Genomic DNA, 72,089 nt, shown 5'->3' with positions numbered 1-72,089 from the left:
TAATTTAGGATGAAGTGAGGTACCCATTTCATCCCCCAAAATTATTTATTTAACCCATATATATAAAAAAAAAAATTGGCAAAAAATTTGTCATATTTATTTTAATATTTTGTGTATTTAAAAAGATCAAGTTAAAGCTAAAAGGGTGAAAGAAAAATCAATTTTAAACAATCTTTTAAAGTTTTAAATAAAATATAAATTTCATAATCGAGTGTAGCCGAAATGTATAGAATAGTTATAGCCGAAACTAGAGCGCCATCAGATGAGCGCTAGATTGTCATCTAACGCTCCCAGGCTGATAGTGTAGCCCGCTGCAACAGAGGGAACGCGCGCCCGCGCCACACCTAATAAACTAATGCGGATGTTAACGTCGTCGATCAAAATGCAACGGAACGCCTGCGTTTGGACGGTCCGCTAATGGAACTCCCCACGAATGCCAAAACACGCCCGAAACAACGTTGTTTCGACCGCAATCGTTGTCTTCATCGCGACGTCGAATGGATAACCATCCCTAGTCATCTTTGATTTTTCAAAGATGGAATTTCATCATTTCTAGACAGATTGAATCCATTCGAAAGGAAAAATGATCACCCTACCACAGTGATCATTTCCCTTACATATATAGGCATAATTAGTGTCTACATCACCATGTTGATCCAAGAACAGCCAAAACGCCATTAATGGCTTTTGGATGATTCAATCCACTTCGATGGATCAACTGACCTTGGACAACTATAAATAACACCCATCAATCATTTTGAAGGGAATATATAACATCTCAAGTCCTATATCAAAAGAAATCAAAAACCCACCATTTAAGCTTAAAGCTTCAATTTTTTTGAATTTCTTGTTGAAATCTCTAAAACTTGGATCCAGACATCTTAAAAGCTTCGTTAAGGTCTAAGGAGTGTTTTCCAATTATTGGTAAGCTTCCAATCATCCTTTAATTCATACTTCCAGTTTGAAATTGAAATTTTAATATTTCACTTTTCATAAGCTTGTAAGCTGACTGGTTCTTGAATTTGATGATTGGAAATCGATTTTATGATCATTTATGAGTTTTCTGTGAAAGCCATATCTAATCAATCAGTCTTAAAAAGGAAAACCCAATTTTGAATTTGATAAATAAAAAAACGAGTTTGTTGTTCTTGGGCTAATCCTTGAGGATCACATCCTAGAAAGCTTCCCAACATTATTTTAATGATGTTAGGCAACTGTTTAGATCGTGTTTGATCAAAATCAAAAATTTCAAAATAATTAAAATTTTGACTTCTTGATTTGGTTCAAACGAATATCTAATGTTCTTGTTTTTTGTACCAATCAAGTATATGAGGATAAGAAAGCTATTGACTAGTTCCTTTCACCTCAAAACATCTTTAAAACAAAAAACCTGATTTTTGGCTATAAATTATTTTAAACAAATTGATCATCACCCAAGTCGATTGAAGCATTGGAGTGATGTTCTAAATGTTCTTGGGAGCTTTGTGAAACTATTCAGGCCCTTGAATCGAAGAATCTAAGCGTCCATCAAAATTGAAAAACATGCAATTTTGATATTCTTGAGGACTAGTAAGTCCGACTAAGTACCGACGGATATGATCGAGAGGTTTGACCAATAAATCTTAACCCCGGACCGAGAGGTTCGACCAATATTCTTCAACTAGGACTAGGAGGTCCATTCGAGGATTTTTACATCCGATTGAGAAGGTCAAACCTAAGTCCGAGGAATCTCAACCTCGACCGAGAATTCTTGAACTTAGGACTGATGGTTTTTATACCCTGACCGATAATCTCAGCCCATGACCGAGAGTCCTTAGCACCTCGACTAAGACTTCTTAGCCTGGACCGATGGGTCCGACCGAGGGTCCCGGAGTCCGACCGATTAAAACAACCCAATGCTTAGGACCCCAATCCTAAGGCTTGTTTGGTTCTCGTTTTTTAAATTCAAAATTATTTTTGTAATTTTTGGAACCTCAAATCATTTTCTAAAAATCCCGAAAAAATAGAAAATACTTTCAAAATATTTTTGGGATGTTTCCACAAATAATATTTTGATAAATGCTCGTTTGGAATTTATGTTTAAACTCTAATGCCTTAAAATGATTGATGTTCTTCAAGTATTTTCCTCCCCTAAGCTATCATTAGCAACATGTACTAGTATTTAAATAATTGTTTTTACAATTATTTAAATAACATACAAACCTTATGCATGTTTAGAACCGGAAGAATAATCTGTAATATAAAATGTTATACAATCGATTTTCAAAAGCCAAATTTATAAGTAGATACAATTTTGAAAACGGATATAAAGGATGAATCGTGAATTTTTTTTCCCGAGTATCACTAAATTATGAACTAAAATAAAATATGACCAATACGTTTGTATATGTATGCCACTTTTATTGATTTTTCAAAAAAATCAATTGGTGACTCTGTTCTCAAAATAAATAATCTTTTAAATTAATTATGTTTAATTAATTTAAATAACAGATTTCTAAAAAAATAAATTGTATTTTGATTATCGCAATTCCACGGGTTATTTAAAATTGAACCCTAAATTTAATATTTTTAATTTATTTCAAAAGGTGTCAGGAATCATATAAAAATCTTTTAAAATAATGTTTTATTTTAAAAAGAAGATTCCTGACACAAATCGAGGTTGAAATTTCTCAAACCTCGAGCTTTCTACGAAAACCTACGAAAGATTTCTTCGGGTTTTTCCGGGGATTATAATTCCCTCTTTCTAACCTAGTGACAACGAGAGATGAACATTGGAAATTATATGCCTGATTTAATGATTAAGTGTGTTTGCAAATATGTGTTTAACTCGCTTTGATTAGTTGCACTCCAAATGAGAAGCGAAACATTGTTTTAAATACAATAAAATAAAAATAAATGATATTCATAAATCTCACCACAACTAATCACATTTTCATCCAATCACTAATCAATAAAATCCTTAATTTCATTAACTCAAACTATAAAATACCTTGTATCTTATTTTAAAAATAATATTGGTTTATTTGAAAAGCTCTAAACCTAGATTAGTTCTCTAATAAGCATTTTCAGATTTCTTATTCATCCTTCTCAGTTTCACACCGGCACGTTTACGCTCATGTCTTCAACATTCCGTGGCCATTAATCTCTCTCTAGAATTCCTAGTTCGATACGCATTCTCCTCCCCTCTCCAGAATCTTCCTAACAAACACCGGAATATATTCTTAAGCTCTTTTCTTCTTCCTTCTCTAGTTTTACGAATTTTCAAATTGATTGTAAGTTTAATAAAGTGATCTTTGAAATCTTTATAGATTCGTAATTGATATGCAATTTATTTTTTTAAAGATTTAACTGTATACAGATGCCAAAGAGCTCCGATGAAATCAAGTATTACTTTTTGATTTCCCTTTCCTAACCACTGCCTATATATCATAGTCAATCGTTCGAGATATCTTCCCAAATCTTCTCTTTATAGTATCATTCTGAACTGAAGATCATCCACAGGCGTTCAAACCTCGTTTCAATCTGGCTAATAAGTGGTTAGACCTAATCTCTTCTCTGTTTTTCGCGTGTGATTCATTTTTGCTTTGTTGCTTGTTGATGAACCCTAATTTATGATATGTATATATGCAATTTAATCATAGGAATGCTGATTTTATTTTCTGCAATTTGTTATTGATCAATATGGATGAATCTGAGCTTTTCTGATTTGGATTCCTCAAATCTGCTTGCAATGTCAAAGGATTTTCCATTTTGAGTTTATCATATAGAGATTGATGCGTTTAATCCTTTCTTTTAGGCACTTGTTCGAGTTGTCTCTTACTCATGTTCTGGTTTCCAATTCAATAATTGCCAAAAGTCTTCATTCACTCTGGCCGCTGCAGCAAAATTGAATTCCCGCACCTCTTGCTGCTGCGTATGGGGTGACGAGGAAGAACTGATTTCACTTTGCGTTTTAAGATTAAGATCAAGATCATCGCTCATATGGAGATTATGTCGCGTTTCAGAAGGATTGTCACTTGATTATGGCTAATATCTTTATGGAATAAGCCAAAGAATACCTTAGGAAAGATGTGACTAAAGAAAATTAGAGAAATCGAACAATTTGTTTCAATAATTTGCAGGTTTTTCGATCAAGATGGTTAGTTTCTCATGCTTTCGTTCAAGTATGCATTCCAACAAACCAAAAGTGAGTTCAGAATTACATTGTTTAAACTTTAAAGTTCAATTTCTTTAGCTTTCCTTGATAACATCTCATTTTCCAATCAGAAAACAGCCCATCTAGAGATTCATAAATCAGCGGAGAATCCTGTAAATACTCTTTCTGCTGATTGTAGCTGGAACTTCAACTATGCTGAGAAACAGTCCCAAAATTCACCTCATATTAAGAAGAGTTTATCTCTAGGAAGTGCACTCGATCGGGTTGGACAAGCTTCATCATTTAATGACTTGGAGGGTGAAACAGATATTGAATCTCGTTCTTCGCCAAATCAAAGGGAGGATGAACCGCCTGGCAAGGATTTCATGACGAAACGTATCGACGAGTGGGTCACTAATCAACTGGATTGTAGCGGTTTTGAAGATGAAGTGTGTAATGTGGTTGAACATCAGGGAGAGAAAGTCGAAGTTGCTGGAAGATTAGACTGTAAGATTGACCCGAGTATGGAAGTTGCAAAGAGATACATTTCTTCTTTGAGTTTAACAGCCTCTTCTGCTCAATTGGCCAATCATGGATTGCTTGTTATACCATTTCTCAGCGTTTTCGGTTGCTTAAAGGCGATCAACTTATCCGGGAATGCTATAGGTGTGACTTCTGTTTCAATTGCTATAAAATGCTTAAACGTTATAATTGAATATCTTCTAATTGTGTAGAATGACTTTGTATATATAGTAAGGATAACGGCCGGTTCTCTTCCTCGAGGTCTCCATAGTTTGAATATATCGAAGAACCATATATCGGTTATTGAAGGTCTCCGTGATCTTACTCGTCTTCGTGTTCTCGACTTGAGCTGCAATCGGATAATCCGAATCGGACATGGTAAGTTGTTTTATTTCATATATATTGAAAAGAACTAGAAATCATCAATAAATTTATTTGAAAAACACTTTATCTTCGGGCATCTCATATAAAGAAGTTAGGCCTTGTTCGATCATTGGATTATTGTGTTTAGTTTAAAATAACTCAATATCTCATTATCAATCCCCTTATTGAAATTTGAAGGGGATTTTTTTTGTTTGTCTTATGATCCATCTTTTGACCATATGTAAGGATTGGCTTCATGTTCTTCTTTGAAAGAGTTGTATCTAGCGGGTAACAAGATTAGCGACATAGAGGGTCTTCATCGGCTTCTAAAACTGAACGTACTCGATTTGCGTTTCAACAAAATCTCGACATCCAAATCCCTCGGTGAGCTTGCAGCTAACTACAATTCATTACACTCCATTAATCTTGATGGGAATCCAGCCCAGAAAAATGTTGGAGATGCACAACTGAAAAAGTATCTTCAAGGGCTTCTTCCCCGTTTGGATTACTATAACAAGCAAGCTATTAAAACCGGAAGTTTGAAAGATATAGTTGAACGATCAACTCGGTTAGGGACACCTGTTGATCGTGGTTATAGATCGGATCGTAAGACTCTGAGAAAGGGAACACCAATAACAATGCATTCGTCTTCTACTCATAGAGTGTCATCGTCAAATCATGGACAGAGACATCAAACCGGGACTAAAAATAGTAATTCGGGGCTGAATCACTTGATGAGGCGTAGTCAAAGTGAGGGAATTCTTTCCGAACTTTGAACCAATCTTCATTTGAAATGAATAAAGTGTATTGTTGGAAGAATTGTATTGAATTGATTTTGCTTTATTAATACTATTTTCTTGCTTTGTCTTATTGTATCTTTAAAAACTTTAATTATTTATGTGATTTGTTTACTCAGCATATTTAATTTACATTTAGTGATATAGGAACATTATTTTATAACATGCAAGGCTTTGCAAAATATAAAATAAAATTAATCAACTAGTTCAATTATATTTTTTACCAATTTAACTGGTAATAATTTAATTATATATTTATGTTTAATAATTTATATTAGTTATTTTTGTAAATATTAAATTTATATTATAATATTTAATAATTTATATATTTTAGTTATTTTTAAATTTAAAATTATAATTTACATAAAGTTGTTTTAAAAAAAATTATAAATTATATAATTATAAAAAATAAATTATAAAACAAGTGATAGTTTAATTGAAATATATAAAATTATGTTTTTATATATTACAATAATGATAAAATATGATAATTATTTTTTAAAAATTAAATTCCCATTTTTTTTTTTTGTTAAACTTGGTTAACCGGTGGTAGAACCATAATTGATAATACCGATCGATTAATCAGTTTGTAAAGGATAAAATTGGACATAATCGAAACCGATTAACCAACCGATTGAGCAACCCAAATAACATGTACTATGCTAGCATTGTTTTTTTTTATTCTAAGGCTATTTTGAAAATGATAAATATAAAATACTATATTTGGATGAAACAATGTTGAAGTTAAATAAGATTTCCAATTCTTAAATAATACGGAGTAAAGATAATGATGAAGGATCTTAAGGCTTTATCTTATATTATCTTCATCAATCAAATAATATTTTGCAAGATTATTAGAAAGTAGAAGTGTGTTATAGGGTATATTAATGCAAATTGTTTTTCCCACCCCCTCCCATATTTCCACTCCCGCTTCACTCTTTAATTAATTCAAAAATGACTTATTTATCCTTTATCATCTTTATATATTTATATTAATATATTTTAAATATTTATAATATAAAAATAATAATATTTTGTATTTTTAATTAAATAAATAAAGTTTAAAAAATATTAAAAATTAATTAATTAATTATATTTAATAAAAAAACTTAATAATTAAATAAAATAAAATAAGTAAAATAAATAAATAAAATAAGAAATGTAAATATATGATACTAAGATACCATGATCACATAATGTTGGGGTTGGTTTACTTGCACAATTGAAAAAGTCTAATTCAATCGTTTTAATCTAGGAGTTTCTTAGGTACTCTATTGAGCGTTGTACGAAATGAGCTAACCAAAGCAAGTATATCCGTAACACTTCACCTGAAGAATTAATAGGAATGGTCTTTGGGATTGCAATCATTCGATGATTTTGATTTACCCTACCAATGGAACCAGTTATGCCAAGACTCTATATTTCTACAGTCCTGATGTCCTTTCGATAATGGGTCAACTTTGAATATGTGTCTATGGAGGACATTAGAAAAATTGGGGTGGTCAGAGAAGGTGTGATTCCGTCAGACCTTTGTGTGTGTGTGGCTTTGATAGTAATCAAAATGAAGTAATGAACTGTTTCAAGACCACGGTGAAAGTGGTAGGACTACCGTTCGAAGTAAATTTTCTTGTGATAAATATGCAACCGTCCTGTGACGTAATCTTAGGGTGACTAAGGTTGCACCATGCGAGAATTGTCACCTCAACTTTGTATCAAAATGTACGATTTGTGTAAGAAGGGAGGATTCTTATGGTCAACAGTGTTTGGGTGGTATCGGTATTGCTCTCATGACCACTCAAAATGTTAATTCAAATGATTTTGTTATCGACCTCCTCTTAACGCCAAGTAATGATCCATATAATTAAGACACCGATATATTCGACTATTTCCATCCTCCAATACGTAATATGATGAGCATAATGAACTATTTTATGAGTTTTGGTTTGGGTCCTTGTGTCCCAAGTATTTCAGGCTTGGTTCAGATGATTGAAAATGTGAATTGTCAAGGTGTGAGTTACAAGCAACTAGGCTCCAAGCGAAAAGAAGAGTTAAAATTCTTGATATCCATATTTTAATTCTCCACTCTGAACAAAAAGTTCATAAAAGAAGGAGAAACTCTAATGCTAGATTATTGTTGTTTTTGGTCACTTTGTATTATTGGTGTTCTTTGCCCAGACACCAGATCGTAAAACAAACATCCACGATTAAGAATTCTAGATATGGTCTGGTTTTTGATCGAGAAAACGAGCCATGACATGATTTCTGACCGAGAAAATGAGGCACCAACCGAATATTTTAGTCATGTCCTCGTTTTTTATCGAGAAAACCAGACATGACCTAGTTTTCGACTGAGTTCCCGCGCCTACGCCCAATCCGAGCCGCAACCCCAATTTGTTTTAGCTTATGACTTGTTTACTTTGTGTATTTTGTATTCTTTATTTATTTTGTTTGTTTATTATTTGGCATGATTTAACCATTTTTAAAAATCATAAAAAAAAAAATGTATGAAAATAATACTTTCAACAAAATGATTTTTTTCTAGTAAGAACTCGTTTGGTTTTGTTTTGTATACACGCTATTTTTACACCCAAATAATTAAAATAAATGTATTTGGACTTGTACAATGTTCATACACTAATACTAGACAAGAATATTTAAAATAAATAATTAATCCGCAAAGCGACTTCTTATGGCTTATTTTGGGTTGATTTAAACGTCACTTTTCAAAAATAATCAAAATTTGTGTAAGCCGACACCTTCGACACCTTCATGAGGACTAAATCGAAAAATTACAAAGTTTGAATGTAATATTGCTATTGGACATTTTCAACGGAAAAAACCTCATAAGGGCACTTCTTTGAAATTAAAGGTAACTATTTCTGCAAAATTTGTGAAAACTAACTCATTAATGTTGTCGAGAACATCGAAAACAATAAAGATAGACTATAATATTGTTTTTTTTTATTCTTCAAGAAAACACTTCAAGATTAAATATATATATATATATATATATATATATATATATATATATATATATTGGTCAACACAAGTAGTCAACCGAATCAGGACTGGTCAATCACACGGAGTGACATCAATAGATGTCATCGCCAGGTCTTCATTGGAACGACTGTCAGAATCTTCAAAGAGCACATTCAAGATGTTCTATTTTGGTTTGAAATTCTTGGATTTTGGAAAAAAAAAGTGCACTATCTTTAAATGGTTCTAGAAACTTCAATTCTTAATGGAATTAGCTAATTTTTACATTGTTGGAAAGGTGGAGGAGTCTAACCGCGTAGGTTTTAAACCTCAACAAATAGACTTAGATGTATAGATTGTGAGCAAAAATACGTCTAAGTACAAACCGTTTCTTTTAGACACACTTGTCTAATTAGACCGATTAAGAATATTCGTCTAGAGAGTATCCTTATTTCCAAATAAATTTTCCCTCTCATTTTGTATATGGACATAAAAACATAATAGACAGTTTTTTTGGTCCAAAGACCAAAATCAATTTTAACAAATAAAAACATTTATCTACTAGAATGGCAAAGGCCATTGTTGATCTTCCATGCTGTGTACTCAAAAGAGTATTCTTCTTGCTTCCTTCCTGCACTCCACTTGCATCACCTACAAAAGAAACTATTTACACATTTTGGTACCCATACTCAATTGGGTCATCGATCAATTAGTCCCATAGGAATCCATATTTGAGTTATTCTGATGGATTTCTCATTTTGTGTTGTGATTAATGTATAGGATTTTGACTTAGCAGATGACTTCCTGCTAGTCACTGATCCCTTAACTTTTGAAGAAGATTTTCTTTTAAAACTCCTTGACTTAGAGTCAGGTTTTAAATTTCCAGACTTGTTAGCTGCTTCTAGCTTATTCATAAGCCAACTAACAGTAGGCGGAACATAAACTATTTCATTTTTGAAAGCAACTTCTTCATGAATAGGATCTGATTCAATGACAGTCATACTCCCTTTGACAAAACTTATTGACTTAAGCTTGACAGATGAGTTGGACTTTTTGCATGACAGGTTAGGGTAATTTCTATCAAACCCCAATCCGGATCTAGATCCAACAGGTTTCAACATGCTGATCTGATGTTTGACAGCGTCTCCAGACCTTGTCCATGCACATACAACATAGTTTAACCTCTTGTTTTCAGATGAAAGGGTTTGAATCTGTTCTTTGAGCATCTCATTTTTAGATGAGATCTCTTCAATCTTCTTTTCAAAAACATTTGACTCTTTAGCTTGAAACATATTTGGTTTGTTTACATCTGGTGAAGATTTAGTTTCATTTAAGGATTCTGCTAGCTTTCTGTACTCAATGACCATGTCATCTAGTGCAGCTACCAGTTGTTCCCTTGAAAACCTTTTGGAAGAGAAGTCAAATACCTCAGTCTACTGAGTTCTTTCTTCATTTTCTCTTGCCATGAAGCAAGCCATCTCTTCTTCATCACTTTCACTGGATGAAAAGTAGGAACCACGGCTGCTTCCTTTGTTCTTCCCGTCACCTGCCATAAGAGCCTTCAGCTCTTTTCCATCATCCTTGGCATCTTCACGTTTTGGTTTCCGACATTCCGATGCATAATGACCTTTAATACCACAGTTAAAACAAATAACATTAGCTTTAGATTTTTTATTGTCATTAAAATTTGAAGAGTTTGAGTTAGAGTTGCTCTTCTTCATGAAGTCGCCAAACTTCTTCACAAAGAGAGACATGGCATCGCTGCTCAGCTGATGAGCTACCATCTTCACATTCAGAGCGGTTGTTGGCTCTACAACAGTCACTAGCGCCTTGGCAATGATAACGGATGTGGGTTGATCTTCTTCCATCCTACAGTTTAGCTCGAACTCATAGGCCTTGAGATCAACAAAGAGATCAAAGAGAGAGATCTTGTTAAGATCTTTGGATTCCCTTATCGCCATTGTCTTTATGTCCCATTCCCTTGGAAGAGCACACATGACCTTGATAGCAAGCTCCCGGTTGCTATAGGTCTTGCCTAGGATAGACAGAGATGTGACGATCTTGCTGAATCTGGTGTCGAAATCGTTCATTGTTTCACCAGGACGCATCTTGAAGCTTTCGAATTGTTGAGTGACAACCATAATCCTATTTTCCTTGGTTTCCTCGTTGCCCTCACACAGTTGGGTGAGTCTGTCCCAGACCTCTTTGGCAGTATCGCATTCGATAATGTAGTTGAACATGCTGTCATCGAGAGATCTGTACAGAACATCAAGAGCCATATTGTTGAGGTTGTTCTGTCTCTTTTCATCAGCGTTCCAGTCAGCATTCTCCTTATCAATCTTGATAGGACCTTCTGTGACAACGCTCCACATGTCGTCATGAAGAGAAGAGAGATGAGCACGAACTCTTTTCTTCCAGAAAATGTAGTTTTCTCGAGAGAAAGTTGGAATGGCTGTAGCATTGGCATCTTTGGTTATGGTCAACATATTTCAAGAAAGGCTTGAGAATAGAAACAGGGCTCTGATACCAATTGATAGGATCGGCTTTATCGATAGAGACGGGGGTCTGGCTATGGATGCAGGCATATGAAAAATGGTTTGAAAGAAATTCTGTTAGGGATTTAATTCGCTTTCTATTCTACGCAAACACTTGTAAACACTTGAAACAGATTCAAGGCGGAATTGTTTACTTGGGTTTGAAGCTTAAGATGGAATATGAAAAGATGAGAGAAATGAAAGAACACAGCAGTTTGTTTATGGATGTTCGGAGAAACTCTCCTACGTCACCCCTTCTTCCAACCACCGGAAGGATTCAGTATAATATAATTCGAATCAAATACAGTTTACACACACTTAGCTCACTATTGAACAAAACACTTTCTATTCAATTACAAGATGAAGAATATCACTTTCTATCTTTATTCGTCCGTTGTCCTTGAGATTCTTTAAATAAGGAACAGGTACCAACGGTCGAATCTTCATAATGACACGTGGCGAGCTTCCATTGGAATGCCTCCATAGTACATAGCAGATTCTGAATACAAGGATCGTGGTCGTACACAACTGGTAGTGCGTCGAATATTCTTTAGAGATGTACCTGCAAAACAAGTAGTGTGTAGGATATTCGTTTACGTGACATTGGTTGATTGGTTGCAGCTGGCTGTCGTACTGATCTTCACTAAAAGTGGAGCAGAAGTAGCGTACAACTAGAGCATGTGGGTAGGCGGGTGCTAGCTTCAAGCAACTACTTAAGCATGGCATTAGACGTATTTCAATTAGACGACCTCGTCTAATGAAATCAGATGTCCTCTCTTAATAACAGGATCCATTAGACCACCTAGTATAATGGGATTAGACTTCACGTCTAATTACAATCACTTTAGACTAATCTGAAGGAGTTAGACTGCACGTCTAACTTTCACTAGTTAGACTGCACGTCTAACTTTCACATTCCATTAGACTCCACGTCTAATTACGACTCCCTTCAGACTAGTCTGAAGGAGTTAGACTGCATGTCTAACTTTCTCTTTCCATTAGACTGCACGTCTAACTTAACTAGTTAGACTACACGTCTAACTCAACTATTTAGACTACACGTCTAACTCAACTAGTTAGACTGTACGTCTAACTCAATTAGTTAGACTACACGTGTAACTTTACTATCCATTAGACTGCACGTCTAATTCCACGAGTTAGACTGCACGTTTAACACAGCTTAGTTAGATTGCACGTCTAACTTTCACAATCCATTAGACTGCACTTCTAACTCCACGAGTTAGACTACACGTCTAATTTCGCTAGTTAGACTTCACGTCTAACTTTCTCCAGTTAGACTGCACGTCTAACTTCACTAGTTAGACTACACGTCTAACTCCGTGTATCTCATGCCAAATCGGTCTAATGAACCTCATTAAGACCACGTCTAATAAAATCTAATTTCGATACACCTGCACCAAAGACAATTAGACGCATGGATATCCATTCATCATCAAAATTCCAATAGTCAAACTGCTTTGACACTTGGTCAAAATAATTTGACCCAACACTTTTATAAGAACATCAAGAATTAAGGAAATAAATTATAATATATCAATTAATATAATAATTTATAAATTTAAAGTTATTTATATCTTTTATATTATATTTGGATGAATAATGAATCATGTTATATATATATATATATATATATATATATATATGTTAATTTATATTAAGAAATATTTGACTGATTAATAAAATTAAAATTATTTGTTTTGTGTTACACGCATATAGAATTTATGTGATTTTGATACATAAAATAACATTCGTATTTTCTATACTAATAAAACTTCAAAATTTGGTACAATTTTAGGGTCACTTAAATTTTTAATTATGCGGTTGTTAATCGTCCCAAAGGAAGGTTAATAATTGGTCGGATTGCAAATTTAAATAATGTACAAATTATTAATTTATAGAACATATTTGTTTTATAAGATTAAGACAGTTGTGTTTGTAATTATGCGATTATTAATCGGGCAAAAAGAAGTTTAATAATTGGTCGAGTTACACACTTAAAGTATGTACATAAGTTATTAATTTATTAAATCAATTAATTGAAGCAACATCCTACCAAAGTAGGCTCTCTTGTGTAGATTAATATGTTTTATAAATTAAGAGGGTAGTGTGTATGTAATTCATGCGGTTATTTAATTAGTCCAAAGGAAGATAAATAATTGGTCAGAATAACATTATGCACATGTGGTAATAAATATGTAACAATTATTCAGTGTGCCATGTGAATAATTGAACTATCCAAAGATAACCAATTATTTGACAGGACTTATTATTAATATTTAATTACTACAAAAGAGTACCGTTTGCAAGTTAATATTTAATGTTCAAAGACTTAATATTAATGTTGCGTTTGGTATCTTATGATGAGACGTACCATTATTTTGAATTTATGTGATTATTAAAATTTTATGAGTATGGTTGTTCATTTGTTTTTGTTATCTAATTAAGTTAACACTTCTGCTTATACGAATTTTTTCTTGTCAACATCTTAAATTCATTTTATATGATGAAGTTTTTTTAAGAATTATATCTAAAAGGGTTAAAATTACTAAGGGTATTATTAGAATAAAGATTTCATAAGAAATACACCATAATATATGTTTTATTCTGTTTCAAAATTAATGCATTAAAGTTAGAGTTACACTAAAGTATTCTCATTCATCTAATTTGGATTTTCTTATTCACGCTTAAGTTAATTGATTTAAATTGCAGTTGTCTAAAGGGAGACTTAGTCTCTATATGAACTCACATCAATTGTGTGTAAGAAAATAAAAGATTGAAAAAAAATAACATAAATAGTGTTCACTTAATAAATACCTTAAAAGATAATAAATAAATGAAGTTGTAAGAATTGCAGATATTGCACCTAAAAGAAAATTACTAAAAAAAGTGGTGCATAAAAGAATACATATTATAAGTGTTTTTGTTCTAAGAGTAATTTAACTTCAGTACTCAAACACATTTTATGGGAACTTAGGTGTTACTATCTAAAGTGAGTATGTTAATGTATGGTTGAGTTAGTTGTTAAAATTCAATTGATGGTAAAAAAAACATCGACGTGAAAAATGATAATTCAAATTAAAGATTAAGAATTAAGGAACAATTTCAGAAAATCTTTATTTAGAAACAAACATATAGGGAATATCTCCATATAAAAAAAAAATTGGAGAGAATAATTAAAGAACTACAACTTATATACATAATAAGTTTCAACTAAAACAACTAATAAATTCTTTTGGGGTTGTCTAGTTAAAGTTAAGCCTTATAGACCTAAAGAAATTAAATTGGACTAAAGAATTGTTAAATGTTAATTGTTGGATATTTTAAAAAAGTCTAGAGACAAATTTTAGTCTCATAAGTATTTCAAGATTAGCTTTGAAAATGAATAAATATAAAAGTCTCTTTAAACAAGAGTCTAATGTATGCTCAAGATTATATGAATCAAGAAATTAAGTATATTTATGATGTTGGACAAATACTTGAAGGATCCTAGTTTGGATTATTAAGAAAGCAACCAAACAAGTAATGTGACATTTTAAGAACAAAACATTACATACTCATACAGTGAAATCGAATCGGGTAGAGATCATTTGGTATATTGATTCGAATTTTGTTGGATACCAAAACAGTCAGAAATTCGTACCACATAATTTTAGTTTAATTATTAGTTTAAAGAATTAATTCTTGTAATAGTGTTAAGAAGACACTCAAATTATTTCAAGTTGATGACATAGTTTATTAGGTGTTTTGTGGCATCCAATTAAAGAATCTGACTGTAAAATTTTGTCATGAGGTTGCAAATTATGAATGATATAGAAAGACCACTAAAGATATTACATGACAATAATTTGCAGTTCTTTTTTTACTTTAAGAGTAATATGAGTTCGACTAAGTCGAACTATTTGGAAAATAAAGAATTCAGAATGTTTACTTATCTAATGAGCATATCTGGACAAACTCTAAAATTATGAATCAGTTCTCTAAATATTTCTATCCGAGGTCTTTCATGAACATATTGTTCATATGGATATTGCATATTTAGATGATATACAGTTTTAGTGAGAATTTTGTTGTGATGCTTTTATAGATATAATTTAGAATTTATGTGCACATTAAAGAATCCATTTCTAAATAAATTAGAGATTTAGTTTTACAGAAATCAAGATTATAAAGTTATTCAGATTGATTTTTATAAAGAATAAAGGAGGACCAGTTGGTATTAGACATGTTAAAGATCACACTACATGTTAATCCACACTACACACCCATGTTTAATCTATGTCTTTTGATTGTATTGACATATGAGACTATTGATGGTTTAGTTACGAACTAATGTAACAAAAATCGTTTTAATCCTATGTTGACATAATTGATGGACGAGATTGATATAGATGTATTTGGAAATTATAACAATATTTTGAGCTCTTAAGGTTATAATATACAATTGAAGGAAATATTATATGACCCAAGTGCGAGATTGTTGAAATTATTTCCAATATTTGGGTACATATATTATTTAATAATTGTATATTAGTTGTTATCATAATAAAGATTAAAGTTTAATTAAAGTGATCTATTAAAGTATAAAAATTATGGGCTTATTTAAACATCTATATAATAAATATGGTGACATATTTGTGTAGAAACAGAAATACCATCTATTATTTCGTTGATAGGCCGAATAATAAATGGGTATATTAGGGTTAGGTCTTCAACTCATATAGATAGCCTATCTAATTTGTTTCTCACATCAAACAATAAGGTTTTTGTTCATCTCTCAAGAACATTCAAGAGGGCTATCAGTATAGGGTTGGAAGACTTAAACCCCACCCACATCAAACATTCTGATCCAGGTCTACATCCAGAACAAGAAGATCCACATTCTGATCTAGGTCCAGATCTAGAACAAGAAAATCCAAGATCAAGAGAAGATCAAGAAGAGCAATCTAATGAATCGTTCTTCATTCCATAGGGTACGTTTCCGCAATTACAGTTTATCTCAATTTATCAACATAGAGTATTAAAGATTATAAACTTAAAGATTAAAAATCTAGATTAAAGATTCTAACACATACACCTCAATATTGTTTTCCACATCCACTTCTGGGTACGTTAATAAAACACATACAAGGTTTATTATAAATAATACTATAAATAATTAATAATTTGCTACAGGGAAATATTATCTAGTTGGTTTTGGGTATTTGAATCGAATAAGGTATTTAGCCTCATATCCTCGAACAAATTATCATCATCGTCATTTCGAATGCCAACTACCTTCTACGAGAAAAGAGATATTCAATATTCAATACTCTTCGTACAGATCAATAATAGAGTGGACATTTGAAATTTGGAAAAATAAGTGGTGAATTATCTCAAATAGAAGATCATTACATGGATTTAATCTTAAAAAACAACTTTAGATAACTCAAGCAACTATGGGTCTACATAATTTTATTAAAAAAATTATATAGAAGCCACAATGAATAATAACCACAACTATATTAATGCAGTACTCCATGATATTTTTACCTCGTAATGAAATGGATAATTTTTGATATGAGATTTCTAAAAAATGTATATTGTATTAGACATGATAATTTTATTTTATTTCAAGTTTATAAAAATTAAAAAAAAAATCATATATTCAACTCTATTTTTTAATGTAATTATTTATTTATTTGAGTTATTTAAAATTTAAAGTTATACTAGATAATATATTATTTTATAATTTAATTTATATTAAGAATTTATTTTTAATTTTTTTAATTAATATAATTTTTTTAAAACAAAATAATTAATTTATATTAAAATAAAATAAAATTTAAAATATAATAAAATAAATATTAAAAAATTGTATATATGTTAATATTAATTTTTGTTATTATAAAAAAATTACATGAATATAAATATTATGAATTTTAAAAAAAATATTCAATAATAAGAAAAATAAATAAAGAAAAATGTTGGTATTTTAATAAATAAAAAGATGGATTAAATAGTTGAATTGGATATTAAATTTAGGATAAAATCTAAAAAATATCAATAACCACTCCATCAAACAAGAGCTTGAGTATTTCAAGTTTCACATATTATTATGTCTTACTACTCTATATTGTACATGTGTCATGTTGCTTGTAAATATAAAATAAGTTAACAAACTTTTAGAACAATAGTCTAAAAGTCGGCACGGGATTGGCCCGGCCTGTCGTGTCAAATAGTAATACATGTTGTCTCGTGTTAATTGTGTCACGCCTGTGCCGTGTCTAACAGTAAAATATCTCGGTCGAGCACGGTTCGTGTGTCTTTTTCTATCGTGACGTACCGTGCCAACAAGACGTGCAACATGTCCTTGTTAGGTTTCTACAAAATTTATTAATTACATTGTCAAAATTAATAATAGCATTATAATTATTATTTGCATTGTCAAAATTTATCGAAATTAATCTATTTGTTAAATTATATATTTTTAAACATTTATGTATTACACTAACTATATTAGTGCCGGTATGTAAAATGTTAAATTTTCTAAAATATATTATTTGTTATTATGAGATAAAATATATTCCATTAATTTATTTCTTCCTATTAAACATTGTCATAACTAGCATAGTCCCTTTGCAATGCAAAATTAATCAAATAAATTATTTTTCAATTTAAAATTAATAATGAAAGTCACATGTTTAAATAATATTTTATAATTATTCAGTTAAATTAACAAATATTATAGGTTAAAAATTGATAATAAAATAGAAATCCAAATCAATAATTATTACATAAATAAATATTTTATTCTATTTTAGAGGAATTTATAAAATTAATTTTTTAATATTTTAATTAATCATTTAAAACTAATGTACAAAAATAATAAGAAATAGAAAAGACAAAACATAATAGCAAAATACAAGTTAAAATGTCAAAATTTAAAATTCGTAAGTATTTTTTTTTATCTCATTTTGAATGTGTTTATCATTTTCTTATCAAAACTTTTAATTAATTTTTGTAATAATACACATTTTTCAAATTAATAGGAATAGACATATTAAAAGATTATAAAATTTATTTAAAATTTAAGAAGAATTTTACCCTACATATTTTATCCTTCAATAACATTTCTCTCCATCAACCTAATTCCGAATTCTCATATTTTATCATTCAAAGATTTTATTATCGCCATATTTCAACATATCTTAACCTTCAAAGATTTCATTATTAATGGACATCATTCTCTCAATTCCTCTAATTCGAATTCACATGTTTGATCACATCTTATCCTTTAAAGATTTCATCTTCAAATTCAAACCACCACACACCAAGTGAGACTTGAAATGTTAATCGTTAACCATTGCATAACTTGTGATTGTTAAGTTTAATTTATAATTTTATATATTTATATATATTTAATCATTTTATTGAGTTAAAAATAAAAACTGTAATAAATAAAAAAATTATTATATAAATAATATATATGTAGAGATAATATATAAAAATTAGTAATTTTAATAAATTATTTACATATTTAGATAAAATTATTTTTAAAATTTTATATATAATTATATATTATAAAATAATTAATAAAAATAGAATTATTGATATTTATATAATTTATTTAAAAAAAATAAATTATGAAAAAGAGTTAAAATAAAGGTATATCTAATAAATATAAATATGGAGATAAGTAAAATACATTTTAAATTAAATTAAAAAATATTAAAGATATTTAATAAATATAGAGAGATAAAAATATGTAAATATAGACAAGAGACAAATAATTAAATTAGGTTAATTTTTATTTAAATATATTAAGAATTAATTTTTAATTAGATTGTTATATATATATATATATATATATATATATATATATATATATATATTTAATATATAATTATTTATTATACAAAAATATAAAATATAATTAAAAAAATAAATAAAACTTTTGACATTTTATTAATAAAGTTTCACAATTAAATATTCATTTATTATATCCATACTCATCCACTTAAGGTCGAATTTAAATTTAAATGAGAATCGAATCATAACTAGAGTTTGAAATGTTAATCATATATATTTAGTCATTTTATTAAATAAAAAATATAAAAAATAATAAATAAATATATAAATAATAAATATGTATAGATAATATATAAAAATTAGTAATTTTTAATACATTATTTAGATTAAAATATTTTTCAAATTTTATATATAATTATATTTTATAAAATAATACAAATATAATAATTGATATATATATATATATAATTTATTTATTTTTAAATAAATGAAGAAAAAAAATTAAAATAATAATATCTAAAGAGATAAGTAAAAAATATTTTAATTTAATTTATAAAAATATGGAGAGATAAATATATGTTAATACAAATGTGAGATAAATAATAAAATTAGATGAATTTATTTAAAAATTACCAATAAATTTTTAATTAGATTATTAAATATATATATATATATTTTTTTTTTGAGAATGCGACTAATCCCCGCGGGTTAAGTACATAGCCCGCAAACATACTTAACCAATTAACCAGGCGCAGAACTTGCCGTCTGACGGGCTCGAACCCAGGACCTCATGGAGGCCTGGGGGATATCCACATCTTGTTGCCACTAGGCTAGAAGAGGAGATGATATATATTTAATATTATAAAAAAGAGAAACAAAACTTTTGAGATTTTATTAACGAAGTTTTATAATTAATTATTCATTTATTATATCCGTACCCATTAATTTAAAATCGGATTTAAATTTAAATGAATTAACCCGTTTCATTTTGTCTAACAAAAATATCCAAATCACTCACAATGTGCGATTCGTTAATCCTTGCAAATTTAGGATTAAGCGTTATTAGATACTTAGAGATTTGACGTATAATCGAACTAGCATAAATTGTTTTATAAGTAGGTTGCAAATAATTATTTGCACTAACAAATTAATTGATTCTAACATGCAAAATAGATATTCGTTTGTTATAATAAGTCTAGTTAGTTCATATTTATCAATTTCAACATCATATTAAAACAAAATAGTATTAATTAGTTGAGTTTGAGCAGTTTTAAGAGTTGCATAGGTTAATAAATGTATTTTTATATGTTTTATATCACTAAAACATTTACAAAAATACATTTTGTTAGATAAAATTAGACCGGTTAATAGAACTTAACACAAATAAACCTCCTATGCAGGAATAGACAAAGAACCGGACCGGTCAAACAAATGAACCGGTTAAGAAGCTCAACCGGTCAAACACCTAAACTGACCAGAAACATGACCGCACAAAGAAGGCAAGATCGGTCAAAACTAAACTCCTGACTAAACATCAGACAGCCGGTCATTTAGAAGCCAAAGGAATAACTGGAAGCCATCCAGTTAAGATAAATGACCGACCAGTCCGGAAGCCATCCGGTTAAGACAAATAACCGACCAGCATAAGAAGATACTTCGGGTATCTGTTGAGAATGATACCAAAGGAACAGACTGAACATTTCCATATTCATACAAGTCTGAGGACAGTCTGCAGGCTGCAGAAAACCGTCCTACAAGATCTTTCCACTTCAGGATAAATCAGAAAGGCAATCTTCCAAGTACAGACAACTGTCTAACCGACAGTTACCACATTGAGTAAAAGACAAACCTAGCCGGTTTGTCCTACATACTGGAAGAACAGACCGCCAGGTCTGAAAGGTTGACCACCAGGTCTGAATCACTGAACCTCTGCACAACCAATCAAATTCAAGGAAATGAAATATGACCGTTGGCACATTTCACCTATAAAAGGAGGAGCTGAAGAGGAGTAAATGTGGGACACAGTGAACAATTAATTTACAAGTGATAAGATTGTGTTCTATCTCTAGAAAATGCCTAAGTGCTAAAGTTGAAGTGTGTATTTACAATTTCGGTGTAAATTGTACGGGTGTTATCGAGCAGGAAATAAGTCTCGATCGGATTGTATTTGTATTCCTTAGTGAATATCCTCCTCGCGGTTTCGAGAGGAATGGGTGACGTAGGAGTTTTATCTCCAAACATCCATAAAAACTTGTCTTGTTATTTACTTTCCGCCTGATTTACTTTATAACCGAGTTGTACTAACCGACCTACATCATTTTGACCGACTCTACACTATCTAAACCGAATCACCAAGTTACAAAAACCGACCCATCAATTTCCAAACTTGTCCTATTCAAAACCGGTTCTGCCTATCTTGTGAGTGTGTTGCTTCAACCTGAAACAAACCACTTCCGCACTTGAACCTGGTTCAAGGGTTTGTGACAGTTTGTGTAGTATTGAAACCCCGGTGTTAATCTCTAACCGGATTAATCACCACCCTTTGAGTGAGACGCGATAACCGGCCAACCCCGGTCCCCCAGCCGCGACCTAGATCCTAACACATTTGTAAGCATGTTTTACACATAGTTGTAGTGTCTTATTCTAATATATCAAAATGATTTCATACCTCACTAGTTCGACATCTTGTAGTGTTAGTGTTAACACTGTTGTATCAATTGAAGGCCCGGTCATATCTAAAACTTGATCTTGGGTTTTATCCTCCACTGAATTTCATCCTCTTCAAATCATATGTCTTCTTCGTTGAGAACATGCTGCACCACTAGAAAAAGAACCTCCAAATTTTGTCATTGGTGACAAATGAAAGTATTGAGTATTGAGAGTAAACTCAATAAGTGAGAAATGAGAATTGAGAGAAGAATAAGTGATTTTAAAAATGAAGAGAAACATTAAATTTATAATGTTTGTAAAAATGTTACCTTATTTATGTTACCGTTAATGTTACCGATTTTTTTGGTCTATTTTTTCACGGATAGGTCGGGTCGAGCCAGGCAGACGAGCCAAAAAAATCAAACTCAAGACGCATGAAATGTTACAGAGTCGTGGCCCGTGGGAGTGCCGGGTATCGGCCGTTGCCTACCTCCATACATTACTTAACAATTATAATATGTCCCCAGGACTTTCGATTGAATGGTCTCGAATGGATATGTGTCCATTTAAGAATCGTCTTTATATCTTTTTAAATACTAATAAATAAATTAAATTTATAATAATACTAATATTTTTTTCTTCATATTATATAATAATTGTTAAGATCGGTGTTGACAATAGAGATGGGGTCTGACTATTGTGAACAACTTATGATTTCAATTGGATTTTAACTATGTTAGAAGTTAAAATCTATTTCTATTATTTGCAAATCTTCACAACCTCTTTAACAAGTTCAAGTGCAGAACAACTTGTTGGATTTGAAGCGTCAGACAGATGAATGCAATGAACAGGAAAGTAAAGACCACAAGGAGTTTTATGGATGTTCGAAGATAAAACTCTTACGTAACCCCTTTTCCTCAACAGGAAGGATAATCACTAGAAGACTTTGATTTGTATAAAACACACTACACAAACCCAGTCAGAAACCCAGGACTTAATTGACCGCCTGTTCTGAACTTTTAGCACACACACTGTTGAACAAAACACCCTATGTTCAACATACAACACACTAGTAATAACTATCAGGTAGTCCAGTAATTTATCTCTCAGTTTTACGTAGTAAATTACAAAATACATTTGAGAATAAAATAGCTAGAGAGGGAGTAAGTTGATTCAAGAATTCAAAAGTCTTTAAATTTGGTGATTCCAAGAGAGAAAGTTTCAGTTGTGTATTCGCAAGCAATTCATCTGTTGTTTTTGGGTAACTATTTATATACTTGAAATACACCAACGGACAAATCTTCTTTATGGACATGTGTCCTCTTTCCGTTGGATATACTAGGTAGTACAACAGGAATATATATATTCTTGAGATCATGGTAGTACAATGTACTACAGCACAGACAATTTGAATAACATCGTACGTGACAGTCGTTCATTTGTTGAGATATAAGCAACGATCGAATCTTCTGTTGCCAGATGTCTGCTGCTTCAGACTTCAAACTTCAGACGCCATCTGCTTCAGACTCATCTTAGACATTCATCTTCTCATCTAAGACGTCCGCTCATCTTAGACGTCTCATCTTGGACGTCCATCTACTTAGACGTCTTATCTTGGACGTCCATCTGCTAAGACGCATTTGATCATCTTAGACGTCCATCTACTTAGACGTCTCTGATCATCTTAGACGTCCATCTTCTTAGACGCCTCTGATCATCTTAAACGCCGTCTACTTGCGCGCGTTGACTTTGAGACGTCTGCTCGCGCGCGTTGACTTTGAGTTGTGCCTGAAATAATAAAACTCAGGTCACCCGCGTGATAGACGAACATACTTACCACTACATCATTTAAGATATTAATATCTAAATATATATATTTTTATAATTGATATGACTAATAATAATTGAACTTAGTTTTATTCATTTATTATCAAAACCATTTAATCAATTATCGAAATCAAGTATGATAGATAATCCTAAATCAAATAAAACCTTAATCTAACCCAAAAAAAAAATTTTAATTTATATATTCATCTTAATATAAAAATTTAATATTTATATCATTTTAATAAAAAAAAATTATATTTAAAAAACATGATATAGACAGCAGATTATCCGAAACCAAAATAAGACTGAATGGTGCCTAATTATCCTCGCTTCCCTAATAATTATTATGTTATACTTATTTTATCCAAATTTAAATTATTTAAAATAATAATAATAATACATGGTTCCAATTTCCTTTAGAAAATAATAAATGAGGAGTGGTTTTTATTTTATTTTATTAGCCACAATGAGGCATGAATTATTGAACTTATATGTATTTTTTTTTAAATAATATAATATAAACTGTACCCGACATGACAAAAATGATAATAAAAAAAATTCTCAAAATAAAACGACAATAGTAAAGTCACCTGCACCAATCTGCCTACATTATTGCCATCCTTAATATAACAATTAATATGTTATGGTTTTGTTGGTGTGATTAAATGTTTTTTATTTAATTTAGGGCTTGTTTGGATTGGGGTTTTTCAAAAAATCTAGAGGGAGAAAATAATAATGATTGGTGATGATTTTGAGAAAATGATGATTATTTTTGGTAAATGACTTAAAGGGTATTAATATATATAAATAAAATAAAAAATAATAATCTAAAATATAAGATATTTTAATATTTTGATTAATGAAATGAGTGATATAATTATTAAGAAATAATTAATTAGAAAATTGATTTTATTTAGATTTTTTAAATAACCAATTCTTTTCAAAAAAAAAATTGGCCACATATATTATTGTTAAATTCCCAATAAAAATACAAATAAGATAAAGAAGACGAAGACTTATACTTGAGTCAACTCTATTATCGCCTTTATATTCTGTTCTTTCTCCGGTCTAATAACATGATTTTTTATTCAGAGTTATGAATCTTAGTATTAGTAATAGTCTTTTATCAGATTCAGGCCTCTACTTCTTCCTCCTGGCCACATGTTTGTTTAGTCTTCCGGCGGCGGCTGCCACTGATACCCTAAAAACAGGGGACTCCATTAACCTGTTGAGTAGCCGCCGTACCAACACGCTTGTATCCGGTAATGAAAGATTTGAGCTTGGATTCTTCAACCCAGACGGTAGACGAATCTGTTGGTTCCTCGGTATACGCTATATGAATATACAACCGTTAACATTTGTTTGGGTAGCTAACCCAGTTTCTCCAATTTTAACAAGAAGCGGAGGTGCATTAATCTTTCTAAGAAACGGCTCTCTAGTGTTACAGGACGGTAATGGTGGAACTCCTTTCATGGCCGGAAACTCGATTGTCGGAGTTTCGAGGACTCTCACGCTTAAAGATTCCGGCAACTTGGTTTTAACTGATGATTCGTCGGAGACTCTGCTCTGGCAGAGCTTTGAGCACCCGTTGGACACTTTCCTTCCCGGGATGAAAATGGACGGAAATATGGAGCTGAATTCTTGGGCGCCAAAGTGTGAAGGTAATAGTAATCGAACAGGAGAGTACACGTTTAGAGTGGATGATAGTAACGAGGGAAAACGCAATATTTCGGTGGTTATAAAAAACAAATCGAGCACGAATTGGAAAAGCCCGGACTTATCCTACGGATCAGACCAATTATTCGAGCCGGTACGCGACTTGTTGCTAAATAATAGTGCCGGTTATTACGAGTCAAGTCGATTGGTGATGAATTCGACCGGGAATATTCAATTATGGGACATGAGCACGAATCCGATGACACTGATCTGGTCTGCTCCGGACCCGGGTAATCCGTGCAGTATATACCAATATTGCGGCCAATTCGCCAGCTGTAATAGCGAAAACGTGCTATATCCCTGTCGCTGTCTTCCTGGATTCAACCCGACCTCATCAACATCGGAGGATTGTTCGCCTTCCCAACCGCTGGAAGGGAGTAATGACAAGTTTGTGAAGCTTAAGGTGAAGAAAGTGATTGAGAACGATACAAATTTCGACAATGCAAAAGACGAGAGCGAATGCCAGACCGAATGTCTGTCGAATCGCCAATGCAAAGCTTATGCGTACAGAAATTCGGCAAGCTCACGCTCAACGAAAGATGATGTGAATAGCAATGGCGAATGCTTCATATGGAACATTGATCTTACTGACATGGAGGAGAGTTCTAATATTGCCGACTACGATATTAATGTCCGAGTTGCCGCCACTGCCATCAGTATGCAACTCCTCTCTTTTCATTGAAAGTTCTTTTTCATTTATTTATAAAACTATTATCTCATAGATTTAATTAATCACCCTATATCCATTTGAGCTAGAATATAATGGTTTTATACGGTCTTACCTAACCGAATCCATCCGAAAAATTGAAGTAAAAAGTAGAACAATGTTTTTGATGATAAATCTAAAATATCTGAAAATAAAAAGTAGGTTTAATCCTTATTTTTGCCCCTTAGCCTCTTTTTTCTCAAAAGACAATATTATTACTATAGTATAGAAAAAGAAGAGTAGAAGAAGAAGTAGTTGAGCTAGTTTTAACAAGCACTAGCATATTGTACATATTGTTTAATATATTTAATTAAAATTGAATTTAATGATTTTTTTTTTTTATAAATTTATATGATTTATTTGGGAAACATTTCATAAACATGTTGAATGCACATGAGTAGATAATAAGGTTGGATAAATATAAGTTTTATTTTTTTTCAAACACTCAATATTTGTATTTTTTTTTTTTGAAAATTATTTTTGGTAATGACTTTATCCAATTCTAAATCCTAAACACACTCAATATAACAACCAACACAATATGAAGAAATGTAAATTTTTCGAAAAAGCTTATCTAATTCTAAGAATGACAATAGTTACTCAATTGTCCAATACTGGTAGACACTTAATTATTTATTATAATTATTTTTCATAACACTATCTTAATTTTGTAACTTCTCTTTAATAAAATTTACAAATTCACACTTTAATCGGGTAATTATATACCCGTCGGATCCAGTACCCGATAAATCGGAATGATAATAAAAATAAAGATACCTTAAGCCTTAGGAATGAATCCAGCTTTAGGTGTAATGAAGCACAATCTCTTCACTCTAGTTACAGTCTCATTCTTCAACCGTCCTACATAGTTCACTTCAAGCCTATTGGTGTTCTGGTGTTTCGTTATTCATATCTATCCGATGATCATGTAACTTCTGCTGCTAAGGGCTTTCCCCCAGTATGATAATAAAATAAAATTTGACTTCTTGATAATAAAATAAAAATTAACTTCTAGAATTGATACATCAATATTTAACTAGTACGGTACATACCTAAGATCCTCTATTTTTAAAACATGATAATTAATAAATAAAGAATTATGAAATATTTCATTCATAATAGTATTTTACTCGCTTTAAATAATTGTATTTATGTTATTGTTTCATTTCTTAGGATTGAGGAGTCTGCAATGCGAGAATTGCGGATACAACTTAATCCCGTATCCACTCAGCACCGGCGAAAATTGCGGCGACCCTAACTACTCAAATTTCACCTGCAACAACTCAACTTCAAGTGGCGAGCTTTTGTTCACAATAGCGAATTTAACCTTACCAGTCATCAAAATTGATGAAGAAAATCGTAGGTTCTATCTCCAGCTACCCACTACGGACAACTGTAGCAACACGATGAATTACCTGCAAAAACAATACCCCTTTTCCTCCGTTAATTGTGAATCCCTCTCCAGCACTCTGAAATCTAGTTCACAGATTGCTACTGTTAATATCATTTGGGATCCGCCGCCGGTACCTACCTGCAATTCTGGCCAAGATTGCCATGATTGGCCCAATTCAAATTGTAAGAATCATAGATGCATTTGCAATCCAAACTATAAATGGAATGGAACGAGTTTGATCTGCACAAAAGGTGATGAATTAATTCCCCGGCTAATTATACTCTCTGATGTTCAAACATAATTATTAAACTCATGACAACTTTGTTTTCTTCTATTGCAAGAAGATGGTGGCGATCCGAATACCACAAAACTCAGTAAACTCAACAAGATTGAGGTAATTATAGTGGTAACGGTCGTTTCTGGTATTTTACTTTTAGGTCTTCTCTCCTGTCTTGCTTATCGAAGAACCATTAGCAGAAGAAGAAAAAGAGGTAATAGTCCTTCAACTCTTTACAAATTTTCCTACCTGCCCCTACACTATATGTTTTTATTGATGTCCTTTATGTTTTTATATTTTCTTTTAGAAAAAAACCCTTTTTGTTATTTAATTAATTAGCGGAATTTCCTCACTTAAGAATAGTTTTACTTAATAACAATAGTCGGGGGATGTTTAGATTTATACCTAAGAAATGATATAAGTTGTTTAAGTTAGATGGATTATATCTAGAGACAGATGCACATATGGGCTGAACCCAACCGAGAATTTTGTAATTATATATATATATACTTGATAAAATAATATTTGATAAAATTATAACCTAGTTAAAATAATAAATTCCTACATTCTCGATTCGTCCAAATAGCTATAGTAATAATTTCGATAAATATATTAAGTAATATACTTTTTTAGCGCATATAGGTTCCAACCGATATATAAAGTAATAATATACTATTTTTTTTTTTAATAATTCAGAGTGTCTTAGTGAAATATGAGTCCATCGTTGTCTGTTTTATATAAAAATTATATCCATTTGAATATCATCCCTTACCTTTAGCAAAGCTTTATGATGTTGTGAGGTGCTTCTATCATATTATAGGAGAAAATCACTGAGTTTCATTACTGTTCTAATTGCTTCTTTGCGAGAAACAAGCTCCAAAATACGTCTATCATCCTCATTGTCTTTATCTTGATTGTTTTCTCTAAAACCCTCTATGATTTCTTCACCAGTTAAAATCTCAGTCGTGTCGTTTTCACCCGGATAATCCAAGAGTTGATCCACATTCATTGAGTTACGATAGTGTAACCTATTTATTATTGACCTTAATTCCTTAATACCTTCTTCTTCTAAAGACTGTGAAACCACATTTTCTACCGAACGAAGTTTGCAAAGTTGAAAAAAATTTGCAATTGTGGTAGTCTTAACATCGTTCATCCAAGCTGGGATAGCAATGTTGATTGCATCCAGAACATTGATCTTCTCTGAATTTATTTCCCCAGCCTCAAAACCCTCTAAAATAGAATGACAAAATCTACGACGATAATGCATCTTAAATGTTTTTATATTCCTGCATCACATGACTAAATTGTTGAAGTTGTATTGGGTGGTAAGAAGAACAATTCAACATTTTGTAACCCTTGAATTACCTTTGGATGGGCAGTACAATTTTCAATAACCAATAACACCTTATCCATCCTTTTGTCGAACCATCGAACATATTCTTCAAACAATACTACAATCATCCACGCTCGTTTATTGGCATGATATTGACAATTTAAACTTTGTAAATCAAAATTTTTGAAGCAACATGGTTTTGCAAACTTACCGATGAACCATAATGACATTTTCTATAACCCATCTTCATTGCAACAAATGGCTATTGTCATTCTTTCTTTGTCATTTTTTCTTCCCTCAAGTTGTTTTTGTAGCCAATGAATAATCATCTTGTAATCTATAAAACAACCCAGTTTCATCCATGTTGAAAACATCTTTCGTGACAAACAACCCTAGTTTCTCTCTTATTGTTGGCAAATTGCTATCCATATCTCCCATATTGATAGACCCGCTTTCGCCAAAACGCCTAAAAGACTTGATACCATGACGTGATTTAAACCTCTCCACCCAACCAAGAGAGTAATCAAACTCTGGACTATTATCACTGTTAGGATCTAGGTCGCCGCTGGTGGACCGGGGGTTGGACCGGTTAGCGGTTCTCACTCGTAGGGTGGTGGTTAATCCGGTTAGAGATTAACACCGGGGTTTCAATACTACACAACCTGTCACAAACCCTTGAACTAGGTTCAAGCGCGGAAGAGGTTTACTTTCAGGTTGAAGCGGCACACTTGTATGATAGGCGGAATCGGTTTTGGATGATGGAGATTTGGAAATGGTGGGTCGGTTTCGGTAATCTGGATATTCGGTATGGTTAGTATAAAGTCAGTTTGGAGCGGTGTGGTTAAGTTAGTCGGTTAGATGATGAAGCCAGCAGAAAGTAAATAACAAGACAGATTTTATGGATGTTCGGAGATAAAACTCCTACGTCACCCCCTCCTCTCGAAGCCGCGAGAAGGATATTCACTAAGGAATACAAGTACAATCCGATCGAGACTTATTTCCTGCTCGATAATACTCTTACAATTCACACCGAAATTGTAACACACACTTAGAATTTAGCACTTAGGCTTTCTTAGAATAACACGGTTTTATCACTTGTAGTAAATGCTCTCAACGCTTCACTTGTCTAGCTTGATGTCCCGCTTAAGTCACTCGTTGTCCCGCATTTACTCTTCTGCAACTGCCTCCTTTTATAGGTGAAATATGCCAACGGTCATATTTCACTGCCTTGAATCTGATTGGCTGATCAGAAGTGCAGTGATTCAGTGTTTCAGAGGTTCAGACCTGCGGTCGTTTCCTCAGACCTGATGGTCAAGCTCAGACCTGGCATTATGTCTCAGACCTGCCGGTCTGTTCTTCCGGTTTGTAAGACAAACCTGCTGGGTTTGTCTTTTACTCAATGTAGGCACTGTCTGTTTGGACAGTTGTCTGTACTTTGAAGATTTCCTTTCTGGCTTATCCCGAAGTAGAAGGATCCGGTAGTACTGTTTTCTGCAGCCTACAGTCTTTCCTCAGACTTGCATGGATATGGAAGTATTCAGTCTGCTCCTTTGGTATCATTCTCAACAGATACCTAAATTGTCTTCTTGTACTGGTCGGTCATTTGACTTGGCCGAATGTCTTTTGGTAGTGATGTAACCGGACTTCTTCCGGTTATTCTTGTCTTGTGGATGATCGGCTGTTTGATGATTCCGGTTTTGAGCTTTGGCCGATCCTTTCTTTGTGCGGTCACGTTCCGAATACTCTTGATCGGTTTGGTAGCTTGACCGGTTAGGTTTCTTCAGTCGGTTCTCTTGTTCATCCGGTCCGGTTCCTTGTTCCTGCATGGAAAGTTTATTTAAGTTAGGTTTATTTGAACCGGTCTGAATTTATCTAACAATCACCATACAATATTTTCATAAAATCTTTTTCCTTCTCTTGAATTAACTCTCCCGATATATTTATCCGCTATTGATGTTGAAGAACCCATTCATATAAAGCCTTTTCTAGAGTTGAAAACTTTGCGGATTTGTGTCGTTTGGCATCAAGTTTCGTCAAGTCAGCCGAGAGATATTACGATGACCGCTTAATTGTATTCGATGTTGTCATTTGACTAATCTGGATGTTAATTTTTCAGAAATCTATTTTTGTACCTCTTTTTGAAACGAAGCTGAATTTTCGTTTTTCTACTCGCACAATGCTTTACGAATTTCACATGTCATGGTTGTATGTTTCACCCTTTGAGATGGGAAACCATTAATAAAGATTAATATAACAAGAAAGAAAAGAGTAATATAAGGCTCATTAGAGAAGAAGAGAAGAAAGAAGATAGAAGAGTAGTGGAAGATTGTGTACTGTATGTATGTACTTGAAGATGAATATTTTGAGATGAAAATCATCTTATAACATAGGATATTACACCATTTACAATACATATTAAATGACTTTGAGAATAGAAAATATTTTACAATGGATTATACTTTAACAACATATACAATAAATGAACCCTACTATATAGAATTTGAATTTTGAAATTTAACAATATTTAATAAAATTATATTTTATTATTATACATGTAAAATAATAAATTATTATTTTATTAATTAAATAATATATCGATAATATAACAGTATCACGAACGTTATTACTTTATAATTTGAGGGAGAGAGTTTGAGAGTGATTAATAATATTTGAGCATGTTTAATTATTTTATGTTATTTTATTTGAGATTTTAGATAAAAAATTATTTGATTTAATTTTTACATCAATTAATATTTAAAATTTATTAATTATTTCACCTTTTAGATATATGAAATAGAGAAATGAGAGAATATATGAAATAAATAATATTTTATTATTTCATGAATAAATTAATGAAAATGATATGATAGATGAAGTGAAATATAAGTTAAAGTTTTGAATAAAATTTTATAAAATATTTAATATCAAACAAGCTTCTAGATGTAATCATTATTATTATTTTTGTAAGAGTTTGTTTGATTATGATTATTTGGATGATAATTATTTTTATAATTTAATTGATATGATTATTCAAGTGTTTTTATAATTTGTGGATATTTTTTATTTTTAAATTGTGTTTATTTATTTTATGTACAATAATAATTTATTATAAATAAATAATTTATTAAAATAATTAACATAAATGTATAAAGTTAGAAACATATTCCAACATTTTAAAATAATAATATTATTATTTTTTTACCTACTAGTGTAATAATTTTTAAAGTCACGTTATTATACATATTTTTTTTTTTTTTCAGTTTTTACAAATTTCAACGCTAATTTAGGACCATAAAAAAGTTATGATTTTAAAAAAATAAATAAATAAGGTGTACATCAAAATTTTGAAGTTACCTAACTTAAATTATTATTTCTGAATTTTATCTCATTTATATATAAACTCATTATTCTAATTAGCATGAAAGTTTCTTATCATTATAGAGAGCGATGAACGTTTAGAACGCCTATACAATACAGAAAAAGGAGTAAAGGATTTGATGGATACTGGAGAATTTAACGAGGAAGACAAGAAAGGCATCGATGTTCCCTTTTTGGATTTGAAAATGATTTTAGAAGCTACAAATTACTTCTCCGACGAGAATAAACTCGGCGAAGGCGGTTTTGGCCCTGTTTACAAGGTTGTATATGAATATTACATAGTTTTTTTTAACTTAGTTACTACTTACAGTTAATTGTTTGTTTCCTAGGGTATATTTCCCGGAGGACAAGAAATGGCAGTGAAGAGGTTGTCGAGTAAATCTGTTCAAGGATTGGAAGAATTCAAAAACGAGGTTGTCTTGATTGCCAAGTTACAACATAGAAACCTAGTTAGGCTTTTAGGTTATTGCGTGAAGGGCGACGAGAAGCTTTTGCTATATGAATACATGAAAAATAGAAGCTTGGACGCTTTCATATTTGGTTAGCAATCTTAACTTCAATTTTAGTACTTGCAACAACTCAAAAGTATTCTAATTTATCTTTATAATGTATTTCTTGAAGATTCCACACTTTGCTTGACTATAGACTGGAATAAACGTTTTGAAATTATTATGGGAATTGCCCGAGGACTTCTTTATCTTCATGAAGATTCTCGGTTGAGGATCATTCATAGGGATCTAAAAACGAGCAACATTTTGTTGGACGACGAGATGAATCCTAAGATATCAGATTTTGGATTGGCTAGAATAGTTAGGGGTTCGGAAACAGAAGCAAACACCATGAGGATCGTTGGAACCTAGTAAGTGCATGCAATGGAACAATGTTCTAATGTGAATCAATCATGAACTATATATTTTGATATGATTTTCTTTTGTTTTTTAGTGGTTATATGTCGCCAGAATATGCATTAGAAGGATTATTTTCAATCAAGTCTGACGTGTTCAGTTTTGGAGTTATAGTGCTCGAAATTATTAGTGGAAGAAAAAATACAGGATTTTACTATTCTCAACAAGATGTGAATCTACTAGGCTATGTAAGTTTGTGATTCTTGTTTTCCTACCATTTTAATAATTTATTAAGTGTAACGACTAGAACTCTTGTGACATGTGATATAGGCGTGGAACTTATGGAAGGAGGAGAATATATTCAGCTTGTTGGAGCAATCATTGGTTGAATCGTGTAATAGAGGAGAGGTGTTGAGGTGCGTAAATGTTGGTCTTCTTTGCGTGCAAGAAGATCCAGGCGATCGTCCTACCATGTCCAACGTTGTTTTTACACTTGGAAATGAAACCGCCACTCTTCCAATCCCCAAACAACCAGCTTTTGTTGTGAAGAAATGGTTGAGAAACGATGAATCTTCGAATTCTAGTAAACCTGAAATCAATTCGACCAGCAAATTAACAAATGAATTCGAAGAAGGGCGATGAAATATGAATTTGAAGAATGAGTTGTATGTAATCTATGTTTCTTATTTGATAGAAGAAGGTATTCATATTTTATTGTATTGGACATAGGTGTTCACAAATTATGAAGACTATTTTGTTTGGACTAATAAATTTCTAGTCTTTTGAGTTAAAATGTATACTAGTTTCTGATTTTGGATTTCAACATAATATATATAATTAATAATATTTATTACTAGGTTATCGAATCTTCATATTACTATCAGTACTATGCACGATACATTTTTTCAGAATAAATGAGTCGGATTGATTGTTTGAGTGGATCCGCATCGAAACCTGCTGCAACAATTAATAAAAAAAATATAAGATTTAAAATAATAAAATATAAATATTGAACTAGGAACTTATTAATTATATGTATAATACTCTATCTAAGTTATTTGACATTTATATTTTAAAATCAAATATCTTTTTATCAATATATAACCAAGAATTTCGACATTTATTTATTTTTATAAGTTTTTATTTTTATTTTTATTTTTATTTTTATAATGTTAGAGTTTTTTGATTGTAAGTTCAATTGTTTATTTTGAATTATTAGTCATATTAATTATACATTTACACAAAAAATTATAAATACAATTAATTATTAAGTGTCATAATAATAATAATAAAAATTAAAGATACCTAATTTATAATATTAAAATAATTATTTTGATTTATTTTCAAATAACTAAAATCAAAATAGTTAACCCATGACCAAAAATCTAATTAAATAATTAATTATTGGGATAATTAAATCTAATTAATTAAGAGTAATGACCAAAAACAAAAAATAAAATTATTTGGGATAAATATTATACTAATTTTATATTCAAAAATAATTTTAAAAAAATCAAGGTAGCAAAATAAATAAATTAAGATGAAATATTTTAATGTTGTACATATTTTATACCCAAAAATTGTTTATTTAATCCTAAAATACACACACAAAAAAAAATGGCAAAATATTTTTCATATTTATTTTAATATTTGTGTATTTATAAAGATCAAAATTAAAGCCCAAAGGGTGAAAGAAAAATAATTTTCAAACAAATCCTTAAGATTTTAATAAAAAAAATCGCAATCGGGTGTTGCCGAAATTCGAAAATAAAGCTAAAATCGCGACCGAATCCATTGGATCAATGCTGGATTTTCATCCAAAGCTCTAGACGCGCCCGCGTAGCCCGATGCATCCAAAGGAGCTCACGACCGAGAAGTAGGAGATCAACTAACACTTGTTAGCCAACACACGACTATCTAGTGTGAACTACCCGAAACACAACGACGCTTGATGGACCTCTAACGGAATGCCCCTTGATCGCCAAACGCTCATGAAACGACGCCGTTTCAAGCCCCGATCATCTTTTTCGTCGCGATCGCTGGAGGGATAAGGATGCAATCTAATCTTTGATTTTTCTAAGATGGAACTCAACCGATAGTCCACCTTTTCGGCTAATTCGAAATGTGAAATGATCACCCTACTTCGGTGATCATTTCCCATACATTAGTAGGAATGAATCATCCATATTCCGGGAAGTTTGTTCAAGAAAAAACCAAAATTCCATTAATGACTTTTGGCATATTCGATCCACTTGAAGGCCACGACCGACTTCGGTGGCTATAAATAACCTACCTAAACAAATTTGAAGCCAAGAGATCCACTCTCCAGCTTCAAATCAAAGAAACTCAGAAATCTGCCATTAAAGCTTTAAGCTTTCAGATTATTTGAAATCTTTGCATAAGGTTTTAAAGCTTGGATCCGAGCATTTTAACAAATTCCCTAAGGTCCTATGAGTGTTCTCCAGTCCTTGGTAAGATTTCAATCACCATCTAATTCATATTTTCATATTGAATTTGAAATATTTTTATTTTAAATTTCATAAGCTTGTATGTTTTCTGGTTATTGAATTTTATGATTGAAAATCAATACTAGGATCATTTTCAAGCTTTCTGTTTATGTTAGAAACAACCTTAAACAGAAAAATTTAAATTTGAATTTCTAAAATTCAAAAATTAGGTTTCCTGTTCTTGGGATAATCTTTGAGGATCACAATCCATAAAGTTTCCCAACGTGATTGTAATGATGTTGGACAACTATTTGGATCATGTTTGATCCATCCCGATCATGTTTGATCAAAATCAAAAAATTTAAATTAAATAAAAATTTCAAGTTCTTGAATTGGTCCAAATGAGCATCTATTTTTCTTGATTTGGTACCAATCAAGTATTGAGGTATAAGGAAGCTATTGGATAACTCATTTTACTTTAAGACAACTTTAAAACCAAAAACTCGATTTTTTGCTACAAACTGTTTTAAATAAATTGATCATCATCCATGTCGATGGATACCTTCAGATGATGTTCTAAATGTTCCTAGGAGCTTTGTGAAGGTACATAGGCCCTTGGATCGAAGAATTTAAGCCTCAATCAAAATAGAAAAACCTACAATTTTAATGTTTTTGAGTACCGACGGGTTTAGCCTAGAACCGAGAATTTTGACTAGACCAATAGGTCCGACCGAGATTTTTTAATTTCAGGACCTACAGGTCTAACCCATGACTGAGAGGTCTAACTTAAGAACGAGGAATTTCGACCCTTACCGAGAATTCTCAAACTTAGGACCGAGAGAGTTAGCCCCCCCCCCGAGCTAACCTTGGATCGAGGGTTTTTACACCATGACCGATAATCTCAGCCGAAGATCGAGAGTCCTCAACACCCTAACTGAGGGACTTTAACACCCCGACCGAATATCCCGAGCCTCGACCGAGAGGCTGCTCGACCCGAACCGAGGGTTTTTAGACCCAGACTGATAAAATGAGCCCGAGACCGAAGGACATCGGTCCTAAGGCCTGCATGGTTTCCATTTTCAAAATGTAAAATAATTTTTTGTAGTTTTGAAACCTTACCATTTTCTAAAAATCTAAAAAAATTATAAAATGATTTTAAAATATTTTTGGGATATTTTTACAAATTATTTTTTGATAAAGGCTTGTTTAGGATTTATGTATACACCCTAACAACTTTAAAATTACTGATGTTTTTAAGGTATTTTCCTCCCTAGTCGTCATCCGCAACATATACCATCATTTAAATATTGTTGTTACAATATTTTAAATAACGCAAAAACTTAGAAGCATGACTAAGACCAAAATAATAATCGTTCAAAACTAAGACGTTATACAACCGATTTTCAAAAGTCAAATTTATAAGTGGAGACCGTTTTTAAAAGGGGTACAGAGGATGAAGCGCAAAAGTATTTTCCTGAGTATCACCAAACTTTGAGCCAAAACGAAACTCTGGTGAAAAATACGTTTGTACACGTTCACATTTTATTGATTTTTCGAAAATCATTTGACTACTACGTCTTCAAATAAAAAATCGTTAAATTAATTATTTTTAATTAATTTTAAACAACAAATTTCATAAAAATCAAATTGTTGTTTGATTATCACAAATCCTTGTATTATTTATATTTGAACAAAATTAATTATCTTTATTATTAATTTGAAATAGCAAAGGGAAAAAGCACTGAGGAACACTATGACTGGAAAGACGCTATGAAAAATGTCGAACGAGCAATCATCCCACTAAGCGTCAAACTACCAGCCCTATCCATATACATTGGAAAAAGCGATTCATCTATTTTTTTAAGATGTATATGTCTACGAATGACCCCATTGTGACTCGAAGAGCTGACAATGCTCCACTTATTTCCCCAATACCTCGATGATGCCTCCCTACGTTGGTACCACCAGAAAAATAAAGTATATCTGCAAACCACCGAGGAACTGACTACAACGTTCATAAAATGCTTCTCCATGCATTTCAACCTCAATTGAACAGAAAATAGATTGAAGAATATCAAACAATGATAAATGAGAAATTCGTTATGTTCAACGAAAGATAGAAATCTGTCGCCGAGGTAATTGATTCCCTCCCGAGCAAACAGCGACATATAGACATGATATTGGAAAGCATTAACAGACGATATTCTGTTCGATTCGCCGTCAAAACTTCCAAAACATGAAAAAAAATTACTGAGACCGACAATAATATTGATGATGCAATCGAAAAAGAAAGGAAAGAGAGAAAAGCGATCAAAGCTTCCCCACCTCCTAGTCGTTTCCCAAGAAAAAAGATAGAAATACACCAGGTAACGATTGTCTAGAAGGAACACTCTCCTCAATAAGCGAGTCTAAATAAGCCTCCACATGCTAAGATATTCATCACAACTCCTACTAAACCAACACCTCTAAAGGCATCAAGAGCCCAAAGACCTTCGACAACCTAGGGATGCCTCTAAGTGAGGTCATGAAGATTCTTCAGGAAAACAATATCATCAAACCTCCTCAAATATAATCGAAGATGGATTTCTCGAGGCAGTGGAATATCCTACCTAGATTACTAACGTAGTCCCCGTTCTAAAGAAAGACAAGAAAATATGCATTTACGTAAATGATTGGATTCTAAATAAGGCCAGCCGTAAATATTACTTCCCGCTACCACACATCGACATACTAGTCGATCATGCTTCCAGTCATTAATTGCTTTCATTCATGGACGAATTTTCAGAATACAACTAAATACTGATGGCCCCACAAAACAAGGAAAAGACTATGTTCATAACAGAAGTAATAACCTTCTACTATCGTGACATTTCTTTCGGTCTTAAGAACGTGGGAGTCACATATCAAAGAACAACCACCATGATCCTCCATGACGTGATCTACAAGGAAGTGTAAAAATATGTCGACGACATGACCATCAAATCAAAGGATAGGCAAGGACACGCCAAAAACCTCAAGAAATTCCTATAACGAATAAGGAAATATCAGCTAAGATTCAATCAAAGAATTGTACCTTCAGAGTCACAGTTGATAAAATGCTCAGTTTCTAAATCACATAGAGGGGAATCAAAACTGACTCCTCTAAGATTGAAGCAATCACGACTATACCGTTCCCTCGAAATGAAAGATAGGTCCGAGGGTTTTTGGGAAAAATCTAATAAATTAGTCGATTTGTCAGTAAGATTACTATGACATGCGATCCGCTGTTTAAGCTGCTGAAGAAAGACCAAAAGTTTGTATGGGATGAGAAGTGTCAACAAACTTTAGACAGATTAAAGAATTATTTAAAATCCCCTACCATACTCATGTCGCCCAAAGCCGACATACCTCTCATCTACTATAACATACACATCCATGGGAAGTCTGTTGGCTCAAGAAAATGAGGACAAACTCAAAACAGTTGTGTACTATATATGTAAAAGGATGATTGGATGTGGTCTAAATTACACTCTAGCCGAGAAAATCTGTTGGGCACTTGCATGGGTCATCAAATAAATGAGACACTATATGAAAGCCCACCCCCATTAAGTTGGTATCAAGACTGGATCCAATCCACTTATTTTCTAACAATCTCTTTTGTCACCTAGGCTAATCTAATGGATGATGATGTTCTCCGAATACGATATAGCCTATACATTAGAGAAGTCTATCAAAGGAAGCGTTAGTCAAAATAATTTGACCCAACAAATACTTAATCCTTAATTGTTTATGACCAATAACTAATAAGATTATTTTTAAAATTATTTTTAAAGTTTCATAACTCTTATATCAAAATTTTGCACCAATAAAAATTCAACAAGAATGGTTAGACTCACTAAAACACAATAGCAATAGTGATCCATTATAGTGCTGCAAATGAGTAAAGTCGCCCGTGAACCGTTCGGTTAATGTTTGACTTGAGCTTGATTTTTACCGGGTTCGAGTCGAGCTCGATTTGACTCGTTTAATATTCGAGACGAACTCGAACTCATATAATGTTTGCTAGATGGTTTGTCGAACTTTTTCGAGTCTCCTAATATATAATTTTATTTTATTTTATATTAAATTTAAAATTTAAAACAAATTTTTTTCTCTTTCTCCAAATCCATATGAAGGCTCACAATCTCTAAAGTAAACTTTAATTCCTAATTTATAGTCATATTCTATATTTTACGACTCATCAATTTCTTCTTTTTTTTCTTTTGTCTTCACCATCTCTTTCACTTTTCATCTCTTTTTCTTTAGTTTTCATCTTTTTTTCTTCAGTCATCACAATTTCTTTCACTCTTCATTTTTTTTTCTTCTTCGATCTTCACCTCTCATTTCTTCTTCACTATTTGGTTGGTAAGTCTTGTTCATACTTTATTCATGTATTAGGAGAAATTTATGCTTTTATAGATAGGGTTATATGAATATATACAAAAAAAAATTATTAATTTTTAATTTATGTCAAAATATGATTGATTGATGATAAAAAAAACTGTGAACAATATTTTATATTTTGATATAATAACTAGTATAATATATATAATATTAAAAGAAATAAAAAAATGTTAATATAATATATATATATATATAATATATATAATAAATTTATATTATATATAATATTGAAAGAGATAAAAAAAATATATTAGGAAAATATTATGGATATAATAATTAGTATATTATATATAATATTTAAAGAGATAAAAATAGTTAATATTACCTAGGGCTGCAAATGAGTCAAGCCGCTCGTGAGCTGCTCGCGAGCCGCTCGATCAAAGTTCGGCTTGAGCTTGACTTTGATCGAGTTCGAGCCGAGCTCGAGCCGGCTCGTTTAATATTCGAGCCGAACTCGAGCCCATATAATGCTTGCTCGACGGCTTGTCGAGCTTTTTCGAGCCTAATAATATATAATATATTTATTTATTTATTTAATATAAAAAACTTAAAATTTAAAACAATTTTTTTTCTCTCTATTTTCAAAACCCATATAGAAGGCCCATAATCCACATTATTATATTATATTGTCATAAAACAAAACCCTAATTTCTAATGTAACAATCATAAGTGACTCTTCATCTCTTTTTCTTCTTCTTTCTTTCGTATTCATCGTTTCTTCTTCTTTCTCATCTTCACCATTTCTTCTTTATTCTTGTTCTTCCTCTATCTTCACCATTTCTTCTTCTTCTTTCTCCACTATTTCTTCTTCTTTAATCTTCATCATTATTTTCACTGATTCATAATAGGTTAATACATTTTTTTATGTTATCTCTCATCTACACTATTTCTCTCATTCATTCACAAGAAACATACAGGTAAATTAAAATATATTTTCATTTCTACTATAGTTATTGCCCATCCTTTTAAATAACTCTGATTTTTTTTTTGTATTATGAAAAATTTGTGCTTATATAGATCGTTCTCTATATGGAAAAACACTATTATATATATTATTTGTTCATAGATCTATATGGAAAAATTTTATTATATATATTAATAGTGTTCATAGATCTATATAGAAAAATATTTTTAATATATATTGATCATAGATCTATATAGAAAAACACTATTATGGTAAACAATATTATATTATATTATATTATATATTGAAATATTAATATATTATATATAATAAAAGATAAAAAAAAAATGTTAGTATATATTTTGTATATATTATGAAGAGATAAAAAAGGTTAGTATATATTATATATAATATGTTGTGAGAAAAAATGAATTTATAATATTAATAATATATTGTAATATATAAATAAATTAATAGATTCTTTTTATAAATAAGTCAATAAATTCTTGTTATATTTGTATCCCAAATAATTTAATTATATATAATAATATTTAATAAAAAATAGGCTGAATTTGTTTTTGTTCGTATCTACCCTTAAACCTTAAAGTAAGTTAAATTTTAGTTATTTCTTTTAACATGTATTTTTTATATTAATTATTTTTTAGTTTAAATGCAGGTAGGTGTACTTGTGCTATGCTTGAAGAACGTGACTTAAAAAATATTAATATATTGAAAGTTCAAATAATTAATATAGTATTGTACTTTAATTTTAGAATTTTATATTTTAGGGAACTAGTAATTGTGGTTGAATGCTTTTTGGATTATTATGAATTGGAATTTTAAATAGTTATAATTTTTTCATATTTTCAATTTTAAATATTATGTTTTAAATGTTGCATATGTATGAAAGTTTGATATTTCATTTTAAAAATAAATTTTAGTTTGAGTTCGAGCTTGAATTCGAGCTTGAGCTTGAGTTTGAGCTCGAACTCGATCTTGAATTCGAGCTTGAGTTCGAGCCGAGCTTATAGGTAAATAGTCGAGTCAAGCTCAAGCTCAAATTTATAAACTCGTTCGAGCTCGAGTTCGAGTCGAGCTAATAAATACTAAATCGAGTCGAGTTCGAGTTCAAGCAAATTCGAGCTCGACTCGGCTCATTTGCAGCCCTAATATTACCTATAATAAAAGTAAATAGTATGTATATAATAATTAGTATGGTAGCGTTTGGTAAGTGGTACAAATTATATAGGGTATAAATTATATAGGGTATAAATTGTAACGATGTATAAATAATATAGGGTGATATAAGTTGTATAGGTTATTGATGTTTAGTGTGAAACTATGAATTATAAGAAATGGTATAAGTTGTATATGGTTTATAATTTTGTGTTTGATATATATATATATATATTATAAGAATGTAATATAACTTGTATAAATATTAATTTAAAATTATTTTTATTATTAATATTATTATTTTTATTTATTTATATTATAAATAATATTGTTTATTATTATTATAAATTATTGTATCGCTATTATTTAATAATTAACATAATTTTAATTAAAATATAAAAAATTAATTATAATATAAATGATAATTTATATTTATTTAATTTAAATATAATTAATAATTGTAATAAAATAAATTAAAATTAAAATATTATTTATAATATAAGTAAATATATAAAATAATAATTAATAAAATTATTGTTATAAAAATAAAAAATATTTTTTAATTAAAATATTGAAATATTTTTAAAATATTTATATTAAAAATGATTATTTATAATAAAATATTAAAATTAAATAAAATATATTTATATATTATATAATAATTATTATATATTATTAATAAAGAGTATAATGAGAAATTAAAAATTAAATGATATATATAAAATTAATGTTATACTTAGGAAGGATCAGTTATTATTTTATACTAAATATGAAGTATAAATTATATAGGGTATAAATTAATACCAATAGTAAAAATATAAAAAAACACCCTATTAAAACACTAAAACATTATTGATATAATTTATACTATACCAATATATAATATTAAGATAAAGAAAAAAAAAAGTAATTTTAGTATTAGAATTTTCTTTATTTGTTATTTACTAAATTAAATTTTAGTTATTTATTTTAATATATATATTTTATATTAATTATTTTTAAGTTTAAACATTTCATATTAGTGAACGCATGTACTTAAAAGGATTAATATATTAAATGTTCAAATAATTTATATAGTTTTATTTTTAATTTTAGAATTTTAATTAGTAATTGTGATTTGATGTTAGAAGTATAATGTTTTAGAATTTTGAATAGTTATTATTGTTTTATATTTTCATTTTGAAATATAATATTTAAAATGTTATAAATATTGAATAATTTTGAAAGTTTGATATTTAATTTTAAAAATAAATTTGGTTTGAGTTCGAGATCTTGTTCAAACTCTAGCTCGAAATTTTAATTTAGTTCAAACATTTTGAGTCAAGTTTGTAGGTAAATAATCGAGTCGAGCTCGAATTTTAATTTATAAACTCGATCGAGCTATAGTTCGAGCTAATAAATATTTAATCGATTCGAGCTTGAGCTAACTTAAATCCGCTCGGCTCATTTTCAGTCCTCATATGTACTACATAATTGGATTAACGTGCTTTTTATCGAATGTTTACTTTTTATTTAATATTCATAATATTTTATTTTTAAATTATTTAAATCTTTTTAGAAAAAAAAATAAAGACTAATCAAAGTGTAAATTTTCAATTAATGAGTAGAATGCTCCAATTTCATTCTCATTTCAACTACACATGGTATTTGTTCATCAACTAAGAAATTCATCTAACTGAAAAGGTCGAGAAATCTCATGAATTACAAACTCATCACACAAATAAACATCACCTCTAATGATCTCCACTTCGTTTAAAGCCAAAACTGTCGCCGTCTCGACGTTTTCAGTCACGGTCATGTTATGCGATCGAAGCAGGGTAAAGAGAGATGATTTCTCCGGCAACAAACCCATTTCCTTCTCAGTCAATCTCACTGGTAAAATATGAAATCTTACAATTCTATCCAACAACGAAGGAGAAGCCGCCACAAAAGAGAAACTTGTAGGAACAAGAACCGTTACTGAACTCAAACCAGAGTAGTCTCGAACAATCCCAGGAAGAACAGAATGCAACCCAATTGCAAATGAAACGAATCCATTCGAACCCAGTAATCGAACTATCCGTTCCCAGTTGATCTTCGGTTTAGAATCTGAAACATTACTTTCACAAGTGGGTGATCGTCGAAAGCTCCGATCTTCATTTTCCGGCAAATAAAAAGCTCCAAGAATTCCATGAATCGAGATGGAATCTCCAAGAAACAAATCCGGATGCGAAATCGAGACATTGTTAATCTCGATTGAACCCTTTCCTGTATCAATTTTAGTAACCGCAACGTTCTTCGATTCGAGAAGCGTCGGCAAGCAAGAATTCTTCTTCATCTTGAGTAGATCCTTCATGGGGAGATTAGAAGGAGAAGCGTGGTATCGCAAAAGCTGTTTGAGGACAGTAGGATATAGAGAGAAACTAGAGATGATAGCGTCATCGACGGCGAAAATGGTGGTTTCCGGCGATATGAGTAAGAGCTCCGGGTAAACATTAAGGAGAGTAGCTATATTAGAGAATCCTTTACGGCGAAGAGAGAGAGATGCATTGAGAGATAGTGTATTATTGAGAATGAATCTGTTGGGAGCAATTGCTTTGTTTGTATTTGGACGAAACGATGAGGAGATGGAAATCACAGCGAGGGTTAGTGAAATCACGAAATAGATTGGACAGTGCCACCAATGTGAACAAGAAGGTTCAGTCGCCATTAAAGCCAGAACAGAAGAACAGCCAAGAAGATGAGAGAGAAATATAAGAGAAAATTCGCAGAATCTTGCTATAAATATATATATATCAAAAATATTTACAATAACGTAAAAATAAAAAGTAATTTGAGGGAAAATCTTTTAACTATTGTCTTCGTTTGATTGGCGTCTGGTAACCCGTAAATAAGAATAAACGGCAAAGAATAAGGCGGTGAATAGGCCACCAAGGATAACGCCGCCTCCAGCCACCGACTTGTCTGAGGAGTGATGTTTATTCATTCGTCTATTGGTCGTTTCTGGTCCAGCCGCAGCCGCAGACGCCACCGGACCCTCTCCCTCTGCTATTGTTTGAATATCATTTAACTGATCCTCCGGCGAGTCATTGGCGGTTCTGATGGCGGTTGATTGAATTAGAAAGATTTGAACTAGTAATAATAAGCAAAGAAGCAGAAATTGGATGTTAGCCATTTGATTTGAAACAATGTATTGAACGGATTTCTATATTCGATGTGATCTGAGCTTAATGGGTATATTATATATAGAGATAGATGGTGAGGAAGAGAGAGAACCGGAGATTTTAGTAAAGGTCGGTGGGCCTCTTAGACAGTGTGTGCACAGAAGAAAGAGAGAGAGAGTTATTTTCCTGTGAGAGTGGAGAAGAGAAAGGGCAAGACCTTTTTCTAAGATGTCATTAATTCTTAAATTAAATTCAATAAAATATAAATTATAAAAAGTGAATGATGAAATAAAAAATATTAATATATAAATAATGAAGGCAACAAACAAAGAAAAAGATATATATATATATATATAATTAATATTATGTAATAAAAAAAGTTAATTCAATTATAATTCAATATTATTTTATTTTATTTAACAAATTAATTATATAATTAATTTATTACTAAAATATTAAAATAATTATTTTATTATTATAAATTAAGAGAAATGATTAAGAGATGGAATTTAAGGGAGGGAAGATGTGGCCCAATTTGATTATCCAAAAAAATAACGAAATTTCTCTTTTTTCTCTTATCTTCTCTCCTCACCTTTTATGCTTTTTTCAATCAGTGATGTAATGACACATCATTCTCTTACTCAAATTCTCTATCTCTATCACTCTTCATAAATTAATATATTCTACATATATTTATTAAATAATTACTTTTCAAAATCAACTTAATCAATCTTTTTTAAAAATTCAAAATTTATTTAAATATATACCCCCAACAAACAAGATCTAAGGATATATTTATTTATTTAAACTTAATTTTAAAATAATTAATTAGAATATAAAAATTACTTAATTATTATGATATTTTAAAATATTAAATAATAATTTTATCTAAATAAATAATTTTATATAAAATAAAAAATGAGGAGCATGCTTGATTTAGAGTTAATTATTTAGAAATAATCTGATTTTTCTATTTTTGGAAAAAAATAATTTTTTTGATTTAGAACAATATAAGTATAATTCTGATTCTTTTTATTCTGATTTTTGAATTTTTATTTTTTTAATATGTATTTAATCAAATAAGTTCTTTTTTTATAAGAAATTGTTTATATGAATATAATCTTAAATGACTATTTCAAAATAAGCAGTGCAGGAAGGCGCGTTTTTTAAATAGAGAGAAACAGACACAATAGTAAGTATACTAGTTGGCAGTCAGCTGGATGTGGGATACAATTTTTGTTCTTTTTATATTTATATAATAATAACTTATTTAATACAGAAATAGATTGTTTAAGATTTTTAACAAATAATATAAATATTATACAAATTATAATGGAGTATTTTGACATATGAACTATGTTGCAATGTTTAATCCAAATATTATAATATCAAACAACAAAATTTAATACGTTTTTTTTTTTTGTAATGGCTTGATTTGAAAATAATTTTATAAATTAATTTATTTTTATTAGTGAGGGTTAATGTTAAAATAAGTGATTTGTTATATCACTTTTGTTTTAAAGTTAAATATTAGGTAGAGATCTTGAATATTGTAAATAAATGTTTTGAAAGACTAGATGAGAAAACTAAAAGAAAACAATTAAATCCATATAATTAAACCAAATAAATCCAATAATTTTTTATCAGCTAAAATCAATATCCACCATTATACATAATGAGTTTCAAATTTTTATAAACCAAATTAAATAAGCTGGTCCATTATAACTTTTTATCCCACTCATAAGATTAAATGTTTTTAACTGTATATATTATGGGTATACAAATAAATCAGCTCAATTGAACTTAAAAAAATAAAACCACAATGTTTTAATACATTTTTCTTGTATTAATCTAAAATTGTTTCAAAAAACCTTCCATCCATGTTCTTAATGTAAATTAAACTTACACGAATCCACCGACTTACTAATATTTTATATATACATGTAAGGACTTTATTTCTATCTAATAATATGAAAAAAAATAATCCATTAATCGAAATATATTTTTATTTTTATAAATGAAAATGAAAGTAATGCCTTTGACTTTGAAGGTAGCAGAGCCGTTTCAAAATCAGTCAATAACACAAGAGCTTTTCCCAAATTAAAACACTAACAATTAATATAAAATTAGTTTGTTAAGTCTTGGCATAATAATAATAATAATAATAATAATAATAATAATAATAATAATAATAATAATAAAAAAAAAAAAAAATAAAGTGGCTGGGAAAATGACTAATCTTTTGACAATTTTTTTAAGGTTATTTAGATTTTCTGAAGATGGACAATGGGTTATGGGTGCCCATAAACCACCACCACAAATAGTCAAATACTAGTTAGTCCAACATGGGTTATTTGTTGTTATTTGATAAATGTCTTTTTTAATGTAAACATAACATAGTAAATGTTTGAGATGTCTCATTTAAAATTTAAATTATGTCTCCATAATATTAGTTTACAAATAAAAATATGATCAAAACTTAATTCATTATCTCATCATTTACAAAGGTTTTAAGAGCATCTTCGACGCATGATCTGTGCCCGGACAACGTGGAAAAGGGTAGGTCATTGTTTTTTTTCATTTTTTGCACTGTAGGTAAAAGCAAAAAGAGGGCAGTGCCCTCTATGCCGGTCATGCCCTACTCTGACATTTTCATTATTATATAATATAATATACTCTATAATATAGAAATATTAGTTATATATTTAATTATACTATTTTTTCTAGGCATGGCAAAATTCCGGTTCTTGGGGGACCCGAACCGGACCCGAACCGAACCGGACCCGAAGCTGCCCCGAAAAATCAGGTCCATTATTGACCCGAACTTAATGGTTCCGACCCGACGGGTACCCGACCCGACCCGGACCCGAATTTTATATTTGAAGTTCAATTTTTTTTTTTTTTTATCTATCTTATTTTTTTTATCCAATCCATAATTTAATTTTTATTTTTCAAACCATTCATTTCCTTTTAAAATAAGATAAATAAAAATTAATTACTAATCCTATAAAGCTAATACATGATACATCCATTTATTTTAACCAATTACAATTTACAACTAGGAAAAACTCATAATCTCAATATATTGAGAGTACAATTATTATATTTTAAATAAAATATATATTTTATTTTTAACTAATAATTTAATATTTATTTTTACTTTTTAAACTATTTTTTTTACCCTTTTAAAATAAGATAGATAAAAATTAATTTTAAGTAAAAGTAATCATATACACAAATTTAAATAAAGCTAATACATGTTCAATCTATTTGTTCTAATCAATTACTATTTACAACTAAGAAAAACTCATAATCTCAATATATTGGGAGTACAATTATCATATTTTAAGTAACCCATGCTCTTAATATATTAAAATTCAAAAAACAAAATCTAACCCAAACAAAATAATAGATCTCCAAAATGTATTAAATTCAAAAAACTAAATCTAACCCAAACAAAATAATAGATCTCCAAAATATATCAAATTCAAAATACTAGATCTACCCAAACAAAATAATATATCTCCAAACTATATCAAATTCAAAATACATTTTCTCCAAATTATATCAAATTTTGAAATCTTCATTCTTCAATCCTCTCCTCAACGTCATCTACATCTGTAAAAATTCAAAAATAATTAGCTAAAAATATTTACAAATTATGATCGCAAATGATAAAATTATACCAAAATCTTTATCGCAATCTAGGTCCAAATCTATATCAGCGTCCATGAATGATGTTTCATTTGGAGGTTCACCTACATATTATTAATAAAAAAAATTGAATAATAATAAGAAAAGAGAATAAGAACTTTATTGTTTTTCAATATATTATTAACAATACCTGATAACCAACTTTTTGCACACATAAGAGCCTCCACCATCTCTACATTAAGTCTACTCCGATGAGGACCAACAATTCTACCACTTGTACTAAACGCAGACTCTGAAGCAACTGTTGACACTGGAATCGCCAACAAATCTCTTGCAATTGCTCGTAACGTGGGATATTTAAAGTTACCATTCCAATATGCGAGAACATCAATATTCATGGTTGTTGGGAGCAATTTTTCCTCCAAATACATATCTAGTTCAGATTTCATTTGTGTGCTCATATATTCGTCGCTCTCACAAAAGCTAGTGAAGTCTGCAGGATAGATAGTACTCATTGACCGGAGAATATTTCTGTCACTCGTGGTCAGTGGGGCATTGGAAATATCATTTGTGTATTCCTTCAACAAATGATAAAACTTTTGACGCACTTCATCTAACTTTGTTTTCCATTCACTTGGGTAGAAACGTGTAAAATAATATTGAACCAACTTCAATTTACTCCTCGGATCCAGAATACAAGCAACCGCCATCAAAATATGTGTATCAAACCAATATTTGTCAAACTTTGACATCATTAAAATTGTCATATCTTGAATCTTTTCAACAGGAGACTCTATCCAAGTAGCGAAAGTCAGTTTAATCTCACATATTTTAGCAAAACATATATTGGACGTAGGATATTTTGTTGAAGAAAACAGCTCAGTCGCATTGAAAAATAGTTCAAGTCTTTCACATACTTCTTGGGCAAGATCCCATTCATTATCGTTTGGCTCGTGTTTGTATTGTCTATCCCGAAGAGAGCATCGACAAAAAACCAACTTATATTGCAGAGCAGATCTTAGCATGAAAAAAGTTGAATTCCATCGAGTTGGACAATCAAGAGATAATTTATTACTCATGTGAATTCCAAGTGTCCTTGCATTATCTTCAAATTCCTCAATCCTTCTAGGCGAAGCCAACTAATACACAACACTATCACGTACTTTCTCAATTGACGTCTTAATCACATCTAACCCATCTTTCACAATCAAATTTAAAATATGTGCACAACAACGCATATGAACATATTCACCGTTAGATAGTAAATGACTTTTGTGCAACCTACGCACCACATCTTGAACCATTACGTCATTTGTAGAGCAATTGTCAACGGTGATGGTTGACAATTTTAAGTCTAAATTCCATTCCAGTAATGTGTTCGTTAACACATTGGCCAAAGTTTCGCTCTTATGTGGACATGGTACGTAGATAAATCTCAATAAAAAACTTTGCAACAGCCATTTATCGTCGATAAAATGTGCTGTCACAACCATATACCCTTTCCGTTGGTATGTGCAAGTCCACATGTCAGTGGTGATAGCGATTCTTGATTCATTTCTTTCTAGCAAAAGTTTTACTCTAGCTTTCTCAGCCTCATAAATCTTTAACACGTCTTTTTTTGTAGTGTTTCTCGAAGGAAATCGCATAGGTTTTTGACGAACATATTCAAGTAAATTTCTAAACTTGATGTGTTCTACCATAGATAATGGATAGTCATGGAAAAGGATCATCATTGCAACATGCCTTCGAAATTCTTCATCAGTAAATGAATCAGCCTCAACAACTTGGTTTTCCTTCAACAAATCTACTTTTTGCACTTTCTTGCATCTTTCATGATGTTTAATCAGATGTGAAGTTCCATTGATCGAAGAACCACCCAAATATTTCCCACAATAATTACATTTGGCTTTGGGAATCCCTTCAATACTCTCCTTAGTAAAATGCTCCCAAATCTTACTTCTATATTTTTTTTTGGAGTAGCATTTTCACTAATCTCTTCTCTTTCATTTTCAACACGATTCAAGTGTTCCCTAACGGATTCTGTTGTGTTTTCAAAACAATCTAGGAACTCTTCCGTAGTGGCTGCCCTTACAGTTTCTTCAGTTTGACTCATTTGACTAAAACAAATTAAATAGCAAAAACGTCAAGTGGACAATCTTGATCATAACTTTAATTATTAAAAAAATAATACTAATTTAAACTGACAAGCCTACAAGTACAGCAAACAAAAACAAGTTTGGATGCATATTAGAATGAATTGTCATGAACTTTGGCTATAAATACATTTCCTAATGTATAACCACTTAAACTACTTCATTTCCTAATGTAGGGAACTTTCTAATGATGCAAGCAATTATTAGATAAGAATAAATGACAATCTTCTTCCAATTGGAAAATTTAAATACTTGTATTCTAATTGGCTGTTATCTCTAATACTACTACTTGAGTAAATAAGTTGTAATTAACAATTCATTCAAGAAAATACATATGAAGAGGTAAGTAATTTTATTCTACACAAATTTGGTACATAGACAGCCATAATAATTTTATTCTAATAAAGCATGCATACCTTATATGGAGGCACAAGCAAATACGAATATCTCTGGCCCTTTTCTGGTTTCAGTTTATCCTTTAGAGACTGAAGGTGATCTGCATACTCTAACTGCTAGAGTACCTGGATGTGTAGTATACAATTCAGTTTAGTATACAATTCAGTAACTTAAATTTGGCTAAGGGGCTTCAAATGCAAATGACAATAAACTACAAATGACCATCCAAAAGAAACAATCCATTTACTATTCTCCCATTTATAAATTAAATGACTAAGATGCCAACTTTCCCCTTTTGGGTTTCATCATTAAGTGTCTCATCACTTACAATAACTTAAAAGGACATGGATAACTAAGAGTTTAGTATACAATTCAGTAACTTAAATTTGGCTAAGGGGCTTCAAATGCAAATGACAATAAACTACAAATGACCATCCAAAAGAAACAATCCATTTACTATTCTCCCATTTATAAATTAAATGACTAAGATGCCAACTTTCCCCTTTTGGGTTTCATCATTAAGTGTCTCATCACTTACAATAATATACCATCTAAAGAAAACTGATTATTCAATACCCAATTCTCAACATGGACATTCTGCAAGTCCCAAAGTAGAACTCCATCCACAGTGATAGAACTTAGGACATTTCTAGACTTTTTTTCAGTTAGAAACACCTACTTTTATATGATAGTTGTGTTTAACTATGTAATTGTTTGGAGTTACAAGACACCCTCCCCCTGATGTGTAATGGGAAGAAGACAGTTTTCTTTTGGTTCTTTTGGAGTTACAAGACACCCACATACAATTTAGATAAAAATTTAGTATCTTTAACAAATCTATATAGCATATACTTCATACACATACATACAAAACAAGACTTTTCTGTTTTCACCTAACATCCGGCATCGATCACACAATGAGATCTTTTCACATAATTCATAACTGTATCACCATCCAATAAACTAAACTACCAATAAACTACAAATGACCATCCAAAAGTAGAAATGGGTTTCTGTATCTAAAAATGCAAATGACAATTATAGAACTAATTCAATCTTCTTCATAAATATAACTGATGTGAGTTCAGTTCACCATATGGTCATGAAACCCTACATCTTTGAGAAACCTCAGACACAAATAAAACAGTTATGCAAAAGAGTGCTCATGGAATTTCCAATAATAAAAAAAACAATCTAGAATGGCGACAAGTTTAATAACGATCTTCACAAGGTTAAAGGTTGAACATACCATCGACATACTAAAAACTCTTTCTTTTTCTGGATCACTGCTGCTTCAGCCGCAGTATAAAGAAGAAAATGTTGCACATACAAAAATAACTAGAAGATTACAATGCAGCACAAGAATAAATATTCCAACAATACATCAAATCCAAACTGTCAAACTAACATGATTTTTCAGCAGAAAGTAAAAACGAATTTCAGAACGAATTTCAGCAAGCTATAGTCGTCGTCGGAGGCCCGAAACCCAAATAGCTATAGTCTCCCTCGAAGGTCTGAAATGGGTTTCAGAATTAGAGTTTTCAATGTATAAGAAAATAGAGAAAGAACAGTAAATGCAGTTAATGGCACCTGGTATAATTTACTGGGAGATTAGCAGGTTCTTCTTCTTCAATGGAGTTCAGATTGGCAGCTTCATTGGGTACCCAAACCAGATGTGAAGCAGACGGAGGGAACTAGATGTGAAGCAGACGAAGAGAACCAGAACCAGATGTGAACCAGATGTCACTGATAGCAGATGGAACTAGCTGATATCATTGATTCACGAAGACGAATAGCAGATGGAACTAGCTGATATTACTGATTCACGAAGACGTCTTCTTTCCTTTGGGCGGCGGCGGAGGGAACCAGATGTGCTTCACGAAGAGAGAGAAGCAGAATAGCAGATTTGTTAGATTTGTTTCCGGTTCGGTTTTGGACTCGGTTTATTCACTGGGTACCCGAACCGATAGGTTCCGCCCCGATTTCGCCCCGGAACCGAAAATCAAAGAAATTACCCGAACCGATCGGTTCGGTTCCTTCGGGTACCCGAACCGTCGGTTCCACTTTGCCATGCCTAATTTTTTCTTATTATTTTACTATTTTTTATTTTTAAGTAACATTATAATAATATTAAATAAATATATATTTTAAAATTTTACTATAATATAGGAATATTAATTATATATTTAATTATAAAAATATTATAATATATTTTAAATTATAAAAATATTATAATATATTTTAAATTATAAAAATATTTTAAATTATAATAATATTAACATGTTTTAATGGTGAAATTCTCAAATTTTCCTATAATATATATAATATAGGAATATTACTTATATATTTAATTAATAAATATATATTTTAAATAAATTAATATATTTTTTTATTAATTATATTAACACGTAGTTATAATAGTATAAGAATATTCCAATAATATAAGAATATTAGTTATAATAGTATAAATTAGTTATTTATTTAAAATAACCCGCATTAGAGTGTTTTGCTCAAGTACAATATGTGTCCGCTTTCTGCTGAGGTGGAATATTGATTTAACAAAATAAGAGAGCAAAGGTCCAGTCTGATGCTCTAATGCACTCATACATCCTGATGATCTCATACTTCAATCAATATCATTTCAGTTAAAATTGAACATTAAATATTAATCATCCTACTATTTGACCTAATAGTAACAAAAAAATATGTCTGACAAAATATCAAATAAAAAAAAATAAGGTCTTGTTAATTAGATATGGATAGATATTGTCTATTGGTCATGAATTTAGAACTCAAATCATCTATTTTTTCATATAAATATTTAAAATAAAAAAAAAAACTGTTCATTTCATGGATAAAAAAAATCAAACCCTTTGTACATACATCTCAATAGTAATATGAGTGAAACAAGAAAATAAAAATAAAAGTATACTTCTATATAATTTGACAAATTTAAAAACCTTTTGAGTTAAATTTGAAGTAGAAAGGGGTAAATGTTGTCCAGCTAAGACACGAAAGAAAGAGTCAAAGAAATTCCGTCACCGGCCTTAAATGCCGCCGTTGAGTAACCGTTGAGAAGCCCAATAAATAAATAACGCGGCCAAATTGAAGTTGCCACCGCCATAAATGCTCTAAACTTCTAAAAGCAACTTTCTCAACTCATTTGCAAAACTATTCATTTATTTGACTTCATTATTATATGTTATATATTTAAAATATTAATGTTTTTAGTAATAGAGTTGTTTAAAAATCAAATACAAATATTAAAGTTGTGATATCAAACATTATTTATTGAATCAGTCCATGCTATAGAAAAAATTGATAATTAATGATAAAAGTTCTACTTGTGTGGCCACAATAAAGCCATAAATACATAATTCAAGCATAGTAGTCTTAGTTGATTGTCAATAACTTGTGTCTAGTTAATAACATTAAGTTATTTAAAAACTAGTATTTTGACACAATTATAATAACTCTCTTAAGATATGAGATTTTTTGAAACTTATGAAAAGAATGTTGATTATGAAAAGAATGTTGATTGACAGCAAGCACGTTATGTGGTCTTTCGATGTCGCACCATGATATCGATTTATTTTATAGTTTGGGATGGGGGAGGCTAATTACTATTTTTAGATATTCATTGTGTTCTTTGGTTCGATAAAGATAGAAACGATTGTCCATCGTCTTAGAGGTTGCCCATTTACGATCGAGATACGAAGAATATTCGCCATGAGTTTGGTAAGTTTTTTATAGAAGAGTGACGTTTTAAAATTTTATGCTAATTCGATAAATTTCATTAATGAATAAATATGAGAATATGAATAAATAAAATCAAATAAAATTTATATTAAATTTAAACGTAAATTAAACAATGAAATTTAATTCTATAAATTGAATTAATTAATTTAAAATATAACTAATTACTTAATTAACATTTGATTCTTACATAGCAATTAGCAAATGTTGAATATATTTAATTTAAAAATATTGTTAATAGTTATTGTAACTTACTAGTTTATTATTATCCATTGTTCTTTAACTTTAGGATAGTTTAGCATTTTACTAAATGAAAGTGGAAAAAGAGCTAGAAATTGTCATATTAGCTTCTTAATTAATAAAAATAAATAAAAAATAAAATATTTTACTAACAATTGAAAAACTAGGGTGTATTGATAAGTAATTTTGACAAATAATTATTGCTAATTAAAAGGAACTTAATGTTAATTGTTGGATCAATGATATCTTTCCAAAACAATATAAAACCACGTTCTCACTAATTCACATTACATAATATCATCTTAGACTCCATTTCATTTCAATATGAGTTAGGATCACTTTTTGAGTTTTCATTCGACCATATTCTTTAAATCTGGTAATTGTGAATAATATATAGGAAAAAAGCTCAATTAAACGTATGTACTTGTACAACTAGCTCACTTAGACGTATATACTAGTAAAAAGTCATTTAAACATATGTACTATCAAAAATTGGCTTATTTAGCCTCTTTTAATAACCATGGTTAACTTTTATTTTTAAATTTATATATTTATTAATTAAATATTAATATATTTCTCTCTCCTTCTTTTTCATTAATTAAACTAGGTAATTTATTTTATTATTTTTAAATTTTTTATTATTTTAATATTAATTTCTCTTTTATATTTCATCTTCCTTTTTTATTAGTTTTTATTTCTCATCTTTCTTAAATTCTCATTTTTTTAAAAAAAATTAATAACTTATTTATGAATTTTATGTTTTACTGTGTGATATTTTTTTGAAAGGTTTTTTCTTATTTAATTTAATATAAATAAAAATAAAAATAATAATTTTTTATTTAATTTTTATTCACGCGCTTATATTAGTAGTAAAAGAATTGTTTTGTCTAATATTTGATTATTACTCTTTAGTGTTTGATGAATGAGTTTTTATTATTATTCAATTCTTAATTCTTAATTAATTTATTTTTGTGTTGAGGGATTTTTATTGTTGAAAGAATTTTCATTGTTATATTCAATTATTGGGATCAAACAATTTTAAAATAGTTAATAATTAATGTGAATATAAAAAATATATATAAAAAAGAAGAAGAAATATAGAGTTAAAATAATTAATGATGAATGCTCATATATATATATAAAATAAAATAAAAATAATAAATCATAAATACTCATATAGAAATAATAAAAAATTATAAAAAAATATAAAAATAGAGGGTTCATTTATTAGTAATAAATAAAATAATAAATGAGAAGGAAAGAGAGAGAAAATATATTAATATTTAATTAATAAAATATAAATTTAAAAATAAAAGTTAACCATGGTTACTAAAAGAGGCTAAATGAGCCAATTTTTGATAATACATACGTTTAAATGACGTTTTATTAATACATACGTTTAAATGAGCTAGTTGTACAAGTACATACGTCTAAGTGAGTTTTTTTCCTAATATATATATATATATATATTAATATATATATATATATATATATATATATATATATATATATATATACTACGTTAAGTTCATACTGCACCACTACTAGATTTATTATATCATAGACATTTATCAATGATAAATTACAGCACAAGAAAGAGAGTCGGTAAAATTGTTTCACTACAACAAAAAAGACATACGGCGACGCTTAAAAAGATTTCTGCCAACCCTTAAAAGCGTCGCTAAAAATGTTACCGACACTTATTTTGCGTCGCCAGAAGCAGGGTGGGCGTAAGTTTTAACAACGCTTATTTAAGCGTCGGTAATTCTAATTTAAGTGTTGCTAGAAGGTAGGGACTTTTAACATCGCTTATTAAGCGTTGACAATAGTAACTCAAACGTCACCAAAAGTCTAGGTTATTTTTAAACTATTTTTTTAACAATTCTTTTAAAATTTTATTTATTTACTTTATTTCTAATTTTTTTTAAATTTTTTAAATTTTTTTTTATAAACACAAACATTTCATAAATTATAAAAAAAACTTAAATAATACAATTAAAGAATATTAATAAGTTAACTTACATATAATTAAATAACATGCATACAAATAGATGGAAAGAACTTTATTACTTTCTTTTTACACTTTAAGACAGAATCCTGAAGCGATTATCCATCTTTTACGGCATCAACAAGCGATTATCCATCTTTTATAGCATCAACAGTTTGAACAATCTTACACAATATTGCTTACTTGAGTGCTTATATAGTTGTCTCAACTTCTATTAATGCATCCACAATTGCTTACTTGAGTGCTTATATAGTTGTATCCTCAGCTTGCTTCTCAACTTCAACGTCTATTAATGTATCCATAATTCTTATTTTCAAGTCAAATAAGTAAAAAAAAAATGTTGGCAATGGTTTTTAACAGTTCTATTAAAAAACAAAGTGACATGCATACCTTATTGCACACAAATGCTGACAATGTTTTCAACTTTTGAACCACAAATGTTGGCAATGGTTTCAACGGTAACAAAAACTATTTTTAAGTCAAATGAGTACACAACAAAAATTTTACTCTCCTTGGATAGACGATGGTTCTACAGTAGGCTTATTATTATTATGTATGGTTTCCTATTCATAAATAAAAATTAGATGTTTTTCATTAGTATATATGAAACAAAAATTAATTAACAATAAAATTTGATTGATTACCCATAGCCATAGCCTTGGTTTTGATGGGTCTAATTGATTCCATCTCTGGTATGGCCCTTCGAACTTCTGGACTTTCTCTTGCAGATACTGAATGTACTTAGTTACTCAATACCTACTTATATATTTCAGATTTTTTTGGTCAATAAGATTTTAGAGAATTATAATACATAGTCATGAATTTTTTGTTTTCATATACCTCTAATAAGCTCTAATAAGAATGATGATTTATCTCTCTTTTGATCATTTCTGGGGATAAGTTCTCTCAAACTCTAAAATCTGCATGATCCCCATTTCTGATATACTTTATTTGGTGAAAATAAATCGTTACTAAATGAGCTCAGCTGAGTGTTAGTTATACCTGTCATTTATATTGCTTCTTCTACGATGCTCTATTGCGTAATGCTTTGATCTTGGAGTGCTAAGTTTCTGATCATCTCGTTTAGTATCAACAATCACTGTTCTTGTTTCTAATTTAATTAGGTGTATAAAAACAATAAACATATAAAAAAGATGTACTTAGTTGCTTGTGGGGTTAGAAAAAGGTTCTTCTTTGATGATGAACTCTTGTTCAGCTTCATCATCATCTTCATCATGGAAAATTTTTGCAGATTTTAACAAATCCATGAAACTTTTATTCTTGTTTCTGTTTAATATCATCATTACTAATTAATTAAGAAATAGATTAGGGCTAATATAATAAAGCAAGAGAGAAATATGGAAAATTGAGAATAATACATATAAGAAGAGGATGAAAATTGGAAAAAACATATCTAACTGGTATTTTACAGGTTCAGATTAAACTAAAATTATCTCTAGAATTTTGCAAAGGATGAAAATAAAAACAAGTAATGAAATCTTTATCTTGAAGAAAACTATATGAATTTTGAAGTCCAAATACTTGTTAATAAATAGAGTCTGACCCCTATTAAAGAATAATTAAAATTAAAATGAATCATTATCTTCTTATTATCTTTTGTCATTTTCTAGTTGTTGTTCTCATCTCTTTTATCCTTTTAAATTTTTATTTCTTGTGTTCTTACTTCTTAGTTAACATGAGACTTAGTAAGAACTTTTTGATTGAGCTACTCGGTTAGGTTCTAAATTATCTCATTTCTTTTTCACTATATACTATTATTCTTCCACAATTCCCCAACAGACCCTACCAGTCACTATATAATCTTCTGTTTTTTCTTCTTGTATAATTATGGAAAAAGTTTCCCATTTACTAAATATTTCAGAAAGTTTCTGATTTTAAGACAAACAAAGAGCACAATAAACAAGTAACACAGACCAAGTAAATCCAGCAATTTAATAAATCAATGTAAATTGGGGAACAAAATAGTTGGGTAAAATTACAGTTAGATATATCAGTAATTTTAACATAAATTTGTGACTTTGTCAATTCTTAGCCTAACTAGAACATACAAAAAAAAATTTAAATTTTGACTTTCTTTAATTTTGATTTGAGTATAACAAATGATTAACAACTTATTTTAAGTAGACTAATGAAGGGACTAACCTTTTTAGTAGTAGAACCTGTTTTTCATTGAATGTTCCGCAAAGGTAACTCATTCTTTTTGTGACACTTGTAATAAACGGTTACTGCTGGACAAAGGACCCTGCAAAATCAAGCTCTCATATCTCATAGCTAAACAATTCTGAAACCACAATATTAATACATCATTTGACTGAATAATCACTAGGTTTAATTTTAGAATGGTAAGATTTTATTAGTATAATTTTTTGAAACTTCATATACAAGTATTGTGCAAACACTATGTATAATCACTAAATCGGAACACTAGATAAATCTATATGATCCAGGCAAATGAGCATACTGATTATAAATTGCATATTAAGAAAAACTTCTATGTTTTCCACAATTTCTACTCTAGTTAAACCTGCAGTTCAATTTATCCCTAAGAAAAGTATATAATAGAAGGAATGACGGATTTAATATACCAATCTGTACGATTATAATAAATAAATCAAGATGTTACTCCAAAGAAGCATTGGCATTCATTTGCTTAAAATTAGTAAAAGCATTTGATGATTAATGAAAGATCCAGTAGAGAAGATGAGAAAATAAATAGCAAGAGAGGTAAGAAATATATGCCTTGGCATCACCGACGGGGTAAAATTGCACATAACTTCGCTCTCCATGAACTCCCTCAAGAAAGACTAAACCTGCTGAGAAGATAATTTACCCTGGGCTATAGCCCACCCTGGCCCCTTGTGCAGCTCTGCCCCTGGTAGTTATGAAGGTTAGATTAGGGCTTCAGATATAGAAAGAAAACAAGTGGATAGGTAGCTGACTAGGATAAGTAGTGATGATATAAATGCATAGACCACAACAACAACGCATCCATCGAATTTTCAGCAAGGAAAGTAGGTATCGATTTTCAAGCTGCAACAACAGCAACATAGCCAGCGATCAACAAAGAGTGTGATCGATAAAGAGTGAGACATAATTGAAAAACTCAGAAACATCCCAAGCAACAATACCTCTCTTCATATTTCTTCTAACATTATTCAAATTTCAATCCATAAACGATACACACATACAACAACAACAACCAAGCAATTTACTCCATAGAACAACAACAATGAAAGAAGAATATTCAGCTTATGAAGAAACCATTTTATGCAGTGGCTTGATAATAAGCTTATTAAAATTTGGATCCTCCTAAATTGCATAACTATCTTACTAGATTTACACAGGCCCTTCCTACTCTACAAACATAACTAAGAACAATTTAAAAAATTGATGAACCAGTTTCATCTAAACCCCTTCCTATCAAATTTTTTCTTCTATCCGCAATCAAACTCCTCTAGAGATAAACTTCAGAATGATCAAATCTAAACAAGGCGATTCCTTATGACACAATAATGAATGTTCAAACCTCTCAATCAATCGATTAAGAAGAAATCATATGAAAAGAATAAATGAGATGCAAAAACGGACTGATGTAGGAATGGATTGAGATCATCTTAATATTTCCTTCCTATCTTTGATCTTACCATTGTTTATCATTTCTTTTGTCAGCAACGCCGGTACCTTTGATCTTTGTCTTCGTTATCTTTCCAGAAGCCTCCTTATAACGTGTTGTTGTTTTGCGAGGGAAATTTGATAATATGACCCTAAAAAGAAGGGTATTTTGATTTTTAACCTCTATAATAAATGTTTTGTTTTTTAACCTTTTTTTAATTTTTTTTCCAAAAATACCCTCAATAACCTTTTTACTTTTTACATTTTTTTTCTTTTTTCTTTTTTCTTTTCTTTTTCTTTTCTTTTTCTTTTTTTTCTTCTTCTTCTTCCTTTTCTTTTCTTCCTTCTTTTCCCTCTCCTTTCCCCCCGTTTTTTCCTTTCCTCTTTCACCGACTTCCGACGATTCTCTTCCCCCCCTTCCCCGACAGCCATCTTCCTTCCCTTTTCTCCCTCTCTCTTCCCGGCGATAGTTGCTTCAGCCCCAGCCGTCGTTGCTTCCTCGAGCCCAAAGAGAACCTAGTAAGATTTTTTCGCTCTTCTTTTTCATATGCATATGTTCAATATGCATATGCATTCATATGCATTATCATTTCAAAACACATCTAGGTAATATGCATTCTATATTTTTAGGGTGAATGTTTGTATCTGATCATTTAGTGATTTTTTGTGCTTGAATCATGTTTGTGTGAAATGTTGTTTATGGGTGTTCTTTGAATAGTTTTAGTTCTTTGAATAGTTAGGGTTGAAATGCTTAATCGAATTCTTTGAAAAGTCGAATCATTGTTTTGCTTCAATTCTCTGTTGTAAAGGGCAGGACTGTATGTGTTTATCAAATGTTCGTTCTCCTGTTGATTGTTTCAGTTCTCATGCTTCAATAGTGGCAATGCAGACTATTTATTTTTCAATAGATTGATGAAGAGATCTAGATGGCTCCCTGACGAGGTATTCTTCATTCTTCATTCTTCAATAAATTGTATAATTCATCTCACACGTATTGTCTAAGTTGGTCAAAATTTTCAATGTGTAAGAGATTGATGTCAGATTTTCTTTCTAAGACAAAAAAATTTCGAATTCTTAAAGTCATATGGGAAGAATTTCACTATTGCAGATTGTCAGCTAGCTTGTAGGTTCGCATCATATTATGCAGACTTTACTAAAGATCTAGAAAACCATAATTTTGATACCAACTTTATGGAGTATTAGTAGGGTTCGGAGGAAAGACATATGCTCTCCCATGGAGTAAAGTTAATGACATTTATGTCCCCCTGAACCTCGATATGCAACATTGAATATTGTGCGTAGCACGTCTACAAGAATGACGTATCGACGTCTATGACTACGATAAATTTATTTTCAAGGGGGGAAAGTTGTGAAAATTTCATGAAACCCATCTATGAAATGCTTCCTTACTTTCTTGACAAAACAATGTCGGGTGTGAATAGAGCTAAGATGACCTTGACCAATTTCAAATGTAATAGACTCCCACCCTCACAAGTCGCAAAATTAACATTAAATGGGAATTGTGGTGTATTTTTACTTATGTATCTAGAGTACATGACTATTAAACTTGATCTATCAAATGTGGTATCAGATAACATGGTTTTTATGAGAAAGAAGTGGAAAGTTAGGTTATTCCACCAAATTGTAGAACCATAGGTGAATTTTGTTGATTGATATACTATTGTTATAGAGAGGCAAATGTTTATTGACATATGAACCATGAATTGTTATTTTGTAAGTCTTTTATGTAATAGTCTTTTTATGTATTAGTCTTCTGTTGCTATACTACATGTTAAATTAAGTTAAATGGGAAAATGTTAAATCAAAAGGGGGGAAATTGATAAAATAAGATTAAAGGGGGAAATCGTTAAACAAATGTACATTAACATATCTATTTGAGAATGCGATGCTTCTTCTTCAACCGCCGGAGAGTCATGGGTATTCTTCAACCGCTGCTGATGTTAAACGGAGAGTCGTGGGGATGAGAATTAGGGTTTAAGGAGAGGAAGAGTCCTTGGGGGCTACATTGGAGAGTGTAGGATTTTATACGGAACGAGAGGGAAAAGCGGGGAGAGTTGTGCTGATGTTGAACGAAGTTTAGGGTTTTTAGAGTTGGAGAGTTTAAGGTTGGAGAGAGTCGTTGAGAGTTGAAAAGAGAGTCGTGGGTGTTGAATTTAGATATTAGAGTTTGCGCGTGTAGTGGCGCGCTCTATATGTATTACGCGTGAGGTGCATTACATATTGCACGTGAGGTGAATTATAATACTCTTCATGCAAAAAATGTATAATTAACCTCATGCGTATTACATATTACGTGTCACTCACAGGGGCAAGACAAACATTTCACATGCTCATTTTTGCAAAGTTGATCAAACCTGAGTCATTTTTTAGAATTTAACATATTATTAGAGTTATTTCATCAAATTTGTCCGAGTAATTTGTTCGATATTACTCGACATGGAGAGACATTCTTAGTTATTCAACCAATTGGGAGTGTAATGGCATAATAATAGATTTATATTAAAGTTGCTATAAATACTCAATACAAGGCCGTTAGATAGATTCATTTGTTTTATTCCCATGTAACTTTGATTAATTTGTTTATTTACTCAATTTGTTTTATTTTGCATTTGTTAAGGTAAATGTTTGTTATGTCAATGTAAATACTGAAATTATTTTATTTTAAGAATTTTTTAATAAAATAGTTATAAGTCGCTTAAAATAACCATTCAAATAAGTTGAAACAAAGACAATTAACCTATGACTATATCTAATACATTAATATTCATATTTACCAATTACATTTATTTATTTAATTAATATTTATATATAATTTCCTAATAATATATGCATATATATCCTTCAATGTTGAAAAGTAAATAAATTATTGGTAAGATTATAAAACTGTAAATATTCCTGTCTCGTAAATGTTATAATCTTTTTTTGTTTGGTTGAACAAATTGTTATATGTTTGTACTATATAAGTTATCATCTTATTTGGATAATTGAAAACAAAATTACTATTTATATTTTTTCATTAACTCAAATATGTTTTATTTATTTTTAAATTAAAAACTAAAATTACTTATTATTATTATTATTATTATTATTATTATTATCTCCATTTAAATTTAAAACATTTTAAATAATTTTTGTTCACTTAAAGACCACACCCTTGCCCTTTAAACTAAATTAATAAGTTATTGTCAACCCAACATCTTCTCTAATATTTTTTTCTTTATTCAATTAATTGATGTAGGTATTTCCATATTCATTATTTTACAAAAAAAAATAATCAATAATTTATTCTCATGTTAAACTTGAAGTATTGCATTTTTATTAATTTAAATATATTAATAATATGATTTAATAAAAAAATAAATTTAAAATAATAACAAGTATTAGTAAATATTTATTAATATATAATCAATTAATAATATTCAAAATAATTAAATAGTAAATAATAAACCATATAATCATATAGAATTATTATTTATTTAATTAATAATTAAATATTGCTATTTTATTAATTCAACTACTATTATAATATTATGTAATAATAATAAAAAAAATTAAGATAAATATTAGATTAACAATTAAAAATATCTTTACATATTATAAAAGATAAAAAAAAATCTTTTTCTTTATATGTATTCTTATATCACTAATCAAACATAAAATTATAAACTTTATAACTCTTTTCTATTTCCATTCAAATACTTAAATTATTAAAATAATATAAAGTTTTCCTTACAAACTATATAATTCAAATCAAAATATATATATGTCTATTTACTATCAAAAAATTGAGTTTAAGGAGAGGTTATTAATAATTCATTATATTGGATTATTTTCACATTAATAATCAATTAATATATTAAAATTTTATTTATTTTAAAATAATCCAAGATCAAACAAAAACTTTACACGTGTAAGCTCACGCCGAACAACATCATCCTACACATCCCCGTGCCCTTGTCCTTTATCTTAAAGCAAAATTTGATTTTCTATAAAATATTTCCTATTATACCCTCCAACAAATCAAATTATATTCATAACTTTGAAAGGATATATCCGTCATTTCCACATCATTACGGCAGCAGGTTTCTGTTACCGTCCACCGACAACTTCCGCCAGCTATTACCACGTGTCACTCTAGACCACTTCCTATCCTTCAATCCCATCCGTCCGATTAATCTGAAATGTTTAAATCCAACGGCTATATGTATACCACCTGTGATATAAAAGCCAAAAAAGTGAGTACATATATATTCCCCGCCGTTCACGTTCCCGTTAAAGGACAGACAGACCGTCGGCTACCTGCAAAACGACGTCGTATTCTAATCGTCCTTAGCCGTTACTTGTCCTCTCATTTTGTATATATGCAGAAACTAGTGTAGAATTTTATGATTTACGTGTGAAATTATCCGATGAATACTGATAATGATTTTCAAGCTTTACTTGTTAAGGAAGAAGTTTCTAGATCCTTCTATCAATCTCCGATCATCGCCGGCCAATCCACGGCCGATCTAGTTTCGATGAACTACAACATTCCTTCATCTCCTCTTCATTATTCGTATCCTAATGCATTCATGATCAATGATCATGAGATGATGACGGATAATTACTATTTCACGAAACCAATGGAATATTATCATTCTCCAAATCCAATCTCTAGTACTGTTTATGATTTTAACGTAACTGATTCGAATATAATCGATCGATCACTTGTTTACTTGACCGGCGCGAAACATCCAGTGCGTCAGCCGGAGGAGATTAAGATGTACACAAGTTCATTGGCACGAAATCGGCGACAGAAGTACAGTGAAAAGATACGATGTCTGCAGAAGATTCTTCCATGGGATAAGAAAATGAACATGGCGACTATGCTTGAGGAAGCATATAAGTACGTTAAATTTCTCCAGGCGCAGGTTTCTATTCTCCAATCAATGCCGTACAACTCCTCAACTTGTTATTCTTCTTCGTCGTCTCATGTGATTTCTCCGATTCCGGGTGATTTCTACGGTGGATTAGGTAAGCTGAATCGACAGCAACTTCTTCAGGTACTTGTGAATTCGCCGGTGGCTCAGACTCTGCTGTATTCACGAGGCTGTTGCGTATATTCCGTTGAACAACTTTCTCTGTTGAGAGAAATTGAAAAGGCGAAGGCTAATCAGAAGGTGATGTTCGATCATGATCCTCCATCTTTTATGTGACGTTTGTTTCTGCTTTTAGTTTCTTCTTCATTTAGGTACGTAAATGATCATGATGTTCTTGTTGATTTGTTTCCATGGTAATGATCTGGTTAATGAAGGTATTAGAAATGGTTTTAGGGTTTGATAAGGAGATCGAGCTTGGAAAACAATGATGAGATTTTGTAGTTTTTGTATTGATTCTGTTTCTGGGTTTCATTTCAAATCATACATTAAGCTAGTAGTTCTTGGTCAGATTGTTTTCAATTGATTGTATGCTTAGTTCTTGACCTAGTTTGATTCTATAAGCTGATATAATTAATGTTATGTTTTGTTTATAATTTTTACTTTTATCTTACTATTTTTTAAAAAAATAGCTTACAATCTAAACAAGTCTTTCTAATATGTTATGGGCCTCTGGGCTAATAAGAATGTGTTATTGTGTAATCCTGTTAGTCCTAAAATGTTTATATTGGGCCACAAATCTTAATGTTTAGTATAATTTAAAATTGAAATATAACATTTTAAAGATTTTATAAATTTTAATTTTTTAAACAAAAATAACTTTAAACAAGATTGAAATTATATGTTAGTAAAAATAATAAGGGCGGGTTGATTTGCTCATAAACGAGAATATGTCGAATTGCGTAGTATATTGCTACATTTTATTAACAAAAAAAAAATCTATTACCTACCAATAAAATCAAACCTTCTTGAATTATTTAGGTAGTGTTTGTTATATGGTATTAATTATATATGTATTAATTGTAAAGGGTATAAAATGTTAAAAGATATTAAGAGGTATAAGTTATTATATGTTATTTGTATTTGGTTAAAAGTATAAGTATGTTATAAATTTTATAATTTTGTGTTTGATGAATAGTTATACAAAAAAAGTATGAGATATTTTTATCCTTTATATTATATAAATTTAATAATCGGTAAAATATTTAACACTTCTAGCATTGACTATTCAAAATTAATATTAAATCAAAACAATACTTTCTTAACTTAACACTAATTAATTAATTAATAAATTAAGGAACACACTTGTATTATCTATAAAATTCCAAACAACATATCTTGAATATTCATTCATCTTCTAAATAACTTGTTATTTTTATGATATCACCATATAATAAAAATCTAAATTTAAATAATAAATACTTTTGAAATTTTGCATATGTACTTATAAATTGTAATTACATATTTGCTTATCCAATGTTTATTTTTTTAACATATAATTTAAATATAAAATAAATGGTATATTGACATTGACAAATAAAGGCACCATTTTTTAAAGCATACTAAAAAAATCAGAATTTTTTTTGAAAGAGATAAAAAAATATATTAAGGAAAAAAACAATATATACAATAATATAATTTTAATAAAATTATCACACTGAAGAAAAAACATAATATTATTACTATTATTTTAAATGGTTAGAATATGTTTCTTAAAGAATATATTATTTATTACAAAATATTATTTGAATATAAAATAAATAAACAAAAATTAAGAAATAAAAAAATCCTTATAAATTATCAAAACACTCAAATAACTATATAAACAAATTCTAAAAAAAGAATTATCAATCAAATAATCATAATCTAACCATATATATATATATTAATATTATTATTAATAATGAATTACATCTCCTATCATCACTTCACCTATTTTATTATTTCTTTTATTCATAAAATAATAAAATACATTTTATTTAATATTTCTTTCTCTTTCTCTTATATATTTAAAGGACAAAATGATTAATAAACTTATAAAATACTAATTTAAAAATAAATATATTTAATATTTTCTTTCTCTTTCTATTATATATTTAAAGGACATAATGATTAATAAACTTAAAAAAAATACTAATTTAAAAATAAATAAATCAAATAATACTTTTATCCAAAACCCTGCTTAAAAAATTATTCAAACAAGTTCTAATAATATCCCAATCCCTCCTTCTCTTCCTCAAATCAGACCCAATATTAAAGCCCTGTCTCTCCTCTCTCTCTCTCAAACCAATAATCTTGAGGTGGGCTAAGCCCATCACTCTCCGTCTATATGCTCATAGTCCTTTCTTTTCAATCACAAAGAAAAATCAATACTAAAGGCACCATCCAATTTGTTATATATATATATATATATATATATATATATATATATATATATATATACCTTTTTTACAAAAGAAATTAGATACATGTATAAAATTAATTAAATGAGTTTATTTATTTAAATAATTGATAATTTATTTTAAATTTATAATTTAATAATATTTTATTTCAATAAAATTAAAATAATCATCCTAAACTAGTAAAATTTAAAATCGTAACAATATAATTATTCGAGTAATTCACCTGACAGATTAATATAACGTATATTTATAAATTTGTTAATAAATTTAATTTTCATTGAAATTATAATCTTGAGAATTAAGATATATGACTTTAAAATAATATATAATTTTTTTATACTATTTTGTGAAGCTAACAAAATCTATCAGACTCAAAATTCAACTTAGAACGATTTTAAAGTAGAAATCGAATTCATGTATAGCATATAAAATTCTATTTAAATATATTAAATTATGATATATATTAAATTGACAAATAAAAGACTTTTTATAAAAGTGTATATAACTTTGTTAACAAATATATAAGACAAATCAATTAATTAAGCATTTATTTGAGATTTGCAAATTTAAATTAATGTAAAATTATAAAATTAAAATAATTTTATAAATGCATAATTTCTTAAAATTTTATTAACAATAAATTTAAAATCATGAAAATATAGCTAATTTTAGAGTTTTTCAAAATTAAATTCATTTTTCTTTCTTTTTATTCCACAGATTTTTAAAAATCCACTCAATAGTTTAACTAATGACGTTATAATGTTAACAATTCTTATATACATGAACTTTTAATCTTTAGTTCATTATAATTACAATTATAAACCTTTTATTTTACAGTTGTACCTTAATTATGTCTCGTTAGAATTTTAATCAAATTATTCATATTTTTAAGTAGAGGAAGAATAAGAGCAGCGAAAAAGAAACGAAATCAAGACCATGAATCCTACTTGTTATGCTACATGTACAAAAAGAAAAATAAAATATTTTAAATGATTTCAATCCCACACCCAAAACTCACCATAATCTTCAAATTATTTCTCTCTCTTAAACTTCTCCGACGAGAATATTCTTCAAAAAACCCTAAATCATGGTATGTTTTTAGATCTATTTATACACAATCTTTATTTTTTATTTGAATGATAACGAACTTATTCATGATGTTCAGGAAACTATCAAAAATAACATTGCAGTAGATGAAGTATTGAACAAATCGCGCGTTTAGACTGAAAGGTACCAATTTCCTTGTCGGAAACTTATCGAGAAGTTGATGCTGTAATGAAATATGATGTTTGATTCTCCTCAGTTACAACCGGCTATGCAGACGCTTCTTGGGTGCTACTTGAAAATTCAGTACTCATCTAAGGACTGTAAATCCTGCTACAACGAATCCTTCAGGTTTCGGCTGCAGTAGATCACTGATATATATTTTTATTAAATTCTTAAGGGTTTGTTTAAAATTGATTATTCTTTCATCCTTTTGGATTTAATTTTGATATCTTTAAATACACAAAAATTTTAAAATAAATATGGGAAATATTTTACCAACTTATTTATTTTTTAAAATATTTTTAAGGTTAAATAAATAATTGTTTTAGATGAAATGACTATAATAATTCATTCTAAATTATTTATTTTTGTTACTTAATTTTTCTAAGATTATTTTAAGATAAAATGAGTACAATATTTATTTCAAATATTTTTTTTTGCCTTAACCTTTAATTAATTTGATTAATTAGTAAAATAATTAATCATATTAATTGGGTTTTTGGCCATGTGGTTAATTATTTTGATTTTATTTATTTTAAAATAAATCAAAATAATTATTTTAATATTATAAATTAGAGTGTAAATTTTTATTATTTACAAGTTCAAAACGGACAATTTGAAATGACATTTCGTAGTCAAATTTCCAATGTTAGAATGACATCTTCCTCTTTCGAAGAAGTTCATGATTTCTACATATTATATGCCCACTTAACTTGATTCAGTGTCAGCATGTTAGGGACAAAAAATGTAGGTGATAAGCAAAAATACTTAGCATTGGTTGTGCCAAATGTTGTATGAAAGAATCGAGAGTAAAAACTAAGTTTCAACCTAGACCTACAACTAAAACAAACTTTAAGCTAAGATTAATGTAGTTGTTCGGAATGAAGGGGAATACGTGATAAAAAGTGAATGTCTTGAGCACAACCATACATTAAACCTTGAGAAAATACGCCATACTAGATCTTATAAAGTAATAGACAGAAATGCAAAGAAGAGATTGAATACAAATGATGAAGTTGGAATAACTGTGGCCAAAATATATGAATCCATTGTAGTGGAAGTTGGAGGGTATGATAACATGTCTTTCAATGAGATAACATGTATAAATTATATTACAGAAGCACAAATGTTAAGGTTAAGGAGTGGGGAGACTGAAACACTCACTAATTGTTTCTTAAGAATGCAAACCAAGAACTCTAACTTTTCTCCTTGATCGATTTGGACGAGGAATCCCAAATAAGAAACGTATTTTGGGCATATGGAAGGTGCATGGCTGCCTATGAGTATTTCTTTGATGTTATCAATTTAGATACAACCTATTTGACAAATCGTTATTGTTGGGAAAATTTAAAACAAAGTACAGAAAATAGTTAATTAAGTGGGAAATAATTAACTTGAAATAGAAATAAGCAAAAGCTATGATATGGAACTTTATCTTAACAAACATGATTTTGATGATGTTTAAATAGAATAAAGCTAACTTGTCTATTTGATTTATGCAGGTGCATATATAAGACTATACTACTTTAGACGTGGTCTAAAGCAGGCTATATTAGACATTAAACGTAGTTAGACGAGGATGTCTAACTTCTTTAGACGAGGTCTAAAGTAAAGCATAATTAGACGAGGTCGTCTAACTCCTTTAGACGAGGTCGTCTAACTCCTTTAGACGAGGTCTAAAAGGAAACATAGTTAGATAAGGTCTAAAAGGAAACATAGTTAGACGAGGACGTCTAACTCCTTTAGACGAGGTCTAAAGAGAAACGTAGTTAGACGAGAACGTCTAACTCCTTTAGACGAGGTCTAAAGGGAAACGTAGTTAGACGAGGACGTCTAACTCCCTTAGACGAGGTCTAAAGGGATGCGTAGTTAGATGATGACGTCTAACTACTTTAGACGAGGTTTAAAGAGAAATATAGATAGACGAGGTCTAAAGGGAAACTTAGTTACACGAGGACGTCTAACTCCTTTAGATGAGGTCTAAAGGGAAACATAGTTAGACGAGGACTTCTAACTCATTTAGACGAGATCTAAATGGAAGCGTAGTTAGACGAGGTCGTCTAACTCCTTTAGACGAGGTCTAAAGGGAAGCGTAGTTAAACGAGGTCGTCTAACTCCTTTAGACGAGGTCTAAAGTAAAGCGTAGTTAGACGAGGTCTAAAGGGATGCGTAGTTAGACGAGGACGTCTAACTCCCTTAGACGAGGTCTAAAGGGATGCGTAGTTAGACGAGGACGTCTAACTTCCTTAGACGAGGTCTAAAGGAGCACGTCTAATGCCTTGCTTTAGT

General features: G+C 30.0%; 4 protein-coding genes across 5 annotated transcripts; 3 read left to right on the top strand and 1 right to left on the bottom strand.

Moving 5' to 3' along the window:
• The first annotated feature begins 3,091 nt into the window (after positions 1 to 3,091).
• LOC124910524 lies at positions 3,092 to 5,890 on the top strand. Its single transcript, XM_047451179.1, has 5 exons — positions 3,092 to 3,536; positions 3,797 to 4,186; positions 4,267 to 4,801; positions 4,889 to 5,035; positions 5,267 to 5,890. The coding sequence occupies exons 2-5, from the start codon at positions 4,136 to 4,138 to the stop codon at positions 5,794 to 5,796; spliced, it is 1,263 nt and encodes a 420-aa protein (XP_047307135.1). The 5' UTR covers positions 3,092 to 3,536; positions 3,797 to 4,135; the 3' UTR covers positions 5,797 to 5,890.
• An 18,753-nt stretch (positions 5,891 to 24,643) lies between these two features.
• Positions 24,644 to 34,022, top strand: LOC124945953 (G-type lectin S-receptor-like serine/threonine-protein kinase At4g03230). 2 transcript variants are annotated; one of them, XM_047486494.1, is made up of 8 exons: positions 24,644 to 25,984; positions 27,208 to 27,678; positions 27,772 to 27,918; positions 32,482 to 32,678; positions 32,748 to 32,958; positions 33,040 to 33,277; positions 33,361 to 33,511; positions 33,594 to 34,022. In XM_047486494.1, the coding sequence occupies exons 1-8, from the start codon at positions 24,709 to 24,711 to the stop codon at positions 33,903 to 33,905; spliced, it is 3,003 nt and encodes a 1,000-aa protein (XP_047342450.1). In that variant the 5' UTR covers positions 24,644 to 24,708; the 3' UTR covers positions 33,906 to 34,022. The 2 variants fall into 2 exon arrangements, with proteins under 2 accessions (XP_047342450.1, XP_047342449.1); XM_047486493.1 differs by having other exon boundaries at positions 27,769 to 27,918.
• A 9,792-nt stretch (positions 34,023 to 43,814) lies between these two features.
• Positions 43,815 to 45,233, bottom strand: LOC124946041 (fasciclin-like arabinogalactan protein 21). The gene has a single exon (XM_047486596.1). The coding sequence runs from the start codon at positions 44,899 to 44,901 to the stop codon at positions 43,867 to 43,869; it is 1,035 nt and encodes a 344-aa protein (XP_047342552.1). The 5' UTR covers positions 44,902 to 45,233; the 3' UTR covers positions 43,815 to 43,866.
• Positions 45,234 to 65,625: 20,392 nt separating this feature from the next.
• LOC124909594 (transcription factor bHLH52) lies at positions 65,626 to 66,411 on the top strand. The gene has a single exon (XM_047450260.1). The coding sequence runs from the start codon at positions 65,626 to 65,628 to the stop codon at positions 66,409 to 66,411; it is 786 nt and encodes a 261-aa protein (XP_047306216.1).
• The last annotated feature ends 5,678 nt before the right edge of the window (positions 66,412 to 72,089 follow it).

Source organism: Impatiens glandulifera, chromosome 7 (assembly GCF_907164915.1).
Source record: "Impatiens glandulifera chromosome 7, dImpGla2.1, whole genome shotgun sequence".
In the NCBI taxonomy this organism is placed as follows: domain Eukaryota; kingdom Viridiplantae; phylum Streptophyta; class Magnoliopsida; order Ericales; family Balsaminaceae; genus Impatiens; species Impatiens glandulifera.
The sequence above is the reverse complement of the archived record's forward strand: the minus strand, read 5'-3'. Positions and strand labels throughout refer to the sequence as shown.

Coding starts and splice junctions, on each gene's coding strand:
- LOC124910524 (XM_047451179.1), top strand. CDS start 4,136: ATGGTTAGTTTCTCATGCTTTCGTTCAAGTATGCATTCCAACAAACCA. Junction 4,187..4,266: donor TGCATTCCAACAAACCAAAA/GTGAGTTCAGAA, acceptor TTTTCCAATCAG/AAAACAGCCCATCTAGAGAT. Junction 4,802..4,888: donor CTTATCCGGGAATGCTATAG/GTGTGACTTCTG, acceptor TTGTATATATAG/TAAGGATAACGGCCGGTTCT.
- LOC124945953 (XM_047486493.1), top strand. CDS start 24,709: ATGAATCTTAGTATTAGTAATAGTCTTTTATCAGATTCAGGCCTCTAC. Junction 25,985..27,207: donor AGTTGCCGCCACTGCCATCA/GTATGCAACTCC, acceptor TTCATTTCTTAG/GATTGAGGAGTCTGCAATGC. Junction 27,919..32,481: donor TAGCAGAAGAAGAAAAAGAG/GTAATAGTCCTT, acceptor TTATCATTATAG/AGAGCGATGAACGTTTAGAA.
- LOC124946041 (XM_047486596.1), bottom strand. CDS start 44,901: ATGGCGACTGAACCTTCTTGTTCACATTGGTGGCACTGTCCAATCTAT.
- LOC124909594 (XM_047450260.1), top strand. CDS start 65,626: ATGAATACTGATAATGATTTTCAAGCTTTACTTGTTAAGGAAGAAGTT.